The sequence below is a fragment of the Apostichopus japonicus genome, chromosome 12 (genome assembly GCF_037975245.1).
Source record: "Apostichopus japonicus isolate 1M-3 chromosome 12, ASM3797524v1, whole genome shotgun sequence".
Taxonomy (NCBI): Eukaryota; Metazoa; Echinodermata; class Holothuroidea; order Aspidochirotida; family Stichopodidae; genus Apostichopus; species Apostichopus japonicus.
In genome coordinates, this window is record NC_092572.1 from 1,764,945 (window position 1) to 1,827,174 (window position 62,230).

The following is a 62,230-nucleotide window of genomic DNA, read 5'->3' on the forward strand; positions in this document are numbered from 1 at the left end:
AGCTAGAATTACACAATTAGAAAAAGCGTACTTTACAACCCCAGAAATGACTAAAAACGCTAGATCTAGTGTAAAAACGCTAACGCTGGTAACACTGGCTAGCACTACTATTATACTGTACTTATCAACGCGTATAAACGTTGAACGCACGTAAGAAAAATATACAGACTGTACTGTAACATGCCCAAGAAGTCTGTTTTCGTGCTTTGCTTTTGGCGGGAACATAGTAACGGACGGTCACTACGGTACATGTCAGTATGTAAGGCATATGAGTACCAAAGGGTGTCACGCTGATTCCAACCTTTCAAAGATGTCATCTGACCCCTTACTACCTTAGTCTGACCCCCGTAATGATTATCTACAGGTGCCAGTTGTAAATGAGTATCAAAGAGTGTCACGCTGATTCCAAAGGTGTCAACTGACCCCGTCAAATTGTTTTGACTCCACTAGCCGGCTTATTGCTGGACACCACAGTGGTGTATTTTGACACCTCTATCGAGGTAAAATTGATGATAACACCCAAATGGTGTCAACATAAGAATGTGCATTCTCGGAGCGATGCAAGAATGACACTCTTGAAGGGGTCATTGTGAGTAACGTACTGTGGGTGTAAAATGCGTAAAAATGGTGTCTATAATACATATACCCTTGAAAAGTGTCAATTGACACCTAATTTTATTTTCAGTGTATCGTCGGTATAAAACACTATTGTACAGTCAAAATGTGCAGCTAAGGTCAATACCCACAACTCAGTGTGCATAGCAGCGATGGTCCAACTAAAGATAACAATGAATCACATTTCATTACTGTCTGCATTTTGTAGCGACAAGAAAAATAACTTTACTTGCAAGCAACGAAAAAAAAAAAATTCAGAGGACGGTACGCGATTTGAGGCTAGTCTTCAATGCCTTTTATAAAGAATATTCAACGTAGTTGTTAAAGAGAAAATGTTTTAAACGTCCTTAAATGATTTCAAAAAGCTTTAAAAAATCAATTTATTAGCGGTGGCATTGAACTTAGTGAATACAGCTAGCTCTTTAGAAAATAAATATGGGGATAGTTAAAAGGATGTTCCTCCTCGACAGAGCCAAGCTGAGATACCTGGAATGAACAATTGACCAGTGGGCATTAATTACGAGCAGGAATATAATTTGGTAGCATATAAATAGTTTATTTATTTCAGTATAAAGGGTTGAATAGTTTTCAGTTCGGGGATACAGTAACCTTCAGGTTTAGCAAGAATATAATCAATATTTATTTTTCCTATAACTATGACTTTAATTTCCGATAAAAGGTGAGGTGATGCTTCAAATGAGATGCTTGTTCACATATCAAAGAACCGATTTTTTTTTTAAATATGATTCTAAGCTTCGTCAAAGTGGAATGTACCATAAACATAACAATTGCCTGCAAAAGAACAAGTGACCGTTGGTTGCCTTAATATTGCCAGAAAAATTAAGTTACTTTTCACTAGGGTAATTGCAAGACAAGAAATTCTTCAAATAGTGTGACTCTTGCCGTAACGTTTTGCTATAAGATTATTTGGAAATGATGAAGTGAAAGTCGTTACCTGATAAAACAAAATAACTGAAAATCTGCAACTTCTAAGGAATTATATTTGACCACAATAGGACCTTGCTTCTTTCGCATATCGCCGGACCAGTGACCCTTTAAGCATATTCAAAGAACAACATACGCATTCTCGTTGCTCAAAAGTGGTTGTTACAAAGTAATTTACAATTCATTATCGGAGAGGTTAAGAACATCATTAACACTTAAGACTGAGCTATAAATACCATTACGCTTTATAAACAAATCTCAATTATTCAATTTCTAGGTTTCGTAGCCTAATGTTTAATCAACCTGCTGGAAATATCCGCATGTCTGCCCTCTTCATTACGCTACCGTGCGTCCTTCCCCGTAAAACAACAGTATATTGATTAGGTTTCCATTTTTTAATGGTGACATATTAACAGATATGACTCCATTTCAGCCAATCAGATGAATTTAATATCGATAGACAAGGGTTATAAAATCCAATATTACATCACGTATAATATGCACATAACTTGTAACGGCAATACATACATAGGTAGAAATTATGAAGATATCAAACTTGTGCAGGCTGCTATTTTTGATTTACATTGTGTTCTGCTTTTGCGGTAAGTAAATCCCTACTCTATCGACCTTGTAATGCTTAAATGTGAAACTGCTGTGTTTATGTTTATGTTTTTGTTATTGTTTTATATTCACAGATGCTCAGGAAAGAGCTGTTGCTGTGTGTCATGCAGGAAAAGGAGTTTCACCAGGACAAGTTACTACGTGCGAGAGCTCACATTGTGAACCCGTTTGCCTCGTTTGTGGTGACTATCTACTCAAAGGAGTAAAATGGATAATGGGTGATGCTTTAATAGCTCAGGGCGAGTTCACTTTTGGAGTTATCAGTGGCTCAAAAGTAAACAAGTGCCACGGGAATAGTTCCTCGTTAAGTTTTAGTTCATGTCACCAGCGAATAAATACTACCATTCGATGTGTGCTTGATGAAAACGTCTTGGCCGAATTTAGGCTGGAAGGTCCATCGAAAGGTAAGAACATATTTATTAAGGTAGAGTTCCCTCTTGTACGTCTCCCATTAGGGTTCGAATAAACAGTTGCTATGGTAAAAGTTCCTCTTTAAGTTTGAATTCAAATAAATCAAACCACTCGATGCTATTTCGATGGCACAACATTGGCAGAGTTAAAAAAAGATTGTACAAAAGTAAGCACGATGTTTTGTAAGCCTATAGCAAATTTATTTAAACTATTTACAGTCCATGAATTGAAGTTGTTAATAACTAGACGAAAATAGGCGTCTTCATTTACCACATATTTAATACGACAGGCTATATATTTGCCCTTCTTAAATATCGCTAATAAAATAAAGTAATTGAATATCAAAATTAATTCATGTGATATTTCACTAGTGTTATAGAGAGTCACTGTCAACGCATTTAAATTCCATTTTGCCAGACTTAAACGTATTGACGACATACTTAAATGAGTAAAGAAAGAAGTAAATGATGGAGCAGAATTTGGCTCTTCAAAATCCGAATTAAACACTATCATCTGAATTTCAATAACTGATATTCGATTTACCTGTAAAGTCAATATAATGTACGATTGGTTTTCATTCGACATGATCTAGTGGGTTTTCTTACTTAAAACAAATTTGTCTTAACACTCAGCCATTTTGAAAGGTTGATCTTGCGTATGATCTGACAACAATATAGACTATTACGTCAAAAAAGGACTAATCAGTTCAATAGGAGTTTAAACAAATGTAATATTTAGAGGTCATCAGAATAAATGATGCCTTTTTTCTTCTTTGCTTCAGAAATAGTAACCATATTTGTAGATGGCTATGCATACAGTGATCACATGGACATCAATGAAGTAGGGGGCCCTGTAGTGCTCCATTGTATTATACAATATGCCTTGCCACCCGTTACAATGGAATGGTTTGTTGATGAGAAGAAAGTATATACAGAAACCTTTTTAGATTATACGGATGGTACGACAAATTTTTCGATACCATTGGTTATAGATGCAAATAGCGTTCAACACTCTATCACCTGCGCAAGTTATGGAAATCATATGGAAAATATGAATCAACATATAAATGTTTCAAGTAGCAGGACAATACCAGGTGAGATACGTAGATCAATTCCTGTAAAATATATATCATGACTATTTAGTAAGTCCATGGGATATCCATCCCATGGTTTATACTTCTCGTATCGTACATATAATACTTACAGCAGTCGTTCGCTATGAATATACAATATCTGGCGACTGATATTCAATTTGCCAGGGTATTAACATTTAGGAGCTGTGAAATGTTTAACTAGTCGACGGTTTCATTGCCAATCGATTAAATTTATGGTATGGAATGGATACCATCATAATACCAAGTATAGTAATTAAATAGTCTAGAGCAGTTAGATCTCAAGTAATCCTCATCATAATACAGATTGCGTCTTTTTACAATAAAAAGTCTATAACAAATATCTCTTAAAACTTAGTTGATACCGTTATTTTATATAACTTAAATAATACCATGCCAACTAATCATGAAATAAAACTGAACAAAACTGCTGCTATTTGTATCATCCTCTGATTCTGGAAAGAAATATGTTCAAACAATGAATGCCGAATTGAGAGCCTCTCGGTTATAGTCAAGTGGGTAGATGCAGTTTTGTTAGCGTCCTTTCGCTTTACAGTAATTCAAAATATCAAATAATATGTTCAAACGATGCATGGAGAGCCTTTCAGTTATTGTCAAATGGTTAGTTGCAGTTTCGTAAGCTTCCTGCCTCTTTATTAGTAAATTAGAAATCAAATTGAAGTGTTTCCTTGTCAGAGAAGCAATAGACATAAGCGTTTGACACCCGGATATGTACAAACAATGTTAATCGTATGTTAATGACTTTGGGTATGACAGATATCGTGGTATCATCTGACGAGTGTTAAAAGGAAAATAAAATATAACTGTTAGCAGACTGCTTATCCACTAGAGAGCCTGTGTAATAGAATGTGTAAACGTAAGTTGGCCTGACGTTTCGATCCTAGCAGGATGTTCTTCTGAGACTAAATGACAACTAACAGTAACAGAAGGGACAACAACACACACATAATAAAGACAGGTTAATGAGCATGGTGAACACAAAGAGATATATGTAAGGAGATTAGTAGACAAGGGATGGACAAAAGAAAGCAACAGGGGAAGAGGAGAGGTGGGAGATAAACAGTGGAGGGACAAAGAGAGGATTAAGGGAAGGGGCAGGGAATAAACTGGAGAAGGACAAAGACAGATAGGTGTGGAGAAAAAAGAAAGAAGAAAAAGGAAGAGAGCTGTGAGAAGAGGAATGAGGGGGGGGGGGGATGGGACAAGGGGATATGGAGGAGGAACAGAAGAAAAGAAGAAAAAAATGTCCTTCCTGAATGTTGAGCCCATGAGGTTGAATGTTGCGAAGGCGTTGCATCCACAGCCTCTCTCTGCTGATTCGTACTAAGTCAGGGCGGCTACCTTAGGATTCAATCCCCTGTAGGGACATGTCGTTAATGGTATGGTTGGGAAGGTTAAATTGTTCTCCAACTGGAGTCTCAGTCTTCATGGTGTTGACTGTGGATCTATGACCATAGAATCGCTTCTTGAAGGTGGTTTTGGTTGCGCCAACATACTGTATGCTGCAAACTCTACAAGAGATCAGATAGATGACATTAATGGTTGTGCAAGTGGTGCGACCCTTAGTCTTGTGTGTGAGTTGCGTGCTGTGGCTGGTGATGGAATTAGATTCAGCAACGTGGTGGCAGCAGTTAATGCATCTCGAATTACGATCACACTTGAAATTACCATGCTGAATGGGTGAAGGGTTAGAAGTTAGAGGTGGAACAGCAGCACGCACAAGAATGTCTCGTAGGTTGCGTGGACGTCTGTAGGCGATGGTTGGTTTTTCAGGGACGGCTCGTTGGAGTCTATCTGAAGTGAGGAGAATGTTGTAGGTTGTTAGATGTGATTTGCTGAAGAGGAGGAAGATTTGGGTGGAAAGTAACAACCAGGGGGAGCTTGTAGTTGCAATCTTGTCCCTTTTTTCCCTTCACTGCCAAAGTAGATGATCTGGATAGGGAACGGACTCTCTGAATGGCTTCACGCACCCTTCTGGCACTATGGCCCCTGGCAGTAATGTGTGTTTGTCCAAGCATCTGCATGGCGAATGAAAGAGGAATTGTTAGAGCAAATGCCACGAAGACGAAGTGCTTGACTGAGTGTTAAAATGGTTAAACATATATTAGCGATGTAATTAATTTCTTGCTTTGCACTGAAATGTCCATCAGCCTTCTTTATCGTTCGTTTAATTACTTTCAAAATGCTCATATTTTCATATTTAAGTGGATAATTATGTAGCATGAACCCACTTCAACTTATCGTTAATGGTTTTTAACATTACTTTCAGACATTTTATAATATTAGTAGTTAAATACATATTGCCGCATTTTGTGCAGTATATATGTAACAAACAAAGGTTCAATATACAATGATAAAGGATATGCTTTAGTTTAGTTTCTATGTTCATGAAATCACTTTTCAAGAATAACTTACACACTTTCTGATTCATTATTGAAAAGTAAAGTTGAGGGATGATTATCTTCCGGCTACTCGTTTTAATCTGTTTCTTTAAGTAAGAGTGTCATGACGTATGTTAATGTTTAACATGAGAGCAATAACCTTCATAGGTTGGTGTCAGTTACAAAACACTCTCTTTGCTTGATTTTTACAGAACCTGTGCAGGCCACAAATAAAGGGGTGATTTTTGCTGGTGGAGCTGTGTTCATTTTGGGTTGCCTCTTAGTCTGTGCTTGTTTCACAATCAAGAAATTTAGATGTACGTAAGCATACGCCGTAGACCTCTTAAGTTAATGGACATAAATATGAAAACATGTTAATAATATAAACTAACAACGCTAAATGGTCATTGTATTCTATAAAAGAAAACGTCAATTGAAGGTGAATGTATAGCATTAAACAATAGAAGTGTTGGTATTATTTTGCTCAATGAACACTGTGCAAATACTAATGATCGATACCTATCATGTGTAATCGTAGCTTTGTAACGACTTACAAATAACCGTGAGGTGAAACAGTATCCGTATACAAGCAAGGGATGGGTCTAAAAGCTTATAATGCAGAATATGGATTGGTTGTTACTTAATGCTATCTTATTGTCATTTTGGAAGGACTGAACAAAACAAGAACATTCCTTCTTTCTATTTCTATTTTCAGTAACAAGAAATTTGCAAGGGTAGGTCGCACAAAACATGGTGAAAAGTTTGTTCATTTTCTAGCAATAATATTCCACCAATTTAAGATTATTTATGGTTCGTTATCTATGTTTTGATAAACAGTGCAGATACATTACATCATTGTATCCTCGTTGGTTTTCATATTTTTATTTGTTTTAGAAATCAAAACATCTCATCAAGTTGTCAAATGAACGTACTAGATAAACAAGTCTTTGATACCGATCAATCAAGTAAGATGTTTTTCAAATTTTTCGTTTTTGAATTCGAGTTATGGAGTTCAATGGTTAACTTATACTAATCATGTTATTAAGTAGTAACTTGACGTGATGGTAACTACAACTTCGTACAAAACAATCAATACACAGTAATAGCATTATTTGAAGTACATGTTTGGTCGTATTTGATCATAGCTTGGTGCATTTGGTTACCTTTACACCAGGCTGAAAACACGTTCAATGCATGCATATGCATTCCTTTCTAAATATTATTAAATATACATGTCTCGTGTAGGTTATTACACAATTTGTTTATACTGACGTATCAAATCCTACATCACCTTACAACGATATAAATGAATAGAAGCGAGAGCAAAGCAGTCCTATAACATAGAATATCGACTTTATCATTAACAGTTAAACGACAAGATCTACTGACAGAAGGAAGGTAAGCTGTTTGTTAGTGTCCAATATCGTGTAAAAATCCGAACATATTTACATACTGAATGTTACATTTATTATGATAATAACAGATACTAATCGTTGGTATAGTTCATTTATAATTCACTGTATGCCGCATTATGACTGCATGTGTTACATTTCATGCTAGTCCAAGCGGTGTCGTCTCTGATTTCTGTAGCAGAAAAGAATTACCAAAGATACCTGGGGACGAGGAAAACTCACAAAACTCGCACAATTCTGGAGAAAGTGAACCTAGTAAGTTAAAATCAAAATAACGATTAGTAATTTGAATACATCAAATAAGACTTGTAAGAATATATTTGATATTGTCAGAATCCCTTTTATAACATTTGCCAATAAAAATGAAATAACAAATATTATTTATTTTAATCAACCGCCAAGAAGTAATTTTTTTTATGTAGCAACTGTCCATTTGTTACAACTGAGAACTTTAAATGCTAATATTTATAAATACTAATAAATACTAGTTTAGGTTATTTGTTGCTCCTGTTTACGTAGTTTGCATATTCCTTAGTTTTAAAATCTTTCTTGGCAGATTATTATTCTACAACAGATGTCATATCAGAAAAAGATTCCAGGATGTTGAATGAGAATGACATCTCCATCATCATGAATATGAAGATGGGAAAAATCTACAAACGATGGATGGGATCTGTCAATCTTGCCAAGGAGACCAACAAATGTGTTGTAATAACAACACTGACAGGTTATGCACATCATAATAAGAAATTATTATATCAGATATTATTTTATGTCAGATATTAATATAAATCAGTATATAACGTTCGCATCGTCTTGTTGTGTGCTAAAGTAAAGGAATTGTTAACAAAGATATCCACATTTTATTTCAGGATATGAGGATATTAAGTGGCTTTGTGTAACAGTTCCTGCTATATATTAGGTAATTTGTTTGGTTTCACTTTGTAGATAAACTGATTAGAAAGAAGCAAATTCATTGGGAGGCTTTCATCAGAAAATGTCTTGATTTGCCAGCGTCGAACCATCTAGTGAAGATCGAAGCAATATCCATCCAAAGTAGTGAGTTGCCATTTCTCATACTTTCTAGATAAAGTAGCTGTTATTAATCATGCCATGTTGTTATAACAAATCATAAGGAATTTGATTTTCTCACGGACGTCCATGCATCCGTATTATCTGTGTTGCACCGCAACCCTTTCTTTTTCCCCGGGTGTGATGAATATCATCTTAGGAAGGATACCGAATAAACAGCGTAGACTTAGAGAAGCTGGTATGATCTTCTTAAGATAGCAAGACGATCAAGTTACACTATTACTAACATGTCAAAGAGCTGATACCTTTCTGAACAGACAGTTACAGGAATAGAAAACATAATTCAACATTGTTCCAAAACTTATTAGATTTCTGATACTTTGTACTATAAAAAATAAATACGTAATCATTTTGTTTAGTCTCTTGTATTGATTTCTTTGACTCTTTAAGATAAATTGTTCCTTATAAGTGAGCACCTCGTTTGTGAAACTATGCAGGATTTCTTGTCACGTGATACTAAAGATAAAGGGGACTACTACTGTTGTAGTTCATTGTCAGTTCCTGACGTCATCAAACACGTAGCGGGAATTTTGGAAGGAATGGACATTATTAAAACATTCGGGGTAAGTAATAAAACGAAAACCTTTGAATTGTACAAGCAATGACCAAAATAATGTACTATTACCTACCCGTCTTCCGTTAAAACATTGCTATTAATAAACATCGTTTTCAATCAATAACGAGGGCTTGTACCTATTCGCCCGTGCATCTTAACAGTACCTGTTTATTTTGCTTCTTTGGTTAGTTTCTTCACCCTGGCCTATCAATCAAAAAGGTTTTACTAACCAAGGAAGGGCAAGTCAAATTATTTGACTTCTGTCTGGCACGCGATGCTCCGAAAATAGCCGCTCTTAAGAAGGCACAGGTAAGATAAATGGTGATGCCACTGGTCTGTCTCATAGTCCGGCTCATTCATTTGTTTACATCAACTACGAAATGAACCATATATATTTACAGTAAGCATCTATAAAATGTGTATACAATGTCGAAAAAGTAGGGAAAAATCCTAACTCTGTAATAATTCATCAATGCAGTTGGTTTACACGAAGAAACGTATGTACGAATTAAACTAGGGAAATGTTTGGGATAAATGGATATGTTATGTTTTATTTAACATTAAGGATAAACTCGGTTAGCATATGTCACGGGTAAGGTAAAACTATTTGCTGGACAACGTAAATACTCGAGGCGGATGGCGTGTGTCTTTTCTATGAGTTTTATTTACTCCTCGTAACCAGGGGCAAAAACCCTGAAACACAACGTAAAATGTACGCATTGTATAAACAAATATTTCACACAAATTAGACGTTACATCGGCAATATGAAACATATCAAACATGCATTGATCTCGCTGTATGATCCCATGATTTTACACCTTATTAACACTTATCACCTATTTACAATATGCCCTCCCTATACAGACATTCGATACTAACAAACTTCTCAAAAATATATTTTATATGTGCTTTCCAATCTCTAACATATTTCGGCCTCGCTACACTCAAATAAGAAACAAGAATACGACTAACTAGTTGCGTTCCCTCTACTGCATAGTAAGGTTTGATTTAGTATACATAAGAAAATGAGACAATTACGGAATTCGGTCAGTTTCCGGCTTTTTACACGTATCGGTACGTCCTTTACGATATATTACAAGATATATATATATATATATATATATATATATATATATATATATATATATATATATATATATATATTGCCACGAATTCACCAGCAGGGAACTGAAGTTGCCCCTACATATACTATATCAGGATAGTGAAGTACTGCGGGCTAACGTCGCCCAACGGACATCGTGTCCAACTGCAACAAGTAACTGCTGTGGTGCACCCAGCACCCTTGCACCAAGTATACTATACCAAACACGAATACCACGCCCTGACCTGCTTACCCGGCCTATTCATACCAACCCTTTACCTGCATTTTATGCAAATTAATCTATACAAAGACTTGCACAAATTCCATTGATGCCCGTCGAGCAATCAGTGAATTAAACAAAGCATATACTAGAATGTCGTATGTTACTAATTTGAACTTCGTGAGCAACACAGACAACAAATGAATATTCATCAGTAAATTTATACAGCTGCACGATAGTCGTTAGACTTGCGTCAAGCATACTCGTGACACATCCCCCTTCTTAAGATAATTTACGAGAGAACATACAGAGTATAAAACTTCCTTTTCTTTACACAGAATTAACTTATATACAAAACGAGCTCAATATTCTATAACCAGCGAGTTACATATAGAACATTCAACATATACTTCTCAAGCTGGGCAACGACTTAAAAAGTCCGCTCCATAGTTCTCTGAACCTTTGATTGCCTTAATTACAAATCTGAATGGCTGAATACATAAGGCCCATCTAAGCACTCTGCTGTTCTTTATCTTGGCCTTATTTATGTACACCAACGGATGGTGGTCCGTTTCCAACAAAAATTCAACCCCGTACAAGTAAATCTGAAACTTTTCCATGGCCCAAACAACAGCTAGACATTCTTTCTCAATGGTAGCATATTTAACTTCTCGAGGCTGCAACTTTCTACTGGCGAAACATATTGGGTACTTTACGCCATCCTCTTCCTGCATGAGTACTGACCCAACCCCTACATCCGAAGCGTCACATCTAAGAATGAATGGTTTCGACATGTCGGGTAGGTGCAAGATTGGTGCGGAAGCTAGCCTAGATTTTAACGTTTCAAATGCAGCACCCTGAGAAGAACCCCATTTAACCCTGTTTGGATTAGAACCTCGCGTGAGATCAGTTAAGGGAGCTGAAATGGCCGCGAAGTTTGGTATAAACCGACTATAATAGCCAGCAAGTCCCATAAATGATCTCACTTCCTTTTTTGTAGTAGGTATCGACGCATTTAAAACCTTCTGCACCTTGTCGGGCTGAGGGCTCAAGATCCCTTCCCCAACCACGTAACCTAAAAATTCTAACGATGAGTAACCAACAAAACACTTTGTTGGTCGCGCTGTAAGTCCGGCGCTCCTAAGACGCTTAAGCACTGTTGCCATCAGTTCTACATGACTATCCCATTCTGTGGAGAACATTAATATATCGTCGATGTAGTGAACAGTGATTTGCAACCCATCAAGCAGCCTGCGCATCATACGCGTAAATACGGCAGAAGCGTTGACAACACCAAAAGGCATGACTTTGAATTGATACATTCCTTGATGCGTTACAAAAGCTAGTTTCTTTCTCTCTTCTACGGCAACCGGTATCTGCCAATAACCTTTTGATAGATCTATTTTTGTAAAATACTTCCCCTTAGATACCTTTGCCATCAAGTCCTCAACACTGGGAATAGGTTCGGGGTCAAATAAAGCAATCTTGTTAAGCTTTCTAAAGTCAACACAAAACCTGTTTGACCCGTCTTTTTTGCGAACCAACACTATTGGCGATGCGTACGGCGAATAAGACCTTTCAATAACATCAGTTTCTAACATGTTCTCTATTTCTTCCTCTATAACCTTTTGCGTACTCAATGGAATTGGATACGGTCCACTTCTTACAACTTCATCCGTTACCAATGGCAACGTATACTCAAGTAAATTCGTACGACCAGGAGTATCGGTTAACACATCTCTGAATTCAGACAATACAAGCGAAACCTCTTTTGCTTTGTTTTTCACATTGACATCTCTAAAACATTCTTTTGATTTAGAAGGAGGTAGTACTATGATAAACTTATCTGTTTCAGAATTATTTTCCTTAATGATCGCGCAAGATCCACTCTGCTCCTCTAACACACTCCCAGCTGACGTAATATCAACATTTCGATCGGATGTTCGAACAAAATATTTCTTTAGTAAGTTTGCGTGAAATGTTTTGAGTTTTTCCTCTTTGTTGACTCTATAGTCGTACTTGCCTACCTTTCCTACAATATGATAAGGCCCTTTCCACTGCATAGTTAGCTTGTTACTGTCTGTAGGTAACAAAATTAGAACTTGGTCATCGACATTGAATTTTCGATCACGTGCCCTTGCGTCATAACATTTCTTGTATCTACTAGACGACTTGGCCAGCTCGTTTTGAGCCAAATAACATGTTTCCTCAAGTCTTTCTTTCAAATCGATCACATACTGATAGGTAGTTTTAACTTCTTCCTCCTCTATTTCACCCGTCCACAAATCTTTCAAGATACCCATTGGCCCTCGGACCGTCCTCCCATACAACAATTCAAATGGGGAGAATCCTAGTGATTCTTGGGGGACCTCACGATAAGCAAACAGCAGGGCGGGTAAAAATCGATCCCAATCACGTGGTCTTTCAGCAGACATACGCCTTAACATTTTTTTTAACGTACCGTTAAATTTCTCAACCAAGCCGTTGCAAATTGGATGGTAAGGTGTAGTGGTTAGTTGTTTGATCTGCAATACCCGACTAATCTCCCTCATGAGATCGGAAGTAAACTGACTTCCCATGTCGGTCAGAATTTCTTTGGGAAACCCCACCCTAGTAAATATCTCGAGTAGAGCTTCGGCTACACGCTCTGTTTCAATAATAGGCAGAGCAACTGCCTCTGGGAACCTCGTAGCATAATCTACTAAAGTCAATACATATCTATTCCCTCGATCTGACACTGGAGCTAACGGACCCACTAAATCGATAGCTACCCTATGAAACGGAGTGTCTATGAGTGGCATGCGTCCTAACGGTACTTTGGAGATTCTACCCTTCGAAACCGTTCTCTGGCATATATCACAAGACATACAAAACATTTTCACATCGTTTTGGATACCAGGCCAATAGAAATTGTTCGTGATCCTATCGTATGTTTTTTTGACACCTAGGTGACCCGACAATGGCGCTTCGTGGCCCACACTTAACACTTTGTTTCGAAACCTTTCAGGCATCACTACCTGACGAAATTCTTTGTCACCTCTTGACTTCGCCGACTTGAATTTACGAAACAATACATTATTTACTATCGTAAACCTAACCTCATTTCCACCTCTCGTCATTTTGACATTACCAGTCTTTGCTATGTCATACAATTTGGCAAAACTAGGCTCGTCTTTCTGAGCCTGTATCAATTCTTCTCTACTAATATCTACCTCCTCCGACTTTGCGGTTCTCAAAGGCTTGAGAGGTTTCTCCCTTTTTTGCTTTTGAGCTCGGGTCTCGACAGCACCACTTACAGAACCTAAATCCTTACCACTACTTTCAAATTGAGGGGGATTCCAATTCGGGTCTGGGTCCTGTGGTTCTCTGACACCATTGATATTTCCCAGAATTAAATCATATAACGGACTTTCCATTACTAGAGCCTCCACTTCTCCCTGATAAAATGGCGTATCAACAGCAATAACAGCAACTGATACGTCACGTACTGTACCATCAAGAAGAACACAACGTTTGTTTACACCTGTGAACTTTGAAGGGTCAACGAATTTCCTCCGAGCTACAACCGTAGTGCAACCTGTGTCCCTTAATACCGACACCTTTGACAACCCAATGTAACCATCCCTCACAGGCATACATCCATAATTGGTTTCTACAGCACTTACTTTAGGCAGACCGTGTTTAACATTGTCCTCCCCTACCAGTAATTCGGAGTCGGTTTGACAAGCGGCCGCCCTTTCTTTTACCTCTGCCTTAGAGTCACTACCCTCTGACAAACCTGCACCCCTGTCATAGCTACGACCTTTTGAGGCATATGTACCCCTATGTTTCTTACAATCGCGAGAAACATGACCCACGTCGCTACAATTATAACATTTCTTGTTCTTATTCCACTCCTTGCCTTTATCTACCTGCTTTTCAAACTGTAAATTGTGGCTAGATTCTTGTTTTGAAGAACATTTCTTGTCCCACTGTTTACCCCTGGCGTCGACATAACGATCAGCCCTATAAGCCATGTCTTTGACACTAACAGGTTGTCCCTCTTTAACAAATATACGAAGATCCTTAGGACACATACTATAAAATTGATCTTTAACCATGAAGTCTAGCATACCTTCATAAGACTTAGTCGTATTGCTAAGGTCTACCCAGCGTTCCAAGTAACCTGTGAGTCTATCCACTAATTGGATGTAGTTTTCCCCTCCTTCAAGCTTTGAACCTCTAAACTTTCTACGAAAACCATCGGCATTCATATCATAAATACAAAGTAACGCTTTCTTAAGGATGTCATAATTCTTAGAATCATCATCGGACAATCTTGAATAAACATTAAGGGCTTTGCCCGTTAACAAGGCACTCAACAATATGGCCCATTCTGATCTGACTTTTCCTGCCGCGGTTGAGTACCTCTCGAACCTTTTTAGGTATGAGTCAATATCGTCTGTTTTTTCGTTAAAACATGGTATCTCAGGCTTTTTGAACGGTGACATTTGCGGCGAGCCTACATCCGGTTTTCCTGAGGACCGCGTCTTCACGTTTTCCTCTGCAATTCTTAGTTCAATTTCTTTCAACTCCTTTTGATGTTCTCGCTCCCTCTGTCTTTCGTCCCTTGTCTGTGCATCCAGATTCTTTGCAAAATCAATTAGCGCCTGCCCTTTGAGGTCAAGGCTTTCTCCCATTTCGATATAATTTTGAAACTCTGCCATTTTAGGCAATTCTGTAGTGACGAGGGACACGAAATTAACACATAAGATCAATGAAATGCGAACAATAATAATCACCTCCTTCATCCCAGAACGAGCTCCCATAACAATTAGAGTAAAACTTGCTAACACCCAGTTCGTTCGTCGCTTTCTATTGTTGACGAGAATGACGCAGACGTCGGACGGCTCGTTTGGCTCTGTCGAGGGCGCTCGCGGCCCGCAAAACGTCAGACGAAGTTTCTGATGCTTAGTGCTATTGGTGGCCCGACGATAAACGACCAGACGATTAGATTCCCGGACAGGCCCCCAAATGTCACGGGTAAGGTAAAACTATTTGCTGGACAGCGTAAATACTCGAGGCGGATGGCGTGTGTCTTTTCTATGAGTTTTATTTACTCCTCGTAACCAGGGGCAAAAACCCTGAAACACAACGTAAAATGTACGCATTGTATAAACAAACATTTCACACAAATTAGACGTTACATCGGCAATATGAAACATATCAAACATGCATTGATCTCGCTGTATGATCCCATGATTTTACACCTTATTAACACTTATCACCTATTTACAATATGCCCTCCCTATACAGACATTCGATACTAACAAACTTCTCAAAAATATATTTTATATGTGCTTTCCAATCTCTAACATATTTCGGCCTCGCTACACTCAAATAAGAAACAAGAATACGACTAACTAGTTGCGTTCCCTCTACTGCATAGTAAGGTTTGACTTAGTATACATAAGAAAATGAGACACTTACGGAATTCGGTCAGTTTCCGGCTTTTTACACGTATCGGTACGTCCTTTACGATATATTACAAGATATATATATATATATATATATATATATATATATATATATATATATATATATATATATAGCACTGGATTGGTATTTACGTTTACTTCTCCAAGTTGGTGCTTAGGTTTACCTGAGGTGAAATGATTGGATCAACTTGAAATTTTACATCAGTATACCTTATGGTACTAGGACTGCATATCAGTCGTTATAAGTTGCTACCTATTTTTTGGGTCATTTGGCAAGGAAAAATCCAATTGGTCAAACCCTTACGGTAAACCTAAGTCTTGCTCTCAAAGTATATCCCCCAGTTGGTATATAAGTTGACCTGACGTACAGGCATCCGTAGTTTTCTTGACAGCCGCAGTTGCCTGTATTCAGTGTATACGCTCTACACTGTGTACACTGTATACGCCAGGGCTAACGCTAAAGCATACCCGTAGGCTGCATTGCATGCAACCCAATAACAGTTTCGGCTAATATAAGATGATGTGTAGTATCTGTTCCCTGCCGATGTAAGGGGACTGGGCTTGAGATCGGGTCAGTCGTTCGCCGGGAAGTTTGGTTTTCGTGCCCAGGTTCTTTCCTTGTTGACTTTTTCTTAAAAAAGTACCGTTAACACGAAAACGTCTCACCAACAACTTCAGGTAAGGTTCCTGAGATTAGTCAAAGTTTGGTGTTATTAATAACGTTGATATTATAACGTTGTTGCATACAGCTTCACGTTATTTGTTCATACCCATATTTCAATACTATAGTCTAGACTAGCTTCTAGCCTAAAACTTGTAAGGCCTAGCCTACGTTCGACTGTAGCCTAGGGCCATAGTCCAAGTCCTAACACTACCTTAGCATTGGGTCAAGGGTAAACTGGTCTGTAGTTTGAGCTACAAATTAATACCAACTGCCAGAGAAATTAGATTTCAAGTAGGTCAGCTTAACTTCTTAGCCTACTGTGCATGTACAGTATGTATCATATACTGTATGGCCTTAGATTTTGCTGGACAATTATGTTACTGTACATTGCCCTAATCATGACCAGATACTGTAGCATGGTGGGCTTTTAATTGACGCACTTAAGGATTTGATCAATGATATCTATCAAGGAAAAATCCAAATTACTCAACTGTATGTGTTTTTCATATGTGTAGTTCCTCAGAAATGTTCTGATCTCAAAATATTTAAGGTTCTGTGCTTATGCACCGTACAATTGAGCAGAATTTGACCACAAAATGTCTGCCGTGTCAAGTTCTTTCATACCCCTAAATTGACACATTTGTCGATAAGCTAACTGTAGTGTAGGCCTTAGTATACATCCATTGACTTTAGATGCTGTTTGCTATGCTCTGAGCCTCTAAGCTCTGACAGGTCATGTCCCAGAGAGTAGTGTTATCATATTGAGGTAATGTTGGGTATTTTAAGGGTGTAAGATTTCCAAATGGCCAAAAAACGTGCAAAACTGGGGGGAGGGTGTTAAAAGCTTAAAATATACCACAATTTGGTCAGCAAATACCTCAAATGGATTCAAACTCATGAAATATGTAATTCTGTTTGACTGCAAAAAAATGTTTAGGTGGCCTGCTGTATCGTTGCTAGTAATAATTTAAGGTGCGTCTATTACAGGGGTGCGTCAATTATGAAGCCTTTACTATACTGTACAGTAGCAATGCCTAGATTATTAGAGACTGAAGTCACCATGCAAATGCAACTTACAAGTAGCCTGTATTGAATAAGAGATGCTACAACTGCTATAACTTTTCAAAAAGTTCTTGGAAGTCTTTACTCTCCAAAATATTCTCAGACATTCTAAACACCACTGTACTGTAAGATGTCTGAATATCCCAGTGAGGGTATCAATAAAAACAGTTAAAGAATATAATACTAGAAAATCCAGCATCAAATTTGGACCAATGCAGAATACCTTTAATTTAAGTCTCTCAAGTGATGCATTGTGTTTCAAGTGTCTTATTTATAACTAGCCAAAATTTGTACAAAATAACAATGCCATGCATCCAAAAGGTTATTGAGTCAGTACATTTCCATAATGTAACTATTACAAAAGCTGAGTGCACCTAATTAAAAGTTAACATCCTCCAAAAATATATATAACACAAAAATTTGATAAAGCCTTCTATCCCCTCCCTTGCATATACTGTAAGTCATTTTGTTAAGTCTACTTAGATCCACCAAGTTGACTAAATGTGCAATATTCAGTGTTAAAGATCTGAGCTCTGTATTGGCCCAAAATATATTGGAGAGAAGTGTACAATAAAAATTGAAATAATGCACATCTTCACTCTGACCATTTGATATTTATTTGATTGGCACTGTTAATGTTTTCTCAGACAAATTTGATGATCAACATTCTCAATCTCAAGATGAATGACAACAGCCCACTATCCAAGGGAATAACACTGTACGATGTAGCTGCCATGCAGTGAAAAAGTCAATATTGGAACGGTTGCAATCATAGCTAGAGCACAGATGCCGCCTGGGACAGACTGATGTGGTGACCTACTGCATCATTGACAGCAAAATGGAAGATATTTTCTGAATTAACCAAAAAGTAAGTTAATATTCTGTAGGTTTGACATCGCATAAACTTGATACCATAGGACTCTATTATCTCAAATACGAGTAACATCTGAGGTAATTTATTCCAAAGTTATGGAATGAAGAAAGAAACAATCAGAAGGGATGAAAACTTTTGTATGATCTGGTTAATGTGGTGGTATCTTTTCCTCTATGTCCATAGTATTTAACTACACTAGAGCTATATCCACTCTCTGGTTTTTAATCTTAAAGGTCAATGCAAGACAACACCAAATTGTCAGGCTAGGTCCACATAAAATGTACATGCATATTTAAATTTTGAAACCTTTACAATTGGTAAAGCTTGAATGACTTGCAATTTTTAAAAGCACTTGCTATTGTAGGGAGCTGTTTCAGCTCCAATTGAATGCATGGCTGCATAAATAAAATGTGTAATGTTGTATACAAGGCAAGATGAATCAAGAATTAATGGGCCCAAAATGGGATGGATAAACGAATTGAAATTTACAGTGAAAATAGTATATATGAAAGGTTGTGAGATGATTAAAATATTGGCTGAATTACAGGAGATTTAGTTTTGTAAAGCAGTTCATTGTTTTCTTCATTTGTAGAGTGTGAGGTCATGTGAGGTCTAATCGGTAATCGCAAAACATTCCAAGCTATATTGCGTGTGCTATAATTGGGACCAAATCAGCATATCTTTAAGAGAAAGCTTTTCTTTTTGTACCAACAGATGGATAGATCTACAGGCTAATACAGCAAAGGATATGCTCTAATTAGAAATGCCAGGCAAGATTATCACACAGTTTACAGTGGGGTGAATACAATCATCAACCAAGCTTTTCATCATGCTGCACATAGTGGTATACAGTAGCTCCTTGTTGGGCTTATCAATTAAAAGCTTGCATAGAAGCCGATGCCAAGCAAAGCAAAAGTATGTCCTGTAAATCGCGAACTAGATTCACACATCTCATGTATATCCTCTGGGACACAGCACATCTTTCAATGGAGTTAGGAAGTTGCTGGGAATAGTTGTTGGATTGGCACAGTAATGTAGTATTTGCTTCACATAAATGCAGAGCAGTAACAGAAAACTAACTAGTTCCAGGATATGTTACACTGTTACACCATATAAAAGATAGAGGAAATTAATAGTATAAGCTTCAAGCAGACAGAACCAAGAGAATGCAGACCAGTCTTTATGGGAAGTCTTCTACATATTTAACTGTATAAATGGACTCATTCTTTTGCAATGTACCTCTTGAAATATTTTAGTTTGGTGACATTGTGGCACTACATGTTTTTGTAAGTATTAGGGAACATTTGCAGCTGCTTGTCAAGAACATGGAACTTGTTATACAACTGAAGTGGTCCTGATGCTTAAGTGTTGAGGTTACTGGATATTTTGCTGCCTTACCTTGCTTTAACTGTTCTTAAATGCATTTCTCATGTTTTAAGATGTTTTAATTTTGTATTCCAAACAAGATCAGCAAGCCATAGTACAGTAATTTTCAACAACCACCACACAGATACTTGTGCAGGACTAAGGGTATTTGTTAAGCAGATTACTATTATAAAAATCTTTCAAACTTTTATCCCTCAAAATCTCCAGGGGTACACTGCATTGTTTCTGAACCACAGTTTCACAATTCTACAAGTGGGGTTCAGGGGTTATGCTATGGGAAAAGTTTACAATGTTAGGCCTGACTTAATTACTGAAAGCTTGTGGTATTTTATTACACCAAGAACCAGTTTATTCTTTAAACAAAATTAAATTATTTCCCCTCAAAATTGAGGGGAGTGAATACAGCAAAGGCACATGCAACTAGCACCAATGTCATGGAAACCTAGTGCAGCCCAATGAAACATACTGTAAAACCACAACACTTGTAACTATAGGTATGAAATTGTACAATCCAGGGGTATAGTGTATAATTTTGTCCCTCCAAGCATGGAAACTCCATGATATTGTGGTAATTTGCATTGGTCACGGTATTAGATACAGCCTATACTGGTAAGTCTAGATAAATACTTGAGGTATAAGTTAGTTCCCAAAATGTTTCTCATGTATGAGAGAGGTCAGTAAATTGAGGTCATGAAATAGTGCAAGTATCCTGGTTTATGTGAAATAAATCTTGTGGAAAATATAAACTGGGATTGAAAATACAATCAACTGCTTGAATATGATTGTACAATTTTTATTGTGTCTCGTCTTTTAATATCATGCTAATCTCCACTACTGTATGTGTTTGGTAATAAGCCAGATTTCTGGGTAGAAGTTTAAAAAAACAAATCGTCAACAATTTTTATGAATTTTAAGCAATCGCATTCACTGCCTCTATCTCTGTTTATGTTTTGAGTCAGCAACACAGTATACTGTACAGTAGTGAAAAGAAATGGACACTTTCTGTTGTATTCCTGATCAATTGAAAATTGTTTGTTGTTTGACTGTAGCAGTATTCCTCTGAGGAGTGAAAAAAAATAAACATACAGTGAACAGTTGCAACTGCGCATGCATTTATGCATTACTTAAATTATGTTCTGATGCAATTCATGTAATATTCACTGTCGATTTTAGTTCAAAACTGCCAGTATACCATTAGTTCCTGAGCCATAATTTTTTTGCTTTAAAAATCTGGCTTTGAGTGTATAGTATTTTGTCAAAAACATAAAAGTGGAGGGGCTGCTTATCATCATTCCCTGAACAGGCTTTACCCAATTTGTTAACTACAGTATAATGGTAACATATCAAAATGTCTGGGGGACTTGCCACAGTGCTGACAATTTTCAAATATTTCCATGGTTCCACCAGGGATGTTAGAGATGGACAAACAACATTTGACCTTTCTTTAACGTTTGTTTCGTGCCGACATTAATACTGTTTTTGGTCCAATACTAATACCTAAATAGGGTGACAGGACAAAATCCCCCAGAGCCAAAATCCCCCTGGACAAAATCCCCCTAGGACAAAATCCACCCAAGCCAAAATCTCCCCAAGCTATAAAAAATCCCATCAATTCTTTACAAAAATGTGTCATCCTGGTCCCCGTTATCGTCATCCAATACCGTCATCCGGTACCCTCACCAGTATTTCCATTGGTACTCTCAGTGGTACTCTCAGTGGTTCCCGGACCAGTACTCCGACCATACCCCGACCGGTACCTTAATAGTGAGCCTGACAGTTACCCCCACCGGTACCCCTCCCTGACCAGTACCCTGGACTGTACCCCGGCTCGTACCCCGGCCGGTACCTCGACCGGTATCCCAACTGGTATCCTGAAAGGCACTCTGACACATACTCTGACACGTACCCTTACTAGTACTGGTACAATAAACAGTAATTTGACCAGTACCTTGACCGGTCCCTTAAATGTCACACCATGGAGCTATATCCCATGGCCACACTAACAGGTAGCCTTGCAATTACCCTCAATGATCTCCCGACCAGTCCCCTGACCAGTATCCGGACTGGTATCCTGACCAGTACCCTAACCAGTACACTGAGTGGAACCCTGACTGGTAGAGTGACCAGTATGATGAACGGTACCCTGACCAGTCACGTGACCAGTACCTTGACCGGTACCCTCACAGGTACCCTAACAGGAGCCCTCACAGTAACACTCGCCAGTACCCTCACTAGTACCCTGACCAGTCCCCTGAACGGTACCCTAACCAGTGCAATGTCCCATGCCTTGACTGTCACACCTGGGCCATCCCTGGTTGTTGCAGGCAGGCTTTGTATGGGTCAGGGGGATATTGTCCGGGGGGATTTTGTCCTAGAACCCCTAAATAGCACTCAAAACGGATAATGGTACCAGACGGTACCTGTACATTGTCTGCTAGATTCATACGATGTCAAAAGGCTAGAACATGCACTATAATACTGTTATCAGTCGTGAGTAGGTATATACCACACTCATCTCATATCAGTATTTGTTTCTAATGTCATAACAGGCAGTGGCGGAGCGTCCATACAGTCAGGCGGGGGGGGGGGGCGGGGGCGGACTCAAATGTGAAGCTGGCGCCCTTTTCATCTATTCACCACTTTTTACTTATTCGCGATTATTTACTTTTTTTATTGCGCTCTCATCTACCTATTGACATTTGTCACATTTTGTTGGCGATGACACCTATACCTAAAGGGTCATTTCCGGCGATATAGGGAGTATCTTTACTCCAAAGATTTCTGTACGCTCTGCGCCAACCTGTGGTGGCGCTCCGCTTAGATAAAGTCGAAAGCGCCCGTACAGACCTTTCTCGCCCCTCTGACCAATATCCCTAGCTCCGCCACTGGCTCCCAATCTTCTTCCCCGTCAATCCGTCTAGTGTCCCCCCCCCCTTCCCCAACCGAACCTCGTATGTTAAAGGAATATCTAATGATTAGAGACACTTATTCTAATGTTAAATCAGCAAAGAGCAAGCAATAATGATTTTATCACTAAGATTTTTTTTAAATTTCTCAGTTACACCGTCATTTAACTTCCCACTCAATCTTACACTCCCTGATACTCTTCCATCCCAATGTAGGAAACTTCATCGTTACACGCAGCACGCAACAATCTTTGTTCTACTTAATTGATCCTAACTGAGTCTTTCAACTTAAAAGCATATTTTTTCCAAATAGATTAGTGAAAGTTACACAGTTTAATTAATTAGAAGCATCTCCTTGTTAAAGAATTGTATTATCGGCGTATAGTCTTCCGATAAGCGTAACTTAGGGTTGAAAGAAATCAGTGAGAGCAGGCAGTAATGATATAAACTTACATATATATATATATTTTCAAATCTCTTATTGAACGAATTATCAGCCCCCTGGTTACATCGTCATTTATCATCCCTCCCCCATCCTGCCCTACCCTTCTTCACCTCACACACTCCGCTCTATGGGGTTAAAAGAAATCAGCGAGAGCAGGCAGTAATGAAATTTACTTACATTAATGAATTTTTTAAATCTCATTTAGGACAAATTATTAGGTCCCCCTGGTAACATCATTTACCCCCCCCATTCTCCCCTTCCCTTCATTACAATCACTCTCTTACACCTATTATATTAGATATCCTTGCAAAGCGTGATGAACTAGGTCCCTCATTTATCTAATGCGTGGGAGGAACTCGAAACTTTCTTCCTTATCCGCATATTCCAAGCTTTCTCCAAGAAAAGAGTTACAGTACCTATTACCCAGATTTTTAAAAATAGCCTCCCTCCTCAAAAAACGTGATGATCTATGTCTCTCATTAATCTAAAGCATGGATGAACTACCAACTTTAAGCATATTACAAAGTTTTTCCACAAAAGAGCTAAGGAACCTACTACACACAAATTATGTAAATGTCACTAAACGGCATCCGTAGGGACATCGTTTTTTTGGTCCACATTTGAGTTTCCATCATATCTTTAATCTGCTTTTCATACATATCTTTTATTGTGATTGTTATGATGACCACATCTAAGGACTTTTGAGTCGTATTATTGTATCCAGTGGAATTGTCTCGCTGAGATATAAAAGGATGAATTTTCCGTACGTTTTCACGGTAGGCCCCTCTGTTCAAGGTCAATGCACGACTATAACATTAGGTCCACTAAGTGCGGATATTGGTCTCCATTTGCCACTATTGCAGTAAACCCAACCGAGCAACGTGTCTACGGTGTCTCTTAAAAGACAATATTATTAACAAGTTCGAAAAGAATTTTTAATCTCTTTGGTGTCATTTTAAAAGTATTTCTGATAACATTACGTACAGAATTCTTTTATGACAATGATAAATGACCGTGATAAAACCAATTTCAAGATTACTAGCGATCAATTCGCTCAATTTGTTTCAAAAAATGATTGAAAAGTGATATGAATTCCTTCTCATTCATTCTTTTTATTTGAGCATGTTGAACGCTTGCGATAACATGTCATTACGAATCATTGCAGACGCTCACCTAAACCGTTAAAAAATACCGTCCCTCTCCCCCTTCTCTTCCTACACTGAGCTCCCAACAGTGGCGGAGCGTCAATACAGTCAGGGGCGGATGCCCCCCCCCCCCCCCCAACGGACTCATATGGACTGCTGGCGCCCTTTTCAGCTATGTATCACTTTTTTTACTTATTCGCGATTATTGACTTTTTTATGGCGCTCTCATCTACCTATTGACATTTGTCACATTTTGTTGGCGATGACACCTATTTATTCTTCGTTTATCTGCAAATTAGCAAGGCCCGGAAAGGGTCATTTCCGGCCATATAGGGAGTATCTTTACTCAAAAGATTTCTGTACGCTCTGCGCCAACCTGTGGTGGCGATCCGCTTCGATAAAGTCGAAAGCGCCCATACAGACCATTCTCACCCCCTCTTACCAATACCCTAGCTCCGCCACGATAACAGGAGTGACTTTCCATATGTTATTGGTAGGAAATTGCAGGAATTATTGGAATCCTCAATGAAAACTATACGTAGGTAGTCTTCTTTGCATGGGGATTGAGTTGTGTAGGTGTTACACAAAAATGTAGATATGCTTTCTTTATTCTTGTGGAAAGCCGCTTTCACTTTGATATCAGATAAACCTGTGGTACATGCAGTGAAGTAGCCAGGATTGTTCCAGTGGAGGGGGTGGGCGCTTGGGGGGGGGGGCTTGACCAATTCCTGGGAGGGCGTCTTGTTACTACCTGAGTGGAGTGCCACCATGGGTTGGCGCTCAGCGTACGGGAAATTTTCAGCTATAAAGACCTCCTAGATCGTTGGAAATAACACTTCCCAGGCCTTGTAAGCTGCTCTAAAGTTTCACAACATCCTTTATTTTGAGATCCCCATGTCTTGATATGGTCATCAAATAGTTTAGAGAAATAGAAGAAAAAAGACAATCTGGTAAGTTGCTTTGAAATATCATGACATATCTCGGCCTATGCGCTATGTCACGTCAGGTTTTTCAGCAACTATAGCCTACTGCCGGTCCGCGGTCGAAGGGTCGTTCATGAGTGGTCATCATGGAGATTCGATACCATGCAGACCAATGAATGATATATTTTTCGCACATGTAATTTTTTCGACACCCAAAATCCCAGTGGGCGGGCGACAAGCTTTCATGGGGCTGTCGCCCCCACCCCCTCCCCCCCTCGTGGCTACGCCACTGGGTACATGGTGCCGAAGCACATATCTTCAAAGTACTGTCTCCAACTTTCAATTGTTTCAAGCTACTATGTGACCAAAAAGAAGTTCTCAAGATGAAGTTGCAGATCTGAAAGGACCAGTAATTTTACTAGGAAACCTTTCGACCACGTACACCTTTGAAGTAGGATAGGATTACACAGTATTTGAATTCTTCATCGATCGGCTTGTATTAAATTAGCTGAAACTCTATAGACCAGTCTTGCAAGGTTTAAAGAAATGGCTCCTTACATAGTTGGCATGATTCAAATTCATCCAGTGCAAATTCATCCAGTGCAAATTCATCCAGATGCAAATTCATCAATATAATTGGTCGAGAACTTGCTAGAACAGTAAGCTGTCTGAATTAGCATCTTCAGATCGAATATGGGTTTGCTGAGTTAGGGAGCAATATGTTCGAAGTACAAGGACCAACCAATGAACACAATTTTAACATAAGAGGCAGAGATAAGACACTATAGCAGAAATCATTATGTCTTCTTTCTGTTTATTACTGATAAATGCAAATATTTTCATTAAAATCAATATGAAATTTCATGTTACTTTCAGAAATATATAAACAAAGCAACTTCTACAACTTCAGCACATTCACATTCATGCTATCAGCTAGAAAATTTACCATGAGGCACATTTTCTATGAGGCATTGATGTGAATACCACTGACATAACTTGTGCTATTCAAATGGATAAAGGGCTTGGTCAAGTCATGAATAAGGCTCTGCCCCATATATTGCACATGTACAAAAAGGGTTACTGCTGTACATGCAATACTTTTTTGATGGGGGAGAGAGGGGTGGGGGAGATGTGGTAACATGTTGAAAAGACCACATCCTTTAATTTGTCATTTTTCTTTTGAACATATGCAAATGTTCAAAAGTAATGAAAGCACTTGGAAATTTCTGAAAGAGATAGGCAGTTGTTGCCCTTGCACTGCTTTGAAGTCTGCACCACTGTAAATATTGTTGAAGGAGTGGAGTTCTGCGAATCTCTTGATAGTCAAGTAATAAATTTTTCTTTCACTGTTTGTTAAACAGCTCCTAGCAGTAATATGTATTTACACGACATTGTATCTGAGGTTCATTATGTAACCGCTGTTTTCTACATAGAGTCAAATTAAAAACCAATGTTAAACTTGTTCACCTGCAATGGTCTAAATTCAGAAAGTACATCAATATCATAACTCTTTTGCATGTTGTATAACGGTACTGAATTTGAAGTGGATTATATTTATCAATGAATATAGCAATGTTTTGGGTAAAAACAATTAAAGCATCCACTTGAACTTCATGTGTTCCTTGCATTGTTTGCTACTTCCTCCTATCTAGATTCGAAAGGGACATATAGATAAATGCTCAATACCTCAAACAACATTATTTAACCTTGTTTCCCACAAAAAAATGTTCTGTCCCAGTTTCTGTAAACTACTCGGGATAAATGGAGGTGTGGGGGGGGAGTTGGACAGGTTGTATTTGATGTTGTATTTGACAATAAAATTCACCTTCCCAAGGAAGTAATACAGTTCTTTAAGTAGCATTTTATGAAGGACCTACAGTATGTAGCATATTGGAATGTTCATCAGATTCCTCATTTTATAGAAACATCTGTGTTTATTGAAACTTTCCTAGGATGTTGCCAACAAGATGCAGTTGAAGTCTACTGTACCTTGTTGTCAAAGGTGGAGCTCACAAAAAGTCCTATCAACTAGTCTTATTCAAGCAGTGGCAACATATGGGAAAAAAGAAAAGCAAAATATGGTACAATTTTGTTAATATTATTTTGAACTATTTATCCCAACACCCTATCCTCCTTTTAAGACTTTTGCAAGCTTGTAAACCAGTTACAGCACTCATGCAACATGATATGACAAAGGTTCATTGCCAGAACATGAAACTAGCAATTTGGAGTAAATTTGTTAAAAGAATGGGGCTCAAAAGAGCTTAAGAAGTCTTTTGAGGTACATTACTTGTTCTGATAAATATATTAATTGCCCTAAGATTCAGCTATTAAAGCAGCTACTAGTCAGATACTAGATAGTATGGGATCATGAAGGTTTTCAGATTTTACCTATATTGGCCTCAAATAACCTTTGACTTGGCTAAGAGCACTCAGCACATGATACACCTGCATACAAACTTCCATTCATCATTCCAATATTGAACTATCATGTTAACATGGCTTTCAGTTTCAGATATCTAGTTATCTCACATGGGCTTCTGCTATACTGTACAAATTTATAGAATAGTACTCAATGTCAGAAACCTATATGCACTGCATATGACTACCAACTTTTCCTTGTTGAGTTAGATGCTCTATGTTACTCTACTGACCTTGAGTAGCCTTTGACCCTCAATGAAGCCAACACCTACTGAAAATTCCATTTTAATTATAAAATTAATGAAATGATTCAGAAAATACTTCATCAGAAAGGAAAACTATTATAAACACTTCTGTTCATACTGACCTCAGCGTAAACAATTTATAGACCAAGAACATATGGTATAACAAGGGCGTAGGAACCGGGGGGGCTGGGGGGGGGGGGGGGCGCCAGCCCCCCCAGTGAAAAATGTGGAGGGGCGGAAGTATCATTCCGCCCCCCCGCTTCGCAAGTCAGAAAACCCCTTTTTCATTTCCAAATGAGAAAAAAAATCTCATTTGGGGCACCAAATTGCATCTAAGGCCTGGTGAAAATACAAAATTAAGTTTACAAAATGGAGTGGGTGTTAAAGTGTGCTATATTGCACCAAATTGCATCTGAGGCTACCTGGAAATGCAAAAAATTCCAAAGGGGAGGGGGACACCCCCTCCCCTTAGACCCCTCCCCCAGGCCGGCCATCAGTCTTCAGCCCCCCCACTAAAAAGTACCTTCCTACGCCACTGTGGTATAATAACTATTAGCTAACATTTCTTCCTTCTACTCTGCAATTTTGAGAGAACAATAAGCAAAATTGATACTGGCAAATGTAACATGGCAACAATAACAATAATTCACAAATGATGATGACATCAGAAAAAGTAGCAACCATGACAATGATGATGATTTGAAAATCTTAATGAGCAATCCTAAATGTAACTAGAATATCACTTTTAGTAGAGCAGGGTTCTCACAAGCCCGTTTTTACCTGGCGGTGGTCGTGGTTTGAATATGATTTTGCCTCTCCCTGCATGGTTTGAAAGTTGAGCGCCCGGGCTGAACATTTATGAACCAGGAAAAGCTTGCTGCCACTTATCTGGTCCGAAAAAATTATAGCATGAGGTAAATTTCCTCCTGGGTGCATAATTATCATAACAGGTCAAGAATTTTTACCAAAGGTGATCATATTTGAATATCTGGAGTCGGCTCAGACTTGAAGGGTTTTGGATTTGGCTCATACCAAGTGGACTCGACTACAGCTCTGCCATAAATATAAAAAGATAATGGATTGTTAATAATTTATTATATGATGTTGAGAAGGTAGAGACTTAGAAAGTTAACTCCTAAATGTAATGGATAGCATTAAACTCTTCGTTTCACTAACAAAAGGATTCTCAAATACAGTACTAGCAACATTACAGCTGAAATAATGGCTCACCAATACGATGCAGTGAAGAAAGGGAGTTTAATAAAGAGCATCCCTCAATGTAATGACTAGGATAAAACTCTTAGTTTCACTAACAAAAGGATACCACATGCAGTACCAACAAGAGGGATGCCCATAATATTGAGGGTCCAATAGACTTAAGGTTTGCTAGACCCAACACCCCCATTGTGGGAAGCATTATTGAGCGTCTAGTTAGCATTTATTGGGTAACTGAAAGTATTGAAGGACCTTGGTGACTCCCCTCCCAGTAGTTTTATAACATTTATGAACCAGGAAGAGCTTGCTGCCACTTATCTGGTCCGAAAAAATTATAGCATGAGGTAAATTTCCTCCTGAGTGCATAATTATCATAACAGTTCAAAAATTTTTACCGAAGGTGATCTTTGGTATCTGGAGTCGGCTCGGAATTGAGGGGTCTTGTATTTGGCTCAGACCAGATGGACTCGGACTCTGGCTAATTGGACTCGACTACAGCTCTGTCATAAATATAAAGAGATAATGGATTGTTAATAATTTATTATATGATGTTGTGAAGGTAGACACTTAGAGAGTACTCCTAAATGTAATGGATAGCATTAAACTCTTCGTTTCACTAACAAAAGGATTCTCAAATACAGTACTAGCAACATTACAACTAGAATAGTTGATTACCAATACGCTGCAGTGAAGTAAGGGAGTTTAATAAAGAGCATCCCTCAATGTAATGACTAGGATGAAACACTTAGTTTCACTAACAAAAGTATACCACATGCAGTACCAACATGGGAGGGGGGGGGGGATGCCCATTACATTGAGGGTCCATCAGACTTGGTTTGCTAGACCCAAAATCCCCATTGTGGGAAGCATTATTGAGCATCTAGTTAGCATTAATTGGGTAACTGAAGTATTAAAAGACCTTGGTGTCTCCCCTCCCAGCAGTATAACAACTGGAATAATGGATTGGTGAAACAATGTTTTATTTGATACAGCGAAGTAAGGGAGTTACATGAATAATAGTTAATGCAATGAATATGATTAAAATCTTTGTTTTACTAACGAAAATTATTCTCAAATACAGCAACATAAGAATTTGTATAAATGGATTATTAATAATGAATTTTATGATGCTGTGAAGGAAGAAAATTCATTAACAAATTTTAATTTGTATGCTGCATGTCATATACCTGTCCAGAAACTAAAAAGAAAAATTCAAACTCATAGAATGCACCGTACCTGGCTCCAAGCAATGACATATAAATCTAGTCCTCATTGTATCTACAGAAGTTGTTTGTCCGATTTTAATCGAAAGCCTTTCCTTTCATTGAAAATTTTGATCTTCAGTAAAAATATTCTTCTGTCTGCAGATTTTATTGATGACAGTACTTCCTTCTCTTGTGGAGAATTCCACCAGCTCTTGTTAACCTACAACAAACCAAAACAACATTTCAATCATATGTCAAAGTTTCACTGAAGTAAATTTTCATGTAAATATTTTTTAAAGCCTCACATTTTGATAGTGACATTGTTGCAAAAGGTACAAATAAACACATCATAATCAAGGTTAAAATGTGATGGTGTGCTAACACCTCAAGTCTTTGCTTCACAATCCTACCTACAATTCATTCCAGCCTGCCAGATGGCAGATTTACAGTACATTTGGTTTTCAAAGACTACGCATAAAGTCATTTCAATTCTGATACCATTCTATGATGGTGGAAGTAGCAAAGTAAAACAAAAGGTTTGGCAGTGGACTTGGTGGGAAGTGGAAAGTCTTTCTTACATTAATTTGTTAGCCGTTGCCTTAGATCGTTTACAGTATTTGAAAATAAACAGCAAATTTTCATCATCTTTGTTCGTGTTGAAACTTAGTACAGTAAATTTATATTATGTATAGTGTGTGTTGATCAGACTTAGAGGATATTAAAGGGAAGGCTTTAGAAAACTAACTTCAGGTCATAGGGATTTAAAATATATCTCACAGTCAATACTTACTGAATATTAAAGACAACTGGGGATGTTTGCAATATATGCTTGTGGGAGCTCCTTATTTCCATATAAGCCATTTCTAGCTGCATCCCATGGTCAGCATGAACCAGCAGCTCCAAGTTACAGTATTTTGATATCCTGCGTCGACCTTGAAATTGCAGCCCTGTACTTCTTGCAATAAAGTGGAGCATATCTGCTGTGGTGTTCTCATTCTGCATTCATGCATTCCTCAAATTGTGCCAAATTTAAGCCATCTTTTCTGACAAGAGAATGAACATAAATAAGTCCAGATAATTGTTTCATAAATTGCAAGTGGAAGTCTTGACAGTGCAGTTCCCTATTTGATGTCAATACTTAGTGTACATGTTGTCCAATATTCATGTCAGTTTAGTTAATTTAGCTATCACTTTTTTCATGGAAACCGCATATGCAACAATTGAGAAAAATGCCACACTACTAAGTTTGAATATTGATCTATTATTTGGTATGTAAGTTGTACCCAGGAATTTAGCATGCAATCACTTCAAGAGATTGACTGAGTATTCATGCATGGTTCAATGCCTCATCTCGCATGCAGTTCATTTACTTAAAAATTGCATGCACCCTAGACTATGTATACCGGTACATTTAGTCCCTCAACGTATCATTTGGGGTTTAAGCTCAGGACTACTCGTGTACACAGACTTTGGCATTATGACTGAGTTCATTTTTAATGTTTGGTTTCAATGATGTTGAAACTTTCCACTCACGATGGCATATGTGTGCGTGTGCATTGGTAGGAGTACTGTGTTTGTGATCCTAGCTTGTAAACACAGTTTCTCATGACAGTAAGCTTTATTGGACAGATCTCATAGTTGGTACAGTATGTATGTATAGATGCATCACAAGTACAAGAAGCCTATTGTTTTTGGTGAAGGTCAAAGGTACTTTAGGTAAAAATGGTCAAATTGTGAAAACTCAATTTGAAGCATGGATAGATCTATTTATTGGTATGTCTAGGCCAGTGGTTGGGTCAACAGGGCAAACTTGTTAAAACCTTATTTAAACCATACATCTCAAAGCAGGGTACACTAGCTTGCAGAGATACATAATGTTTAGTATCATGTTATATCGCTACAGAAGGCTTTCAGTGGTCTTTTTAGATCCCCAACTGTCACTTTGAAAATGTTGTTTATCACAGTTCTCACAGTTTTTTGCTGTATATTATTAAGATACAATAAGTTGTACATGCAGCCTACACATATACAGTAGCATACATGTCAAATTGACAAATTCATAAAATGAAACTTATTACATAATGGAAACCATGTGCAGTGCAGTTTGCATAATGGTGATCTATTTATACACCCAACCAGCTAGTATCGGATCATAGCAACATGTTACCACATGTATGCATTTAAGTGTTTTGTCACACAGTACAGTGCTAACATCATACAAGGGAGTTTTATTTGTTCCATAACAACTCTGATCATAATTGCCTGTTCGTGCAGGGAGTTGTAATGGAACAACTCTCTGGTTTGTGCTATGGACATGAGAACTATTTAGTGCCTGTTGAACATTAGTCTTGTGCATTTTCATGTTACTTACTAACACCAAATTACTGCACACAGATGGTCATTTTTAAAAGTATGAAAACTGAATACAATCAAGAGCTTTTATTTGGACATGATACCCAATATGAAACTACTTTAGTTGCACGTACTGTATGTATGCTGGTTTTTATCATGAATGATTTTTATAGGAGCCATGAATTTTTTATTTTTTATGAAGTAGGTCTGGATTCCCTTGGCATTATAACCTGATTGAAATTTAACCTCTGTGATTGCACTAATATGTGAGACCATTGATCAACCTAATTAATAGCTTTTAATGATGAAGACACAGATAACAATTTCATAACTCATTAGTGTGAACACAATGCAAGGTTCAATGAGGTACTGTTATTTCCTTAAAATGCATAGCTGGTGGTTTTTCAACATACTCTAATCCTTTCAAATATGTTACATTGAATCTTTACACTTTTCCATTGATATATCACAGACTGTGTTTTTTTGTTATGGGACTCCGTAAAACTGGATCAAACCTAGCAATTTTGGACAAGGAATTTGCTCTTTTCGCAAAAACTCCTAAGTGCTCAAGTGACTGTACAGTAGGTCACCCTGTGAAGGCATTGTGGGACTTTGTGGAATACTTTTGATCAAGCTATTACTTCAGCACTATTAACACTACCCACATCATAACGTTAATATCAAAATGCCTAAATTACTTAGCCATGATTGCGTTGTTATTCTAAAATGAATACTCAATTGTTTACCTTCAGCCATGATTCATCCCATAGGTGCAGGGGAAAAAAACTCATGTTACAAAAAATTGTTGTACACTGCTACACTGAGGCCCTATGTGACTTACTGTAGTTCTCTGAATCAGAACCAATGACACACCACTACTACTGTACACACAGGGCTAAGTGATGCACACTTACACATATAGAGAATATTGTGGGGACGAATATTGTACTGAGACGGGAAACGTTTTCACATTTTTTACTTTTGTAACTCGTTTATGGAATCTATCAGGGCCTTTCTTTTACTGTAGTGTTCCGTTTGCTTGTGTATCTGTTTTTGTGGAGTTGTGACTTTCTGACTGCCTTATTTTATGGCAGAGAGATTGAGACATACCCAAAGATTTATATTTTGTGAAATGGTTCAAAATTGCATCGCACGAATGCAAGTTCTTTCATACCCCTAAATTGACACATCTGTCGATAAGCTTACTGTAGTGAAGGCCTAAGTAAACATCCATTATCTTTGGATGCTGTTTGCTATGCTCTGAGGTAATTTTGTATTTTCTGAAATGGACAATAAATTTTCTATCTATCTGAGCCTCTAACCTCAGAAAGGTCAGGTCCCAGAGATTAGTGGTATAATATTGAGGTAGGCCTAGGCCTAATTTTGGTTATTTTTAGGGAGTAAGATTTCCAAATGCCCCAAAACATGCACAAACACAATTTGATCAGCATATACCTGAAATGGATTCAAACTCATGAAATACTTAACTCTGCTTGGCTGCAAAAAGTTATGGTTGCCTGCTGTATAGTTGCTAGTACTAGCTACAGTAGTAGTAGGCTAGTATAGTAATAGTAGTACTAGGCCTAGTAGGCCTAGTAATATTCGGAGGTGCGTCAATTATTAAGCCTTTACTTTAAAAGATCTGGAAGATCACCAGGCTGCAAAATGTGTAGGTTGACCAGTCTGTTACAAGTATATACTTTAATTTATTTATCATATTTTATATTCCGAGTATCAGCAAAGGCAGTAGCAGGCAGCTGTGATTTACCATAGCCAGTAATACTGATAGGTCTAATTTAGGGCTAACGTTAGGCCTAGGCTAGTCTACTCTAACTCTAACCATGGTCTTACTTTATTTGTGTTCAGCATGAAGGTATTTACTCTAAATGTTATTAATATATCCGGAACACTTTTAAGGAATTTACTTACAATGCATATACTCCACCAAAGTTCCAAAGCCAACTTCAAATGGGCAACGTTTACGGTAACCTGCGGCACTTTCCTTCGTAGACTACATGGCTAGGCCCACATAAAGTAACGTTGAATGTAGGCTATTGGGATAGCAACGATACGATCCGATCGACTGCCCTGCCACCGAACACAAAAAGAACTGCTTATATATGGGGGCGTTGTTTCGGTACGTGTAAATTTGCCAGTTAAAATAGAAACTCTTATTTTCTTAAATATCCCAAATTAATGGAAGAAAACATACAAACACGAAGATTTCAGTGTAATTAGAGGAACCTGTAAGTTTCGGAACTATATATAGCCGCATTTGGTCAAAATCGAGGTGTATAGTTGGGATCAACATATATACCATGTTCGTAATTCTGTTATATACCCTTCGGAATTACCTCCACTTTTGAGGGGATATTTTACCCTTTAAATGAACGATTTTTTTTTTGTAACTTCGGAATTGATAAGTTTATGAGGTTTTCTCTTAACTCGAAATAATCATTCCTAAAAGGAAGTGAAATTGATTGAACAAGAAGACCCTAGACTTAGGTTTACCTGGTGTCAGGTAAACCTATCCCCGAGGTAAACCTAAGTCCCAGCTATCATGCGTTGAAGTAAACAAATATACCAATGTGTATATATATATATATATATATATATATATATATATATATATATATATATATATATATATATATATATATATATATATATATATATATATATATATATATATATATATATATATATATATATATATATATATATTGCCACGAATTCACCAGCGGGGAACTGAAGTTGCCCCTACATATACTATATCAGGATAGTGAAGTACTGCGGGCTAACGTCGCCCAACGGACATCGTGTCCAACTGCAACAAGTAACTGCTGTGGTGCACCCAGCACCCTTGCACCAAGTATACTATACCAAACACGAATACCACGCCCTGACCAGCTTACCCGGCCTATTCATACCAACCCTTTACCTGCATTTTGTTCAAATTAATCTAAACAAAGACTTGCACAAATTCCATTGATACCCGTCGAGCAATCAGTGAATTAAACAAAACATATACTAGAATGTCGTATGTTACTAATTTGAACTTCGTGAGCAACACAGACAACAAATGAATATTCATCAGTAAATTTATACAGCTGCACGATAGTCGTTAGACTTGCGTCAAGCATACTCGTGACAGCATACAGCTATTGTCCCCCTAGGTTTCTATATCGTCATAATAAAGTTAGCAAACAAGGTTATTAATTGTTTTAAAGAAAATTGATTACAGGGAAAATTAATGTATGAATTTCTAAATTACATTATAAATCATAAGTTATTTGTCGATTTCACTTGATGAAAATGGCTCCATAGGTGATAATTTCATTTACAAGTACTACTTTCTATTGCTATTAAATTGTCCAGTCAGGATCCCTTTACAATCAAATTTACTTTACAGTTTTGGAAAAAGATGTTAATTATACAAAACATTGAGTTATTTAAGGAAAGCAAAAAAGCCGTTGTAAGTTGTAACGTACAACTAAAGTAATATTTCTTGAAACGACCTTGTTATCAGATTTCTACGGTGACTCTGAACCAATTTCCACCTGAAATGTTACTGTTGAATCAGTATACAGAATCCAGTGACGTGTGGTCTACAGCAGTGGTAATATGGGAGATTATGGCAGCAGGTAAAAAAGAATAACAAGTCGAAACAAATCTTAAATAATAATAATACAAAAACATTTTTTGGTTGGCCTAATATTTATGTTATCAGTAAATTAAAATGAATATATTTACTTTCAAGTCAGCCTCAAGATACATTTTCTACATAGGTACTTCAATCATATAGGATTCGCAATATATGCAATTCTTTTAATTTTGAGTGATACTGATTGATAAGAAAAGAAATTAAGAGCAAAAGTAACGTGCTATAATTGTTTTTAAAATGCTTAGTAGACCTACATAGTAAGTCTATGCACTAACGAACCGATTATATCTGGTAAACTGTGTTATATTATTAACCAATTCAGTGCATTCTACTTATATATTACATGTTGTACATATTAATATTATGAATGTTTCCACCTTAATTAGGAAACCCACCATTTCCAGTCGACCAGGAAGTTAGATTTAACAAGGAAACGGTCACACCATCAGTACCCTGGCCGGAGAAGTATTTACAGATAAAGTTAAGACCCAATCTTGAAACTTGTCAAATTATCGCTTTCCAAAATACTTGATAGCAACAGGACGTGCAATGTTTTATTTGAAACAAATATTGACATATTGTGTATTGCAGCTATATATAAAATCAGAGTGCCTTCAAAGTACCTCCAGCCAAGAGGACACAAACCCAACCGTTGTCATTGGATTACTCCTATGGGGCTAAGAGAAATCGTTACAGTGTTATGCTTGCGAGATATCGTAGTTTACAAGTAGTGCCTGGGAGCTGCCATTTCGTAAACCAGTGATGTCATTACCACTAGATCTGATATATTTTTCTTTCTTTCATATTTCAAGGGAAACTGCTATAACATTTTAATTTTCATTTCATTCAATTATTTGTTTATTCACAACTTTACAAAAGAGACACAAAGAACATATATAAATCAATTACAAGCTGTGAAAGGAAGTGCATTAAAAACCATGGTGGACTTAAGAAAATAACGTAGTCCCTTGTGCGAAAAGAAACATAAAAAGTATTACATTTCAAAATAACTGACCTCTCCCCACTGATATCCCTATCTCATCCCGGTCCCAAAACGAATTTTTGTTCATGTAGTTTGTCATGAGCAACTGTCAGTAACAACAGTATCAGTAACAACAAAGAATTCAATAATGTAGCAGCACAATAACGTAAACAGTTCCTAAAAAGCTTACTTTAATATGTCATGGTATTTAAATTATAACATTGTCTTGTACAATGGTAATGACAACCAGAAAATGAAGCAAACAATTATTGAAAGAGTGAGTTTACAAGTTATTACACGATCAATAAACAAAAGTAGCCATTGAACACCAGTATTGTATCCCATTAAGAGGCTCAATAATTTACATTCAGTACTTAAAACCCCATCTTAATTACAGAAAATAAACAATGTAATAAGCCAAGAAAAACGTTAGCACTCGAGGACATGAGGCTCGGTGATGTCATATTTTAGCTTGATCAACTCTTCTGGATACACTGTAATAGAACATTACATGTTGTTACATATACCTAATGGAGCAAGTTCTTCTTAGCTGCCTGTGGAATGTGATCGGCACAGTATATCCCTAACACCTATACTAATAAGAATTGTTGCGTTGGTAAGTTCATTATTTGTTTAGAGCTATGAAGTCCCCATTCAGTGTTTGAAACGAGTTTTACTTTAACAAATACTAGCGTCCAGTAAACTCTTGAGAAAACCTAGCTGACAAAATGATACCGGAAATATAAATTAATCAATGCGTTGATTCGTTTTACATGCAAAATTAAGACTACATTAACATTTCTGATTCAGTAATTGGAAATTTCTCCATTATTTTCAGAGATAAAATCTTGTTCGATTGCTGGAATCATAACTCTTCTCTTCGACCTTCTATTCATAATTTGAGGGGAACGTTCGTTGCTGTAAGTACCCCGGTAGTACCCCATTACTCATCTTTAGAATAGTTATGATAAAACAGGTGATATAGTCAGTTCATGGTGTTTTGAGGCTTTTTAGTATATTTATTGGAGTGTTTAAGCTTTTTATTTCTTTTACAATTCCGAATTCAGTTCTGCTTATGGTTTCTGCCTACATGAGCTTTGACAAGGAGTGCCTTTCATATTGTTTATATACACTCACTGCAATGTTACAATGAGTCATATGATGGATGTGTTGTATGGATATATTAATTTACTAAAGTGGAATGCAAATCTTCAACTGTACTTCACGAGCGGTTCCTCCTTTTTGTAACTGGTTCTCGGATCTTCATGCGCGCCAAATAAACTATCAACCACAGTCCTTGTGGTAGTGTGAATGCATGTCTTATAAGTTGTTTATGACGGTCTTTTAAAGACGTTTTCCTATGTATCTCGTTTGCAAATATCTGAAAATGATCGCTTCATTACCACATTGTAAGTCATAGAACCCGTTTTCTTAAGGAGACTTTAGTATCATACCAATCAGAACAACTCATATAATCTTTAATTATATTGTATACATAGCATTATAAATACCATGCTGCCAACAACCTCCAATAAACGCACATATATATATATTATGTCAACAGATATTTGAGAAATTAATGGCGGACAGTTCTTACGAAATACCGATACCTACGACGTATTTACCTATGAGAGCCCATCATACCGCTCAACCTACCTATGCAGAACAAATCTACAATGCTGGAGTGTGAACTGCAGTAAACTAGGCTTTGTAAATCATTGGTGAGCGTTTCTATACCCAGACAGCCCCGAATCCTGCTAGAGTTACCTTCTCGGAATATTAATGTTCTGTACATTTCATGTAACCTTGACCACCCGGATGCTGTATGCTACCTATGAAGACATATTACGTGCAATACAGTTGAATCAGGGTGTTGTTTCATAACAACTTCCTGGTTGAATTACATGCAAAGATGTTCTCATTGTTATCAACATGTGCGTAAAAATGACAGACAATTGCCATGTCATGTTTTATATGTATTGCATAACACGGAAAAATAATTATTAATTCATGCCAGTATGACATATTAATAAACATGGAATAATTGTGTACCTAAACATTAACAATGTTTACGTTACTCCTCCTAGATTTGCGACAACTAGCTGTTAAAGTGAAATGTCCTCTGCTTATTTCAAGTCAGTGTGATTAGCTCATCGCTCCCATAGGAAGGATGAGATATTGTAGTTCACTTGCCATATACAGCTATATCGGTTGCCATAGCAACATTTGTTATGGTAACGGTTAATTTACCTGATAACCTACTCTCTTAGGCTCTGGAAGTATATGACTGAGGGAGGGGTCAAACGTGTCCGTGTGTATGCTTGAGTTGGTGGGCGTGTGTAAGTGTGTCAGCAAGCAGTCTAATAGAACACTTTATCTCCAGAAGAACACAATAAATGTACATTATTCTTGGTATATATTTATCAGTTAAGGGTAGTATATGATCATTATTGTTTTTGGTGAAAGTATTATATTTGATGCATTTACAACTGTTATAGCATGGTCTCATTTGGTATGATTTTATAATGGTGATACTATGCAAGTACATATTACCTCAGCATCATTACATTGATTATTCAGGAGTGGTTTAACAGATAGAAATCAGTGAAATAACGCTTATGATATATATATTAATAGGCTAAAAGCTCATGTTGGTTATTTGTAAAATGATGGTGTATGGTGCCTGACCCTACCCCTTCATCGGTAGACTATCTATTGGAAATGGAAGTAACACAGCATGTGTCACGGAATACCGCTCTGTGCTAGTATCATATACTAACCTAAAGCTCATCAAATATTCAATGCCGATCCCTTCGTTCCATATCATCAACCCTCATATAGTCCGTGGATGGAATACATGTTACCAATCTTAAGTATTATTTCAAACCTAATTGTTGCCCTAAGTGCTATAAGAGTGTTACAATAAATTCCTCACTTAGTAAAAAAAGTAAATGTCGCCATAATTGTCAAATCTGTAATTATTAAAGTAAGTTATTTGGTACTTGTAATTTGCTCAGTGAACTCTTCAAATGATACCTAACTGCAGCATTAACAATAGTTTAAAGACATTTACATGTCACTCTAAGTGGTGTTTTCATATTGTATATCCTAATGGTATAATGCAGGTGTGAAGAAGGAAATACTCCATTGTTCTTAATATCTCAGAAACATGAGCCAGATAGAAAAAAAGGTCAATTTGAAATTAAATGTACATTTACTAGTCGAAAATTGTCGGGCTCTGCCATATAAAATATAACTGTATTATTATTGTTTTAGGGCATGTTTGTGTTTTCCGACTTTTAAAGTTGATATTTTGCAGAAAATTCAAAATTGCACAGGCGGGTTTAGCTTCTATTTTCCATGTTCTGTTTCTCAGTTACGCAACTTATATATTATTCTTTAATTGCGCCAGTGCTATAGTACTCAGTCCAGACTGTGGACGTGAGTCCATTTTTCTGTATAATGACTCGGATTAAGATGAACTCAGACTTGAGCCAGAGTCCAGTCTATGATGATCACTTATGGATAAAAAAGGTTTCTTTATAATTACACTCAATATTATTTGTCATTTACAATTTGCTGCAGAAATATCACCTGCTCAAGAAAAATATATATTGCAGACATGTATGTACCGATGTTCCATTTTCAACAGCCCTTTACACCAAATGTCATTGGGCTTGCCCATGTGTGAAAAATGGGCCCTCCGCCGCTGGACCCCGATCAGTGACTTATGATTTGACACCGGAAACAATTCCACAAGGATAAATGTTTTGCTTTGCACCCTTGGTATAACATATATACTCATGCGAAGTTATTTGAGTCTCCCATTTTTGGAAAAATTGCATGTTATTAATATTGTTTGGTGCTTCCTACTCTGAAAGTATGTTATCAGAAGCGAAAAGGTGCAGTGCAACATTTCAATAGCCTCCTTCCCACCCCCTCCACACACACCAGCGCGCCCAAATGAACAGTATTACTGATACAGTATTGAAATCCTCATACTCACACATGTACATCAATGTGTCCACAAAATGCGGTCCATAGTGGAGTCGGGCCGTAAACAATCAAGAATCGGCTACTACCTCCACGTTTTTGTTGTCTGATGATTCTCTCTTCAGAGACGAACTCTTATCAGGTTAGGCACCCATCCTGTCCCCTAACCCAGACGCGTTCCTTTCGAAACCATTAACGGTTTTCAAGGGCCAGTAGCCTCCACTCTGGGGTACCACTAATTTGAACAGAAGAACCAATAACAATCAGTGACATATAGATGAAAACGTCACACAAATTAAAGCGTAGGCGCCGTACGGTCCATCGCCCGAATCACGTATTCGACACAGTAAATACTGCGTAAACTGATCAAGTAGATCAACTTATGGGACATCACTGTTGTACTTCATGGGACATTTGTGTGAATAGAGGGACCAAACTGAGGGACCTGTTACTTTTAGGAAGTTACGAGAATTGTTTTTCTGAGTAAAAAAACAGACATCGTGGACTACCACTGCAGTAGTTTGGGAGTATGTTTAGCTTGAGAGAGGGGTTTGAATGTAACATTAAGCATTATGCCATATATGCCTGACTCAAGCTTTGAAAGTGGTCGTTTGGACATTTCTGAGTCGCCGTCATTTCTCGTATGTAGTAGGTATGACTTGAAATGTATTATCATGATTAAAGATACGCTTAGATGTTATCACTGCAATTTGCAAGAAGATAGCTTTCGCGAACATGATATAGTAACACTGTATAAGATCAAGTTTCCCTAAATTTGAGAAACACACTGGGTTGAACTTCAAATTTAAAGAAGACATTACTCTAAAATTAAAGATGATATTATATTACAAGTATTTTTTTTTAATAGAAGCACACCGCTGTCGCCCTAACTGATTATTTTTGCTATGTTACCCGAGGTTTTGTTCCAAAGAGTTAATTCACATAGGGTGACATGTATATGTGTAATTAATTAACTAATTCAATTATTTGGTATATGTTTGTTGCAAAGGTATAGTACATATAGCACACATACTGAAGTCCCAACCATGGTCTAGTGTGACTAAATAACATTAAATCGACAATGTCGCACGAAGTGTTATTTTATGCTATGCCGCCCCAAATTGTGTGTAAAGAGTTAAATTCGCTTATGGCGACATGTATATGTGTCATTAAATAATTAATTTATTACATTTCTTGGTAAATGTACTTTGCTAAAGGATTATTATCAATAGCACCCATACTAAAATGTATATCAGATCGCCAATGTCGCTCTAATTGTTTTAAGCTGTGTATCCCAATGGTACAATGTAAAATATAATTTAACAAGAGCATTGCGTTACCAAGACATAGCACAGCTCTGCATGCAATTTTAATATATTGTTATTGCAATGCCCTGGACTCGCTTATCTACTTGAACTTTGGATTCAAAGCTGGATATAAAGTTTGTTCGATGCTAAACCTATATTTTGCAAATACCAAGTGGCACAGATTGTGGGCTAAAAGTAACCCCAAAACACCTTTTTTGTATGAGTCTAATAATAATATATGAACGGTTATAGGACAAAGAAATAGTTAACAAAATGGGAATTACTTATTACTTGAAACCTAGTTTTTCTTTTAACAACAAACTTTGAAAACACGACACTAATATACAAGTTTATATAAAGCTTGCTGATTAGTTGTGCTCTTGCAACGTTCCACGTTAATCAATTTCAAGTCGAAACTCAACCACTATGCTAATAATTAATTAAAAAAAGGTACTCGAATACAGAAACAAATGTTTTAAATTTACTCATAAATTTGTCAATAAAGTAATTTACTTCTGATATTTAATTTCATTATGTGATCTAAGTACGATAAAAACAAGCCTGAAGTTAGTATTCAAATCCGAGTAGTTTTTTTACTGCATATTGTAACAGGAAATTCCAAAAAAAAAGTGTAGTTGTTATCAGTTTATTTGGATACTTCACATTTGATTCTGAAATTAATGATCAGAATACCATATTTGATGTGTCTTTAATCGATTGGTCCACCGCTGTGCGTCTTGTTCGTGGCTACATGCCATTGATGAAAAGTTTACGAAGAGAATAATGAACGAGAGACGTCAACAGTTAAAGGCATTAGTCCTTTGAAGACATTGTTGAAGACTCACTACGATTACTCTTGCCTTAGACCTACCAAATTTACAGCTGTATCACTAATTCTTCCAATGATCTTTTACGCTACGCTAGGCTTAGTTAATGGATGAGCCTACAAAAAAAAAACGACTCTATGAGCATATTGGTGAGCAAATTACACAGAATAATTACATTAATGTTTTTTTTATATTTCGTGCCTCAAACAAAGCTTTAATTTACACTTTTTTACCCGTGCTCAAAGAGTAAAACAAAAATCGCCAAAGCATACATTTTGTGTTTACATTAACGTTCTTGATACAACGCTTGCGTACACCGATGATGCATAGCATGAGAAACTAAGAGAGATGAGATCTGAGAAAACTTGACATCGAGAAGGATTTCCCTGCTATTACCAAACGTACACATTATGTTACATATATGTAATCAAAAACAAAAAACAACCGAAATATATCAGAATGTAACTATCTCATTTCCTACTGTTTTGACCTATTTATTTTCCGAGAGGTATATGACCTAACCGTTACCCAATATGTGGTTTGGTTGTTGCATAATGAAGAAACTGTTCTAAAATTTCATTTAAATTTCAGTTAAAACTATACAAATTACGAAATAATTACTAAATGAAAAACAATTACCAAGCAACATATATTGCAGCGTAAACGCACAACTACAAAATTGATACTTTGCTTTCTCCTTACTGACAATTCCATTTTGTTAGTGGGCAATTCCTCAGTTACTCGTGTTACACTTTAGGCAATATTTGGTAACCATAGCTACTGTAAGTTGGACACATATGCATTGCTAAGTTTAATTCTAGTATGATGCACAACCTATAGATTCAAAGTTTAATGACAGAGAAAGCTAAATCATCTTCTTTTGTTTTCATTTAATGAGCAAGCAAACCTTGAAATGTCTTCGATTGTTGGCAACTTCAGTTTTTCCAGTGCCTTAACCGTGTGGTAATGTAAGTAGTAGAGCTATGCTTGTAGTTGGTTCCATTTCCAGTAATGCACATCCCTTGACGTCACTGAAACAAGATGTCTTGCTATGAGCTAATGCCGTTGTATTCTCCTGGGAACAGTGAACCGTCATAGTCAACAACATACCAGTCCCCTACAGTGATCTTCGATTTTGTGGCTTTTAGATCTGGGTACACTCACATAGCTAGCGCCAAACTGTCATTGGACAAGGTGAACAACTCTGCATGAGAGTTGATTACCTTAATGCGATGTGAATTTGGAATGTTTGTAAGTTAATAGAATTGGTCTAAATAAGGAACATTACAAGAAAAAGCTTCGCGACAAAAGTTACAACACCTAGCCAACTGCTGTATATTTCTACAATCAATATTCATAGTGGTGTGCTTTTAAATTTCTGGAACTATTATGATGCATTTGGGTTAACAGTTTAGCATCCAACTCCACCTAATGTAGGTTTTAGCAAGTTTGAGCATAGCATATATTGGTAACGTGTCCTTGGTAAGTCACACTGTATTACAAATTATAAAATTTGACATCATTTGAAAATATTCGTTACCCGCATCACATATGGTCCAGTTACTCGCGTTACAATGGTTCTGTTACTCGCGTTACAATGTTTGAGTGCATTGGACCTGTCACATCCATAGTTCCGGTTGTGTCACATGTCTTTGTTTACATATTATTGTTGATCATGACGACGATGACGATCGTGATGAAAATTAATACATAATTTAGGCAAAAAAATGAAAATAGATGACTTGAACATCATGCTAGTTGCGTTTTAAATAATACGTTTTATTCACATTGAATGGAGTTACACGTAAAGCATATTAACCTATTAATAGTTTTGCTACATATCATATAAAAACAGTGAAGTAAAATAAAACCAATTGCAAGTGCACAGGTCCGTGTATCATTGACTGAATCAAAAATGGAAAATTCGACGCGAAACGTCGGAATTTATATACCACAATTGCAATTTTACAGATCTGTAGTTATTTTTAATAAAAGCCTCAAATCATTTAAAAAGGAAACAAAATATGAACATTTAAAGAAAGTTTTAATATTGAGAATACAGTACCTCCAAATGTCGAAATACAACGTCAACACTGCAATATATATGGTAAAACTACTCAGAAAAACATGGGGGGTTATCACAAATAAATTGACAACCCAACTGTAGGATTATAACAATAAAGATCGATAAAGCGGATATGTTCAATTGTTCTTCATGCATGTCGATGTTATTACACTTGAATTATTCACGCGTATTTGTCCAAATGAACGCCCCGATATTAGTAAATATTGCTAATAAGGGCCAAATGTTCCTGCTGCTCGATTGGTTATTGGCTGATTACGTTGAAATCCTTGAATCCTTAAAGCTAAAACATACAATGAACTACGGTAATTTTACGTCATTCTCTGAATACAATTAACTAATGAAACGAACACTCACGTTTCCATCTTAATTAACAAACACATTTACCAGAATAAGTATAACACAGGTACTTCATTAAAATCGATATTACCATACTAGGAGGCCTCAATTTTACAGCTTTAGCAGTAGAATTGCCGTGATATTAGTTCAGTCTCAGATTTCGAGATTTGTAGCAATTTGTGGCAGTTTGTTGAAATTACTTCATGAAAAAATAAAATTCATTTTAGTGACGCTGGATTATTTCTGTTTACTTGGCATTTGGCAACATGTTGCTTCTTTATTATGTATTGTACTTCCAGAAAGGATACTATTAGGGAAGCATATGTTGTATGTGAACTTTTCACAAAGGGAGCTACTTGATTATCTGCGCACTGGTATTTTGATTTTAACGTTACACGATAAGTAATTGCATGCATCATGACAACTGAAAACCATCTCTCTGTCTTTCCTGCGTAAACATATAATTTACCCTAACCCTAATCTACAGTTGATTCTACGATAATTTGTAACACTGTTTACGACATATATATATATATATATATATATATATATAATTTAAACTGCAACTTGAGGTTGTAAATGTACAGATCACAGTAGCATTGTACAATGATCTCTGCTTGAAATTATGTTTGCTTTAGTGCGTCAGAATTTTGCTTGAGAAAACAAATGTCTGTATTAAAAACAATGATAAATCATTGCATCAAATTGCGATCTCCATGATCAATGACTTATGACCACAGCATTGTTATGTCTTCATATTTAATCCATTTGCACATAACTAGGATGGAGGATAGGCAGTAAAGTCGTACTGCTGACTTTGTTGTGTTGTTTCCCATTGACCAGTGTCGAAGTTATAAGTTACATTGTTGTTGAATTTCATCCAGGAACCCCCTGATGAACGATCAACTGTGGAGACGAAACAGGATACAAAACGGATATGATTAGAGAGAAATACTGACATTGACATTGACATCATTTATTTCCATCATCAATTAAATACAAGAATGTTGAGCGTAACATTTATAAGCTCACAGAAAGCACAATACAATATAGAGACAACATTCGTTGAATGGATATATATGTAGATAAATCAAGATTTAATGGAAATGGAGAAAAAAGAAGCAAAATGCTTATAAATACTTTCCCCAGTTATGTATCTGTCTATACATGTAATACAGTGAAGGTAAATTGGTGATGGCAATAATAAATGGAAGAAAAAAAAATACAGAAAGCACTGAAAATAAAAACACACGTGTTGTGGCATATACGAGAAGGTGTATAACTTAATTTAAACAATCATCATCATAGGCTGTCAGGAAATTGTTTTTAAGTCATTTTTAAACAAACTTAATGTAACAGCAGATTTAATGGTTTTATCCAATGAATTCCAAATTTTAACACCAGAGAAGGAAATAGAAAATTGTTTTTTCTTTGTTCTTGCATAATTCAAATAAAAATTGCCATAAAATCTCTTATTGTTACTAAGTACAAAATAGCTTTGCAAAGTTGATGGCAGACTATTATGAAAAGCTTTATACATGAAAATACTTGTATTGAAATCAATAAGATCAAAAAACTTAAGTGCTCGTAACTTATGAAATAGTGGGGAAGTATGGTCCAAAAATTTAGCCTTACAGACAATACGAATAACCTTTTTCTGTTTTAAAAATATTGGATGTACATTGGTTTTGTAAGTGTTACCCCATGCTTCCACACAATAATTCAAATAAGGAAGGAAAATAGCACAATATAAAGAATACAGAGCATGTGTATTAAGAACATGGCTAGCTTTGTAAATAGCACCAATACTTTTGGAAAGTTTACTTGAAATATGGGAAATGTGATCTTTCCAGGAGAGTTTACAGTCAAGAAACACACCAAGAAACTTGACACAGTTAACTTGGTCAATTTCTAAACCATCTATAGTAATGTTGACATTGTTACATGTGGAATGGTTGGAGAAAATCATATAATTTGTTTTGTTTACATTCAATGATAATTTATTAAGGGCAAACCATCTACTTAACTTCTGAAGTTCGGTACTGACCAAATTACATAATGTATTGATGTCACTATGACTGCAGAATATGTTTGTGTCATCTGCAAAAAAATGAAATTCAATATATTGGTAACATTGCAAATATCATTCAAGTACAAAATGAAAAGTTTAGGTCCAAGGATTGATCCTTGCGGAACCCCACACAATACATTACATAAACCAGACTTTTTATTGTTAACTTGAACATACTGATTCCGGTTTGATAAATAGCTTGAGAGCCAATTTTGGACAATACCACGACAACCATAATGATTTAATTTTTTAAGTAAGATATTATGATCAATAGTATCGAATGTTTTTTTCAAATCTATAAATACCCCAACGGCTGCTTCCTTATGGTCTAAAGAAGATGTAATTTTTTCAACAAGCTCAAGTATTGCCATATTAGCGGACCTACCGGACCTGAAACCGTATTGGTTCTCAGAGAGAATATTATGCTTAGCAATGAAATCATCCAACCTTACATCAAACAACTTTTCAAGAATTTTTGAAAACTGTGGAAGCAGTGAAATAGGTCTATAATTATTGAAAGTATTCTTATCTCCAGTTTTATAGATTGGAATGACTTTAGCAACTTTCATTGCATCTGGAAAGATACCACTGGCAAAAGACCTATTGCAAATAAATGTTAAAGGTTCAACTACATATAATATAATATCTTTTATAACTAACATACTCATGTTATTACAATCAACAGATGTCTTACTAGAAAAATTACTCACAACTTGTAGCACTTCTGAAGTGTCTGTATCTGCTAAGCACATAGAATTCATATTGTGATTTTTAAGATAATCAAAAATAGACCCATCTTTATGAGGGATTTGAGCTGCTAGGTTTGGTCCTATACTTGTAAAGAAATGATTGAACCTATCAGCAATGGCCTCACCTGTTACCTCTTTATCATTTTCAACAAAAGTATCAGGATAGCTACTTTTATTTCCACAATTTCTGTTAATTATACTGTTCAACACTTTCCATGTCTCTTTCAAATTGTCACTATGCTTATTTATAAGCTCTGAATAATACTCCCTTTTACAAGATCTTAAGACTGAATTTAACCTATTTTTATAACTTGTGTACCTCAGTTCAGACTCACTTGTTCTTTTCTTTAAGAATCTTATATAAAGCACTTTTTTCTTCTTACAAGCATTTTTCAGCCCTTTGGTCATCCATGGCTTGTCCTTAAATTTCCTCTTGGCTGACACCAACTTGATAGGACAAGTTTCATTGAAACACCTTGTAATAATATCAATAAAATTATTGTATGAAGAATTAACATTTTCCGCAGTGTAAACTTGTTCCCATGACTCATTACTAAGCTTGCTATAAAATGCATTCATATTTACATCACTTTGATTTCTTATGTAGATACAACCATTGTCAGGAACTTGACTTTTTGTATCGTATCCATGACTACAAATTGTAAAAATGGGGAGATGATCACTTACATCACAAACTAATATACCACAATTATGTTCGGCCCCCAAGACATTTGTGTAAATGTTATCAATTAATGTAGCAGACTGACTGGTGATACCATTTGTGTAAATGTTATCAATTGATGTAGCAGACTGACTGGTGATACGCGTGGGTTTATCTATCAAAGGAAACATACTTAAACTACACAAGGCATTCAAAAAATCACGTACATGATTACTGTGCTCACAGTTCAACAGATTTAGATTGAAATCTCCACACAGATAAACATTACATCTTTTATGTCTATACAGTTTCTCAAGAGTATCACACAATACTTCAACAGATGAATCAGGTTGTCTGTACATACAAGATATCAAAACAATCTTTTTGTTTGGCACAGAAACCTTAATTGTTATACACTCAAGTACATTAGTCAATGCAAAACCCATATCAGTCAAAACACTATATTTTAGGGTATTGCGAACATAAATCGCAACTCCGCCACCTCTTTTGTCTTTTCGATCTATATGGTGAAAATCATATCCAGTGAGTTGAAAAAGAGCAGTATTTGAGACATGACTCAACCAAGTCTCACTGATAGCTATGATATCAAAGTTAAAATGTAAGTTGTTTAAATAATCAACAAGGTAACAGAAATTTGCACCAAGACTTCTACAATTAAAATGCACGACGGACAGGCCACAATCATTTGCATCATCTTTAAAGAAGTTGTCAGTATAATAGCTACAGTTAACATTATTGAATGAATTAAATAGGTTATTATCAGCATCAATATCCTGCTCATAATCAAGAGATTTGTAATCTGTATAGTTAAAAGGTTGGAAATTAAGATCATTCAATTGATTTCCGTGGTTACTAATATCATGCATGTCGAAATTTGTGTTAGGTAAAAAGTCTTCAGCAGATAACTCATTGACGGGAAAAATATTATTAGCCATAGGTGATTGTTACACAGCTTAAAATATTGCTACATAAGTTTACACTTGCAAGAAGTATGAAATGACTTACTCTGTCCCTGCACAGTAAAAAAGACTCATTTCTTGCATTTAAAAGAATAAATCCACAACAACACAAAAGATACAAAAACAACACAGTTATTTCCATTTTCGTAATGCTCCTAGAACTGCATAAACAATAAGGTCAAGCACAACTAATGCATGGAAATGCTCCTTTCATGGTTTAACTTGGTATTTTTATCTCGTAATTGAGTTAGTAATACGTTAAGAGACAACACGTAGTTTGCTTATGCATAACACACGTTCGATACTTACTCTGAATCTTATCATGCAAGCGTGACGTAACTTGTTTCAGCTTTCTGATAGTTTCGCCAGAAAATGTATCCATGGCGCAATCGTGGAATCTAAAACAAACAGAAATGTTAGAACTGTTGCCATGGTAATGTTGTTGAGACAATGTTAAACATCTAACTTATAATTATCATCCAAAATATTGATACTGTAACACGCAGTTATTATCCGATGTAAATATTGTTGATAGTGCTACTGGCACTGACTAAACTTTAGGAAAGATTTGTAGCTATGTGAAATTTTTAGACATTGTAGTAGTAGTTATCCAAAGTGAATAATAAAGGCTTGTCATTACTTACTGAAACTGTACTTTAGGCTTTTTCGCGATCCACTTAACTAAGAGAAGCACTGCAGCTTCGTATAGTTCCCTTCCGATTATAACCACTCCCTGAACATTCGGTATTTGTAGATTGATGAGAAAGGATATGTCAACTTCGGTCTCAAAAATTATCATGCCACGAGGGTACTGTTTAAAAACCGATAAAAGACATTATAATTGTAAGTGTATAACATATTTTTTCTCATTAGCGGTAATATTAAATAAACGGTAATATAACTATGAACTCTATGGTCTTTCAAATGACCATAATTTGAAATTTAGAACAAATATTATGCGAGCAGATTTCGCTGAGAAATTATCACGTTACCATTATGTATACCATATATACAATTTCAAAGCAATGTAATTAACATCCTCAGGTTCATATTAACAAGAGTTGTAATATTATTCGTTATCAAAATTGCATTACAATATAGTTCTTATAATTGACTGGCCAAGCATCTGTATATGTGGTTAACACAAATATGAAAAACCGTCCTCGATAAAATGAGCAAAAACGTATGAAATCATTTCCAATTGCTCATAAATAAAACTTTACTCGGTAAAACAAAACTAGGCATTTCTCATGACATGCAAGTTGGCTAAAGCGAGGTAAAGTAAATATTTGCTCAAATTAAAAAAGAAAAACAAACATTATTATGGTTTTAGCATAAAATATCTGATCAATTAGAGAAAAGGAAATAAGTGAACTATGCAACTATGCAAGTTTTTATAAATTGTGTCACGTAAGATATTCTTATCTTACTTATTCACATACTTACATTCTTTTTCTTACAGAACGTGACGAAGTCCTTTACATTACGCTCATGATACAAGCAGTCTACTTGTTTTAAAGTGATCTTCTCCTATAAAATGTCAAGGCAATGTAAATAACATCCTTAGGTTCATATTAACATGAGTTGAAATGTTATTCGTTATAAAAATGTCATTACAATACAGTTCGCAGTATTGACTAGCCAAGCATCTGTACATGTGGTTAACACAAATATGTGAAACCGTCCTTGATTAAAAGAAAAGAGTTGCATGAAATCATTCATTAATTGCTCATAAATAAAACATTACTCGGTAAAAAAAATAAACTTTACTCATGCGTTCAAGTTGGCTAAAAAAGCGAGGTAAAGTAAATATTCGCTACAATTAAATAAAAAAACTAACATTTATTATGGCTTTAGCATAGAAGATCTGATCAATAAGAGAAAGGAACATAGTGCACTATACAACTTTGCAAGTATTTGAAGATTTTGTCACGTAAGATATTCACAACTGACTTATTCACATATTTACATTCTTGTTCTTACATAACATGGAGAATTCCTTCACATTGCGTTCATGATACGAGCTGTCTAGTCGTTTTAATTTGATCTCCTCCTTTGTTTCCAAAGAGGAAATTATTGTGTCCTTAACTTCTGTGCTTTGAACTTCGTAAAAGCAATCTATAAAATCATCCCACATATCCGCCTTCTTTAGTCTCAAAAGAACTTTCGTTTTGAAATTTGTATCACATTTTTTACCGCAAATGTATCTTAACGCATCTAAGAAGTCTTTATTTTGAAGATTTGTTGGGGTAGAAAGTTTGCTGAATTTACTGAAATCATCTAGAATAAACTGTCCTAAGAAAACTCCTCTTAGAACTGGATAACGAAGACTAACACAATAGTTCTTTGAACTGGAAGCATCATTCGATGAATACTCGTTTGTCTGCAGCAGACCTGTTAAAAGAGCTCCTTTAAGATCACCTTCTGGTAGTTCTTTCCATTCGTTGACAGACTGTGGAGCCTTCTTATATAATGCACTAAGCAAAGCCTTCTCTATTTCTTTCCTCACCTGACAAAATTCGACTTTCTTCACATTTAGCTTTGTCTTGTAATGATCTTCCATACAGTCAATGCAAGATTCAACAATATTTGACATACACCAAAGGCCCGCCGGACGCACACCTTCTGTGCTTTTGTCAACGTCCAGATATAGCAATGTCGATAAGAATAAAGGAACGTTGGGAACACGAGCAAAACCCCAAGACTCAATGAAATTACTGTTTTCCAACATGGGAGCTTTTTCACCTTCAACGGTATCTTGGGCAGAATGTAAACTTTGAGAAAAAAGAGCGTTCTTTCCTATCACCAGAGTGTCAGCTTTTTCACGATGGATACCTCTACAGCAAAGATGATAGTTGTTAATTCTTTTTGATAATTCTGTTATTTCTTCCTTTTTAAATTCGCTGAGCTCAATGATCGTAGACTTATAGTTTTTTGAACATATGCCATCAGTCTGGCGCAGTGCAATCCAAACTCTCATTTATTTAGTAGCTGTTGTTATGGCTTCGCAAATCTCGCTTCCATCTCCATCAAGTAGTTGCATTTCGTTACGGCCCTTTCGAATGGTATTCTCATCAGGTACTTTATTCTTAGAAATCTCTGTTTGGCGAGGGAATGTTCTATTTAGAAGTTCGCGAACATATGCTGACACATTACCACGCAGGTCGTCTACATACAGTTCGCTAAAGCCATCTATCAGAACAATGACAGGCTCATTCAACAAAATAGCAGAGACATCTTTGGTTTTTAAATTGCAATTTGAGGCTAGATCGTCCAATATTAATTCAATGATATTCTTCTGGTAGTTTTTGTAATTCAGATGTACATAAATTAGAACAAACGTTTTCTCTTTTTCCTGAATCCATTGATTTACCATCTGTAGAAAACATGCTGTTTTCCCATATCCAAGATCTGCTTTCAATATAACAAACTTGTTCTTGAGAAGGTTTTTATTCATCATCAATTTACCGGTAGTTGTCTTTTGTGGATACTTGTCATTCATCCATTGAACGGAACATTGTCTATCCACGTACAAGGTATCAATATTGAGAGATACAGCTTTTCCGGGGAAAAGATTCAAGTACAGGTGATGTTTATAGCTCTCACAGAGTAGAGACACGAGATTCTCTAGCTTTTTATCTTTTTCTGCTAAAAAAAAATGAAAAGTTTGAAAATGTTTAACTCTAGCTTAAAACAATGATTATCTTATGGAAATATATTACTGCTATAGAATACGCTTTACTACTAGTTTATGATAACATCTAATGCCCTGATCAAATACTGTCGAAAGTTAGTGATACTTATTATTTAGTGATTTACATTTCGTCGCAGGATAATCGTCTTCAAACACGCTAACGTTTGACGTCGCCTGAAAAAGAATAATTATTTGTTTAAGCAAAGACTGACAAGTTTTATTCGCATTTCTACCGTTTATGTTACTATAGACCAGAAGAATGTTTATGCAGCAGCGTTGTAGCAAGTAAAAGAATATATGTCAGTAACGTGTACGTACGCGTGGTCCTGTTTTTAACAAGCGTTAAATGTTTTAGCAGCCGCTTGGAATATATCAATCAAGCATAACTGGTAGTATCATAAATTGCACGAATAATCATATAGTTCTATTCCGGCGCGAGCAAAATATCGCTTCATTTATTACTGAACTTTACTGCTGAAGTGAAGTCATTGTAATGACAGCAGGGCTGTCGTAATTGAGACCATTGAGTGTCAGGATGAACCCTCGTTAAAGGAAAGGAGGCAATCTTACAAATGCAGTTTTAACCACAGTAAAATTTACAGCATTTTCTGAATGAAGCCGATTGTTGGGATGGGCTGTTATTAAAGTGCTGCATAAGTCAATTTAAGAACAGCCCATCCCTGAATGGGGAAATGGAAGGATATTGAAAATTTGAACAATTGATATTAAACAAGAAAATAAAGATATATAGTGCAGTTTAAAGGGTAATGTTTATAGAAGTAAACCTAAGTAAAAATTCATTTAGTTACTCCCAAAAACAATAACAACAAAATTTAGAGCCACTGTGACGGGTGGCCTACTGTATCGTATAGTCTAGCTAATGCAAGCGGCAATGGCTTCTTTTCTTTAGGAGATGGAACAAGATATTGACTCCTTCATATATGTAGGCTAGAAGGATACATTTAGAGGGAGAACCAGAAATACACAGATGAACAGCTTTTGTATGGCAAGATGATGAAAGCGCCACCACATAATTTCTGGATCGTTCAGCTAGATTAGTTTGTATCATCAACGAGATTTGTACAGTTTTACAAGAAAGTGTTGATTGATTCTTAGTTTCAAATACTTTATGAGCTGTACAAATGTCTTATTTTATACCCACAAGTTTTCATAAGAAAATATGAAAAAAGTTATAGAATTAAACCACTACTTATTTATTTACTTTTCTATGTTTTAAATGTTTCCATAGATCTTTGCAGAAGACTGGCCATGAAAACTCTTTCAGTTAATTCATTTTGCTTAAAGTATTCTTTAAATGTGTATTTTGCCTGGACATCAAAATTCAGAACGGTAGAGACACTTGTGCCAGAGAGGAAGTGCCTACTTTATGTTGGGTCAACCTCAAAATAACCTATTACATATACTATACTGGTCTCGGACTGGCGGGACTTGATTGCAACTCTTCAACAAAGTGTCAATAAATACTGCGGATTCTGATTCAGGTGTATACAGTTTGAACAGACTATTTCAGGATAATTAAGGATTGAGACTTAAGGGTATAGGTAATTACTTGTAGGAAGAGATGATACGTAAACCTGCACACAACATCTAACACCAAGAGTTATGATTTTGTTTTACTGCACTACATGATTCTATAAGCAGAATATTACACCCTCATACGTCACTATAACCTGTTGATATTTATGTAGGACACGTTCTTAAAATAAAACTTGCAATTCGTAACCTTTTAATTCATATGGCTTAGTTCTTCTATGCTTCCTTCAGGGGTCCCTTAGAAAAGAAAAGTAAAATTTGTTCATTTAAGTTAACACGTAAGTCTTCAATGATATAACAACTGACGATTTGATCAGAGATAAAATCAAAATAGAGGAAAAAGTTAACTAATGGATGTATTCAAGCTAACTTTGTAATGTCGGGTTATCATGATATTGTTACGAACATAGTAAATTTGTTCTAATTTTACACCAGACATCCAATCTATACCGAAGAACACATGAGCAATTAATCTTTAGATTCTGTTCTCATTCATATCGCGGTATTTTTATTTGAAGGTCAACTGAGCATGCAAATTAAAATAAAAAATAGTAAATTATTTCTTGTTAACATAAATAAAATACAAAGGTCTATGTGAATCAATATATGAATGGTACACACTTCTGAAATGTGGTACACAATTTATCCCATCCACGGGAATATATATTAAGGCTGAAGACATTGATATTTAATATTAATAAATTGATTTAATAAAACAAATAAAAAATCTTACTATATTTCTCTGTGTTATGTCTCTTCCATAAACAAAAACACACTGGCATCATAGAAACAATAACGACAACGATTATGACCAGCGTAGAAAACGGAAGAATTGGAAAGGGACGAGACGTTTCCGAAGCTGATGGAAGTACGGTTGAAGAGTAATTAGCAACAACGTTGTCCGAAGAACATGAATCTAAAGAAAGAGTATACATTGGCTTGAAATGTTCGCGTATTCAATAGTTGTTCATACACATTGTAAATGATCATAGTAGCGAAACGAATTACAGCAAACTAAAGCTAGCCGTATTCAACAACGTGCAGAGTAGTTTCTTTTGAGTATTGTATTTAACTAAATATTATGAATGGTATGTAATTTAAAAAAAAAAAAACCTTTGAACTAAACTTCAAGATGCCACATTTTACTATACTCGACTACGGTAGTTACATATTCATCTATTAAATATAATTCATAAAATTTTAAGTATAAGCAAATTCTCTGTTTTTTAGCTTAACATTTTACACCACTACTTGGTTAACGACAAACTAAGAATGCCTTGTGTGTTCAAGATTATTTAAAATCATTTTAACAGTCAATAGATGATCAAGACAAACTCACCAGCTTTTATCTCAATATTACTGTCAGAACGCTGCATAAGATTTACATCTCCTTGAGACAGGCATCTGATCTCTGCAAACCCACCACACGCTGACACTGTGTATTCGGCAGATATGTATGTGTCCCATGTACCATTAATATAATGTGAAATGGGTTCTTTTGTTGTGAATTGCAGACTGTTGATATTACTTATCTCCCATTGTAGAGATATTTTAGGACAGGATCCGCTAACTCTACATATTAGCTCACCAGTTTGGTTTACTCGTAGGCCGCAAGTTAAACATGAGCTACAACCACTGATCTTTGGGCATTCCTGCTGCGGACGAACTGACAAATATAATCAATTATTCAATATATTCGTAATAAGTATCAATTTGATTTAAAACTGTAACGGGAGGTTAACATAAACATAAAGTCTGGCTCGGAGTAAAATACATCAATTTTTCAATTGTATATAGTACATTATGACGCAACAGTCATGATAGATACACTGGAAATGTTACGATGATCGATAGTTTTTCATCAGCGCATAATGAAGGAAATGTAAAAAAATTAGATGTGTATCAATTTGAGATCTGAATGAATTTTTGTATAAAAAGAAGGGGAGAAGTCTTTCTTTTCTTCAATAAACAAGTTTTATTAAATTGTATATTACCCCATAATGCTACAATAAACCGATATATATAACTGTATTGATTGATTCCTCAGTTTTGTGAAAATAGAACTATTTATTGCAACATCTGCTATGAAACCGATACTAGCAACGATTGCCTGATGCTTTAAAAGATTAACGAACTTAAAGGATTAACATAAAATGTTGTCAAGAATTAGAACTCCATTTATACTGTGACGGGAATGTCCAGTCATTAAGATTATGCCCATTCACTACTATTTGTATTTGGAACAGTACATGTTACCTGTTATTTGTAAGGTGATTTGTTCTTGATGGTAACTTTCTGACGAAAAATAAGTAACAACGGTGTATTTGCCTTCATCTTCTAATTGCGCGTTCGAAATTAACATTTTGCCTTCTAAATTGATATCAAATCGAATTTCGTCATACAATGTGCCAGATTTTTGGTCATTCGTTAAAACAAGGATTGGTTTTGTACTGGATGTAGGTCCATTAAACCAAAACACCTCTTATGGCACGTCAGTTGAACTGCACCCAATCGTTGCATTGCTGCCCTTCTCGATTTGGTAAGTTGATTGGCAAGCCATTTTTACACCTACAGGAAAACGTTTTAAAATCTATTAAAAATGTTTGAAGTTCTGCGAAAAATAAATTAGTGATATTTGATTAAATTAAAACCCCTTTGAGCCTTACAACTAGAATGACAACATTCTAACTATTGTTTTCTTCAGAACAGCATATTTAAATAACGTAATATTTCATGCATTGGTACTATCAAAATGTTCACCAAGTGACCAAGCTACTGATATCACTAATAAAAACCAGATCACTCTGCTTATTGTTATTAGGGGGCAATATATCATTCTCATTTATAAAGACGATGAATAAATATCTCGAGATTTAACCCATGCTAATGTCAAACTTAGTTATTTGTATTGTAAGCAGAACTCTTCTGCATCAGATGAGCAACATTTCTTAATGTATTGATGTCACTGACAGATGCTTAATTTAGATTGTTATTCACTGGCAGTGATTAAATACAAACGTCATTATTGATATCATCGAGTACATAGGACGTTATACTTACCTATAAAAGTATCAAATGCAATGAGCAGGAGGAACCAAGATTCGTAGGTTGCACTGATACTCTTCATTTTCATATCTAAATGAAAGAAAAATAAATTTACATAGTAGGTGTTTGAAATAATGACAATATTTGTAATCGCACCAGTCTACTAGGTCAATGTATGTGTACTTGATGATGATGATGACGATGACGATGATGATGATGCGCTTTACAATAAACAAAAACTTAAAGATACACAAACAGTTCGGGAAAAAAGTCCAATGAGCATTGAATCGAGTCTTGAATAAATGCAAATTAAGTGTGGTCAAGTCACATATGTCAAGTAACTTTTAATGCGCGCAAATGAAAAAGTATGCCCGATGCATTACTGTTATTGAATAATTGGCCTGTAGAAGTCACAATCGCTATCAATCACTTCATAGTGTTTAAAAATAACTTGACTAGCCTGCATAACAGTATGTTCATTTATATTGTGTGCAGTATTAGAATACCAACTGAATTTATATTATCCTTCAAGAGAACAGATGTTTTCGCTCACACAAATCAGCAATTAATGTACTTGTTGTATTAAGATGTTATCTTCACTTTCTTGTTTACAATGGCTGACGTATACTGTTCATTAGTTAGTGCTAGTTTATGTTTCCAACGGAACTGTAAATCTACAGCTTTTGTGCGTTTTCACTTTTCTTTGGAACACAATTGAGTAAGATTGGTAAGTGGAGTTACTTTCATTTCATTTCATTTATTTGTTTTTTCTCAATATACGGTACATTGTATGTCATACAAACGTTTACAGATATGAAATTCAGTATAAAGAGAAAGGAAGTGATCTAAAAACCTGAAAGGCTTATCGAGTAGAGCCACTCCCTAAAGAAAGAAAATAATTAAGTTATCAGTGTTAACGATATAAACAAACTAAGATTTCTAAAAAGTATTATGGATCAGTAATCACTTATGTAAACCTCGCTTAATTGACGTTTAAAGGAACGTGGTGACTGAGAATCATTTTGTATATGATCATGATGATTAAGTAGATAATTCCAGCAAGTGTTTGCCCGATAACGTATACTCTGTTTACCCAGGTTACTATGGGGAAAAAGTCTATGTATGTGACCAGCCTGTCTTGTATTATAATCATGGATTTCCTTATTAACAGTGAATAAATTTTTACATGTGGGCGGATTATACCCATTAATAGAGCGATAAGCGAATGTAGCAAGATGAACTTTCACAAGGTCCGGTAATTTCAGTAGCTTAAGTGAGGCAAATGATTTACTAGTATGATCGTTATAGTCGGCAGAAGATATATGTCGAATAGCCCTTTTTTGAAGTACAAAAAGTTTCCTAATGTTATAAGCAGCCGTGCCAGACCAAACTGTAATGCAATAAGTATGGTGAGGATAAATTAAAGTAAAATATAAAGAACGAAGAATCTTTTTTGGTCAGCAGTACTTCACGTACTTAACAATGAAAACTCAAGTCTACTTTCGTTTGTGACTCAAGACAAGTCGTTTTGGGACTTTCGCTTCGATTCATATCACATGACTTGACCTATACATCGGAGGTCTTAAATTTCCTATTTTGTATGCATGATGAGTGATTGATCTTTGCTCACTAATAAGAAGGTCGTATCATTTAAGCGCAAACCAGCCATTATTATTTATTTATATAATATGAAAAAATTCTTCATTCGTCAAGACAAATATGGTACTTCATATGGAGACATGGAGACAAGTGTTATATGACATCATCAATGCACTTTATTTATTACACTTTAGTTTGTACAAAAAGAGTAAACAAAAAGTTGTAAACGTCACAGAACGATGCTTAAAGTGTCACGCTGTCTAAAAGTTCCCTGAAAATATTTTAAGAAAATCAAATTATTATATCAGGCACTGGTATTATTCTAGGAGACCTTCCGCACAGAGCTATTATTTCTTATAAACGAGTTGGGGAGTTGTTTAGAACAAACCACATTATTTTGTATTATAAACATGTTCTGTGTGTTCTTTACTGTTGACATTACAAGACGTCATTAATCGAATCATATCGATCATATTAGGTTACATAATTATACCATCATCTGTGTACTTGTGCTTAATAGTTTTATTTATTATGCCTATACGGTCTGTTTCGTGCAAGATTACGATATGTACTGCGTTTAAGACAGTTTTGTGCGTGTCTATCATAATTCCAAGATTTATCAAATTAATAAAAATCTGCCTAAATATGTTTTATCTTGCTATGCAATATAGCTTGGTTAGTTTACATAGTACCCATCGAAACCTCACTATACAAACATTTGTGCAAATGTATTAACATCATTTTTAAGCAATTAAGAAATATAACCATGTTGTCTGGGCCATAATTCCATAACACATGTAGCTACTCTAGGCTATTGGGAGAAGAGGAAATACAACAGGCATAAATTCACTTTAGATTTAGAAGCAATGCAGAAGTATCTGTTGCTAGTTCATTTAACACAAAACCGTGATGCCAAATTGGAAGTCCATTAAAGATAACCGTAGAGTCATACTGATTTCACTTTCATAATATAATTCCGCATACAAAACTTATATTGTTTCTATTATTGTTACAGTCAATCGACACTTGCAAGATTGAACGATGATGATGATGACTGCAACGAGCCATCCATATCGACAAAGGACGATGTTTTCGTCAGTGCAAGTTCTTTCCTTTTTATTACGCTTGTTGTTCTTGCGAAAGGTAATTATTATATGTATAAATTATTATATGTAAAAACCGATATAAGAGTCATGTGATTCCTTGTACAATTATTATATATTCTTATTTTTCATGTTGCAGGAGAGTGGCGAAATGACCTTATTTGTAGCAGTAAGGAAAACTCTACAAATAGTAATTTTGTCGACTGTGAATGTTCACGCAATTCTTCAAATTGTTTAATTTGCAAAGCGTCAAAAACAGATACAGTTTCGTGGTTCAATGACGGGGAAAACAAAATATTAGCTAAGGACACGTTTGTGGTATCCCAAAACGAGATCGTCAAGCTTAATATTTGTAGCTCGGTAAATCATTCTATGATGATTACTACGCAATGCAGTGAAGAAAACCAAGCGACGTTCTCTTGTCGCCGTAAAAATCTGATAGTTACGAAGTTCTTTTTGAAATTACAAGGTAAATAACTCACTTTTGTCTCATTCATGGTTTTAGAGGGAATACATGCAATAATTTTAACACGTCATGCGAGTGTTTAATTTGCCTTTTGTGTTTTAAAGTTTAGTATTTAATAACTTCAAATTTAATGTACAGATAAATTATTATGTTTACATTTTAACAGTCACTCCAGTTGTCCTTTTGAATGGAGGTAACGTGACAGGTGACAACTCTTTACTGATAATGCCTAATAAGCATGAAACTATTCAATGCAAAGTTCTAGACGCAGTTTTACCCATTTCAATTACATGGTACGTTAACAA

At 36.1% G+C, this 62,230-nt stretch overlaps 2 protein-coding genes and 3 long non-coding RNA genes across 8 annotated transcripts; 2 read left to right on the forward strand and 3 right to left on the reverse strand.

The window, feature by feature from the left end:
- The first annotated feature begins 2,025 nt into the window (after positions 1-2,025).
- LOC139977685 (uncharacterized) lies at positions 2,026-41,362 on the forward strand. Of its 3 annotated transcripts, none has more exons than XM_071987182.1 (16): positions 2,026-2,162; positions 2,256-2,585; positions 3,374-3,685; positions 6,318-6,422; positions 6,821-6,839; positions 7,000-7,070; positions 7,473-7,503; positions 7,666-7,772; positions 8,074-8,244; positions 8,466-8,576; positions 9,000-9,172; positions 9,355-9,474; positions 36,338-36,452; positions 36,859-36,952; positions 38,293-38,374; positions 39,019-41,362. In XM_071987182.1, exons 1-16 carry the CDS (start codon positions 2,102-2,104, stop codon positions 39,142-39,144), a joined length of 2,028 nt encoding a protein of 675 aa, XP_071843283.1. In that variant the 5' UTR covers positions 2,026-2,101; the 3' UTR covers positions 39,145-41,362. The 3 variants fall into 3 exon arrangements, with proteins under 3 accessions (XP_071843283.1, XP_071843284.1, XP_071843285.1); XM_071987183.1 differs by having other exon boundaries at positions 7,696-7,772; XM_071987184.1 differs by having other exon boundaries at positions 7,699-7,772.
- LOC139977706 (uncharacterized) lies at positions 16,036-20,728 on the forward strand. Its single transcript, XR_011796639.1, has 3 exons — positions 16,036-16,643; positions 18,339-18,559; positions 19,280-20,728. It is a non-coding gene; the product is annotated as an uncharacterized lncRNA (long non-coding RNA).
- LOC139977708 (uncharacterized) lies at positions 28,228-31,373 on the reverse strand. Its single transcript, XR_011796641.1, has 4 exons — positions 31,247-31,373; positions 30,488-30,676; positions 29,647-29,751; positions 28,228-29,089 (listed from the first exon to the last, which is right to left on the reverse strand). It is a non-coding gene; the product is annotated as an uncharacterized lncRNA (long non-coding RNA).
- Positions 41,363-45,327: 3,965 nt separating the features above from the next.
- On the reverse strand, positions 45,328-53,552 carry LOC139977693 (uncharacterized). Of its 2 annotated transcripts, XM_071987204.1 has the most exons (5): positions 52,434-53,552; positions 51,911-51,994; positions 51,109-51,275; positions 50,774-50,862; positions 45,328-46,909 (listed from the first exon to the last, which is right to left on the reverse strand). In XM_071987204.1, exons 1-5 carry the CDS (start codon positions 53,442-53,444, stop codon positions 46,782-46,784), a joined length of 1,479 nt encoding a protein of 492 aa, XP_071843305.1. In that variant the 5' UTR covers positions 53,445-53,552; the 3' UTR covers positions 45,328-46,781. The 2 variants fall into 2 exon arrangements, with proteins under 2 accessions (XP_071843305.1, XP_071843306.1); XM_071987205.1 differs by lacking the exon at positions 51,911-51,994.
- A 2,960-nt stretch (positions 53,553-56,512) lies between these two features.
- LOC139977709 (uncharacterized) lies at positions 56,513-58,241 on the reverse strand. Its single transcript, XR_011796642.1, has 3 exons — positions 57,969-58,241; positions 57,052-57,378; positions 56,513-56,628 (listed from the first exon to the last, which is right to left on the reverse strand). It is a non-coding gene; the product is annotated as an uncharacterized lncRNA (long non-coding RNA).
- Between the last annotated feature and the right edge of the window lie 3,989 nt (positions 58,242-62,230).

Excerpts from the sequence above, each read along its gene's own strand:
- LOC139977685 (XM_071987182.1), top strand. The coding sequence starts at position 2,102 with ATGAAGATATCAAACTTGTGCAGGCTGCTATTTTTGATTTACATTGTG. Across the intron at positions 3,686-6,317 it reads AAGTAGCAGGACAATACCAG|AACCTGTGCAGGCCACAAAT; the intron begins GTGAGATACGTA and ends TGATTTTTACAG. Across the intron at positions 9,475-36,337 it reads CCGCTCTTAAGAAGGCACAG|ATTTCTACGGTGACTCTGAA; the intron begins GTAAGATAAATG and ends CCTTGTTATCAG.
- LOC139977693 (XM_071987204.1), bottom strand. The coding sequence starts at position 53,444 with ATGAGAGTTTGGATTGCACTGCGCCAGACTGATGGCATATGTTCAAAA. Across the intron at positions 51,995-52,433 it reads TGTTATGTAAGAACAAGAAT|GAGAAGATCACTTTAAAACA; the intron begins GTAAATATGTGA and ends GACATTTTATAG. Across the intron at positions 46,910-50,773 it reads CTTGCATGATAAGATTCAGA|TTGATCGTTCATCAGGGGGT; the intron begins GTAAGTATCGAA and ends TCGTCTCCACAG.